At 47.8% G+C, this 57,450-nt stretch overlaps 3 protein-coding genes across 8 annotated transcripts; 1 reads left to right on the forward strand and 2 right to left on the reverse strand.

Moving 5' to 3' along the window:
• Window positions 1–2,698: 2,698 nt before the first annotated feature.
• On the reverse strand, window positions 2,699–9,296 carry LOC123856193 (zinc finger protein 154-like). 4 transcript variants are annotated; one of them, XM_045892415.3, is made up of 3 exons: window positions 8,427–9,296; window positions 6,416–6,542; window positions 2,699–5,069 (listed from the first exon to the last, which is right to left on the reverse strand). In XM_045892415.3, exons 1-3 carry the CDS (start codon window positions 8,634–8,636, stop codon window positions 3,673–3,675), a joined length of 1,734 nt encoding a protein of 577 aa, XP_045748371.2. In that variant the 5' UTR covers window positions 8,637–9,296; the 3' UTR covers window positions 2,699–3,672. The 4 variants fall into 4 exon arrangements, with proteins under 4 accessions (XP_045748371.2, XP_064436344.1, XP_064436343.1 ...); XM_064580274.1 differs by having other exon boundaries at window positions 6,416–6,537; window positions 9,037–9,295; XM_064580273.1 differs by having other exon boundaries at window positions 9,037–9,295.
• On the forward strand, window positions 9,099–26,947 carry LOC123856199 (zinc finger protein OZF-like). Of its 3 annotated transcripts, XM_045892437.3 has the most exons (4): window positions 9,156–9,232; window positions 16,235–16,634; window positions 19,910–20,036; window positions 21,273–26,947. In XM_045892437.3, exons 2-4 carry the CDS (start codon window positions 16,602–16,604, stop codon window positions 22,748–22,750), a joined length of 1,638 nt encoding a protein of 545 aa, XP_045748393.1. In that variant the 5' UTR covers window positions 9,156–9,232; window positions 16,235–16,601; the 3' UTR covers window positions 22,751–26,947. The 3 variants fall into 3 exon arrangements, with proteins under 3 accessions (XP_045748394.1, XP_045748393.1, XP_054367661.1); XM_045892438.3 differs by lacking the exon at window positions 16,235–16,634 and having other exon boundaries at window positions 9,099–9,232; XM_054511686.2 differs by lacking the exon at window positions 9,156–9,232 and having other exon boundaries at window positions 12,921–16,634.
• Window positions 26,948–31,897: 4,950 nt separating this feature from the next.
• LOC123856210 (zinc finger protein 501-like) lies at window positions 31,898–57,089 on the reverse strand. The gene is made up of 5 exons (XM_064580282.1): window positions 56,820–57,089; window positions 39,787–39,867; window positions 36,290–36,608; window positions 34,855–34,981; window positions 31,898–33,982 (listed from the first exon to the last, which is right to left on the reverse strand). The coding sequence occupies exons 3-5, from the start codon at window positions 36,320–36,322 to the stop codon at window positions 32,700–32,702; spliced, it is 1,443 nt and encodes a 480-aa protein (XP_064436352.1). The 5' UTR covers window positions 36,323–36,608; window positions 39,787–39,867; window positions 56,820–57,089; the 3' UTR covers window positions 31,898–32,699.
• Between the last annotated feature and the right edge of the window lie 361 nt (window positions 57,090–57,450).

Here is a 57,450-nt window from a genome sequence, read left to right on the forward strand (position 1 = left end):
AGAACAGTCGAGGAGCCTCCAGATCTGTAAATATCCCTGTGGGTGGCACACTGAAGTTCCACGAGGACAGAAGCCCCTGCACCAGAGACCCTTCTGCACCTCACCCCATGCACTTCTTCATCTGCCTGTAAACATACCTCCCAGGGTTCTGTGAGCCATCCCAGCACGATAATCGAGTGAGAAGAGGGGTCGGGAGAACCTCTGATTTACAGCCAGTCAGTCTGAAGCACAGGGACCACCTGGATTTGTGACTGGCATCTGAAGGGGACAGTCATCCTGTGGGACTGAGCCCTTAACCTGTGCAATATGATGTTATCTCCAGGTGGATAGAGGCAGATGGAGTGTGGAGAGGATGATTCTGTTTTACAGCCCCAACAGTCCCCACCACACACACCTGCAGGGACAAACGTCATCACCCATCTCCTCACTAGTTAGTGTGCAGGATTATGGGTGAGGGTGATCAGTTGGACAGTGTCAGAGACTCAGCAAGCAGCACCCAGAACGTGGCAATCTAATGAGCAAAGGCCTCAGCAATGTCAACAAATAATAACAAGGCAAGTAGGACCTGTGGGTTAACAGACATTTGAGACAGCTACTGTAGGGCATCAGGATATGTTCTGGATCCTAATTGTAATACATATGGCTGAAGAAACAACACTTTTGAGTCACATTGAGAAAATGGAGCATTAATGACATTTTGTCATATTTAAAATTTTTATTCATTTACTTATCTATCCAGAAAGCACCACAGTGCATGGGAGGGAGTGGTGGACGGAGGGAAGCTGGGGCAGAGGGAGAGAGGGAATCTTAAGCAGTCTCCACACCCAGGGCAGGGCCCAATGCTGGGCTCACTGGGCTTGATCTCACAACCCTGAGATCATGACCTGAGCTGAGGTCAAGATTTCAAACGCTTAACCCAAGAGACAACCCAGGCACCCCTTCTGCAGCAGTTTTACTTGCAGCCCGCCAAACTGGAAACAAAATAATGATAAAGAGATGAATACAGAAATAGTGCTATATCGATAGAACATACTTCTCGAAGATATAAAGAATGAACTGCTCATTTAAGCACCACAGATTTAAAAAAAAAAGTCACATAAGGGGACATAAGGAAAGGAGGATGAAACACTTTTAAGTGGTGCCTGGGTGGCTCAGTTATTAAATGTCTGCCCTCGGCTTGGATCAAGATCCCAGGGTCCTGGGATCAAAGCTGCATCGGGCTCCCTGCTCAGTAGGAAGCCTACTTATCCCTCTCCCACTCCCCCTGCTTGTGTTCCCTCTCTCGCTGTGTCTCTGTCAAAATCTTTTAAAAAAAAACACTTTTAAGACTCCAATCATATAGGGCGCCTGGGTGGCTGTTGGGTTAAGCGACTGCCTTCGGCTCAGGTCATGATCCTGGAGTCCCGGGATCGAGTCCCGCATCGGGCTCCCTGCTCGGCGGGGAGTCTGCTTCTCCCTCTGACCCTCCCCCCTCTCATGTGCTCTCTCTCATTTTCTCTCTCAAATAAATAAATAAAAAATCTTTAAAAAAAAAAAAAAGACTCCAATCATATAAATTCTAGAAAATGCAAGCTCATCTACTATAATGAAAAGCAAGTCAATGGATGCCTTGAGGAGACATTATTAAAAGACAAAAAGTAAATGTGGGGGTGATGGAAAGGTTTATTATCATGATTGATGGCTTCATGGGTTTATGTGAAAGTCAAAATGTCAAATTGCACAATTTAATGACGGACATTGCATGTCATTTGTACCTTACTGAAACTTAAAAAAATATGGTTAAAATTAAGTCTGGATTCCCTATTCCTCAGAAAATTAAGTTTGGCCACCATACTGACTCTACCATCTTTCTCCTCATCAGAAGGCATTTGCAAAAATAGGTGAGCAATGAAGGTATTCCGAGTTCATTCAACAGGGATACCGGCTGAGTCACAAAAGGCCTCTCGGCTGCACTAAGAGATCTCTCCCGTCTCTGTCCTTGCTTTGCTACCATGCAAAACCATGGCCTTTGGTGAACAGCCCAGAGGGAACAAGGAATCCGCAAAACCTTTAGATTATTTTTTTCTGACAGGCCCTCAGCTGCACAAGATACATCCTTGTGTAGGTCCTGAGAATATCTCGACCTGCTCGTCCTTCACAGTCCTAGTGCCTAAACACTGTGAGAGGTACATTCCAACTCGTTCACTGGTCTCCTGCACTCTCTATTAATTCAGGGTTTCTGTACCAACAATCATTCCCCTGGCCCTTATAATCTTAAAACCAGTGATGTTACTCTACAGAATTCAGGACATCAAGGCCCCTGGCTCTGCTGCTGGGTCTGGGGAAGAGATTTCCTTCACCAGCCCCGAGTACCATGCCATCAATATCCCCTGTGAACAAGAGAACAAGACCATGCCGCTCAGAAGCACTGAAGGTTGTCAAAACAACAACCAACAACTGCCCCCTCTTCGGGTTGAAACTCTGACCCCACACTTGGCATCCAAGTATAAATTAGGACCACAGAGCCCTCCAGTCTTTCCTTAAAGGCTTTGAGCAGCCATGCAAAGTAGGCCCAAACTGGAGAGTTATCTTCTGCCATCATATGGTCCCTTCTGAGGCACACAACTCTGTTCACCCCTTCTTGCTCGCAAACACAGTTAATTTCAACACACACACACACACACACACACACTGAACAGAATCCCCAAGATTAATGGTGGCTTAAAAAATAAGATCTTTATTGTCATACAGCAAGAGCAACAGGAGGCAGACTGTTCCCGGGTTGGTGATTTGGAGGCTGGGAAATGCCATCACAGAGTCTCACGAGGATAATAACATCCCTGAAAAATGTCCACCTTTTTTTTTTTTTAAGATTTTATTCATTTTTTGGTAGAGAGAGAGAGAGACAGCGAGAGAGGGAACACAAGCAGGGGAAGTGGGAGAGGGAGAAGCCGGCTTCCCGCTGAGCAGGGAGCCCGACATGGGGCTCGATCCCAGGACCCTAGGACCACGATCTGAGCCGAAGGCAGACGCTTAACGACTGAGCCACCCAGGCGCCCCTGTCGTCCACCTTTTCAAATCACCAGCAGTCCTGCAGGACAAAACTGGGTGACATGCATGCCCTCTCCTCGGAGAGGAAAAACGGGGAAGGAGTAAGCGCTCAGGGTATTCATTAGTGATCCAGCAATTGCCCTGACACTGAGGCATGGCCCCTGGGCAGGTTCAAAGACTGCAAGGCAGCAGCCACATATCTGGGATTTATGCAGATGTTTGAATGTATGAGCTTCAACACAGGCAGATGGCACCTTCCTAAGGGATCTCCTCCTGTGTGGTTACATTCATCAATTAAATACCTGCACATTTAAGGTAGTTCTCCCATTTGAAATTTGTGAAGTCCTATGAGGTAAAGTCCTTCAGATGAAGGCTTTCTCATATTCACTGCATCTGTAAGGCCTTTCACTACCATGAGTTCTCTGGAGAGCAATGGGGCTAGCCTTTGGTTAGCCATTTCCCACATTCTTCACATTCACAGGCCTTCATCTACGGAGACACTGTGGTGTTTTAGGAGCTTGGACTCATAGGTAAAGAACATCCCACGTTCAAATACTCATAAAGTTTTTTTGTTTCAGTGTGAATATGTGAATGGTCATTGAAATGGAAGACAGGTGAGCGTTTCCCAAAGTCACTGTCCTCCTAAAGCCTTTCTCCAGAGTGCACTTTTCGGTGCTTAATGAGGCTAGAACTGTGGCTAAAGGATTTCCCACATTCGCTGCACTCGTAAGGTCTTTCTCCAGTGTGAATTCTCCTGTGTTTAATGAGACTGGAGTTTTGAGTAAAGGATTTCCCACATTCACTGCACTCATAAGGCCTTGACCCAGTATGTACTCTCTGGTGTTTGAGGAGACTGGAACTGTAAGTAAAGAATTTCCCACATTCGCTGCACTCATAAGGCCTTTCTCCAGTGTGAACTCTCCGATGTTGAAGCAGCGCGGAGCTTTGGCTAAAAGATTTCTCACATTCGCTGCACTTATAAGGCCTTTCTCCACTATGAACTCTACGGTGTTCAATGAGGCTGGAGTTTTGAGTAAAGGATTTTCCACATTCACTGCACTCATAGGGCCTTGATCCCGAGTGAACTCTCTGGTGTTTTATGAGACTGGAGTGGTAGGTAAAGAATTTCCCACATTCACTGCACTCATAAGGCCTTTCTCCAGTGTGAACACTGCGGTGTTGGAGGAGCGCAGAGCTTTCGCTGAAGGATTTCCCACATTCACTGCACTCATACGGCCGTTCTCCAGTGTGAATTCTCTGATGTTTAATGAGGTTAGACTTGTTACTAAATAGTTTGCCACATTCGTCACACTCGTGAGGCCTTGCTCCAGTGTGAACTCTCCGGTGCTGAATGAGGCTAGAGCTCTGCCTGAAGGACTTCCCACATTCCCCACACTCATAAGGCTTTTCCCCAGTGTGCACTCTCCAGTGGTCACTGAGGCTGTAGCTTTTGCTAAAAGATTTCCCACATTCACTGCACATGAAGCATCTCTCTCTAGCGAGGTCTCTCTGGTGGTGAACAAGCATGTGTTTGCAAGTCAAGTCCTCTGTGCCTTCTCCCCAGTTGTGTTGCGCTTTCCTTCCACGAGAGGATGCCCCATACTCCGTCGTCCTGTATGACTTCTCCCTGCTGTGTGTGGCCTGCTGCTGGAAGAATCTCGAGGTGGCCAAGATGTCCCTGACAACCTCCCCGCAGGAAAAGGGTTTCCCTGACACACACAATTTGTAGTCCTTCACAAAAGCAGCTCTGCCCGTGTTGCTTCTGAAGCATTTCTCTCCAATGTGCTCCTTCTGGTGCTGAAGGTTTGCATCAAAACACAACTGTTTCTCACATGCCCCAGTCTTGTAGAGGTTCTGTCCACAAAGTGTTGCCTGGTGCTCGGTGGAGAGCAAAAGGTCTCTCAAGTCGTGGCCACACACCTCACAAGGATGGGCCTTCTGGGGAGACACGACTGCCTTGAAAGTCCTGACCTGGGGCACGCCTTGTACAGAAACCTTCTGCTCGGGTGCCTCCTCATCCTCCGCACCATGCCTACAACCTGAAAGCAAGAAATGCTGGTGAAGTGCATGCTGCCTTTGGTGGGAGGGGGCAGCTACTCTACGAGCTACAAACGTGTGTCTAAGAAACCCAGGAACCAGTGCTTGGGATTGTTTGCAGGACCAGGGAGATGGCGCAGGTGGAGGCTGGGGCTGCTTAGCAGTAGCAGGCTACAAGGAGCACAGAATGGGAGAGGCCTCATGAGGAGAAGGATGCAAGCACGTGGTGTGACACAGAGAAGAGAAACGGTCTGCAATGCATTCCTCTGCAAGCAACTTTCCAAAGGAACTTATCTCCTATGGACACACCTTTTCCGTGCAGAAGGGAGTGACAAGACCCAAGGAAATAGGACTGTAACCTGGCAGGGGGTGTTCAGGACTGCTTAAGAACAGGGCACACCTCACGACGTACTGTAGAGCGGCCAATGTGCAAAGCGCTGTAGGTGGAATGGTGAGAAAAACGAGGGAGATGTGGATCCCAGAAATGTGATGTTAACCCCAGGCCAGAAGTAAGAGTAGAAGCGACAAGTAACAGAGTTGACAAATCGGCAGAGTGCCAAGAAAGGGGAAGAGAAGACGGAAATGAAATGTGGCCCCTGGCATCATAATACCAGTCAAACAGAAGAGGCTTCTGGTCTGATCTGAACACAGCACTGACATCATCTTCCTCCAGGTACCACTTTGCAGGGCCTGGCTTCCTCCGGGCTGTCGTGTTGTGCGTGGGTCAGTGTACCTACTGTGAACCACCCTGGGCTCTCCAATCCAACCCCACTCCCACAATCAGCAAGTGCATGGCAACTTCATGATACAAGTGCTAAGGAAAGGAGAGGACAGATGAGTAGCCATCGGTATCCCAGAACGACTCAGCACATGCCAGCCCATGGCAAAGAGAACTAAACAGTTCCCAGAGAGGTCGGGAAGAGGGTCTCATGAGAACAGCCCATGGTCCACAGATGTAGTAACTTTGTCACAGACAGCAAGTCCTGGCGCAGGGAGGCACAGGGAAGCCTCAGTAGAGAAAGGAAGCAGACGTGGAGCATGCAGATATCTTGCATCGAGACAAAGTCACCCGGTCAGGGAGAGGGCAAGTAAGGGGCTATCCATTAGGTTCACTGCAAGACTCCTGACCCTGATCCCTTCCTTGAAAGTCAGCAGGAAAGCTGGTGTTGGGGCTGCTCAAGGAAGGAGGGCAGTGCACTGACCTCAGCCTTACCAACCACAGCACCTACCCCAGGAACTGGGGAAGGAAGCAGTGCTCATGGTCCCTATGTAAAGACAGACTGCTGCTGGGCACAAAGGGAAGGGCAGAGACTAGCTCAGGGCACGGGGGTGGGGTTGAGGGTCTTACCCAAGGAGGTTATAAGTGCCAAGTTCTCCAGCATCACATCCTGGTACAGACATCTCTGAGCCTCATCAAGGAGACCCCATTCCTCCCAGGAGAAGTACACGGCCACGTCTTCAAAGGTCACCCTACCCTGGCAGGATGGGGACAGATGAAACCACAAAAAGCCCCTCTCCCAAGAACCCATATCCCTTTTCCCACCCACATCTACCCTATGCCCATCCTCCCCCTGATCTCCCCAACCGAGAGGAGAAACCAGGCCCCAGTGCCTGGGTGCCACGGCACCACTGTCTCCTCGTGGCCCACCGATCGCAGGGTCCCGCTGACACAAGAAGAGGCAGGTGGACAAGTATATATCTAAGTTGTGGACCTGGCGTAGAGGGATCTTCCTGGCCATCCGGGTTATTCTGCTGAAAACCAGGGCCCTGGCGTCAATCAGGCATACTCCCTCTCCAAGGACACATCATTCTTGAGACTGGACCCCACAGCCACATGCCTGTGGTCACCACACCTCACTGTCCCACACCACAGAAACCTCCATGGCCTCCCCACATGTTACTGGTATTTTAATCACCTCTGCTTCACCCCACTGGGGAGGGCGGGAGTCCCTTCTTAGGATTATGGGGATGGCTAAACACAGAACACCTAACACTGGACAGATGAGTTGGATAGCACTTTAGTCATCACAGAAATTCACAGCCTGGGAGAGGAGGACACCACACCCCACACAGGCCCACATGGGGGTGGCACTCTGAAAAAGAGTGAACGACCAGGAGCTGTAGGACGCACGCTTCATAGGATCAAGAGGGTGAGGTGCCTCCCGGTTCCCGTACGAGGATGTGTAACTCTGTGGGCTGGTAGGGCACTGAAACCCATACAAAGGGAAAAGCAGGAAATGCACCTTTGATGAAAAGGTTGTTTGATCAGGAGACCTTCCCAACAGCAGAAGAGTGGGAGGAGATCTTACACTCGGGCCACGAGCTCCTCCACCTTTCACCAGACAAGGTTCTCCTCCACGTGTGCTGCACCTGTTGTCCCCTCAGCAATCACAGTCTTCCTCTGTCCCCCTGGCCCTCATCCAAAGCAAGGCTCCTCGGTGGCCTACCCCAGGCTTAGTGTCGCTCACGGGTGATCACGTCAGCACGTCACCCACGACCTTATTCCTCCAGGATGAAACACCCCAGGTCCTACCAAAGTCCTCACAAAACCCTGGTGGAGTTCAGAGTGGAGAAGCGCCACCAGCACAGGCCTGAGTGTCCTCATCTTGCCTTAAGGACTCCTAAACTTCTGGATCCCTCTCACGTCTACTCTTCCGCTGGAAACCCTGGCCACCTGCCCGAGTATCCCGTCCCCGACGCACTCTCCCTCCGTGGCCAGCCACGTCCCTCATCTCTGAAGTCACACCGTCACCTACGTACCCAGTCCTGGTCCCCCTTCCTCCCACAACTTTCTGGCACCAGAACCAGCTTTGCCAGCGTAACCAGAAGACTGTTCCTCACAACTGTGACCCACAGCTCACGCACCTGGGCCCACACAGTGGCCATGGTGCATTTAGATGTCTCCCTTCTGAAGCCCTCCCCAGATTCCCAGACCTGTGTGTTTGGCTGCTCACTTAATGCATCCGGTCAGTGCTCTCCAGAACGTCTCCCACCAGCGTCACTCACACCCCCAGCTTCCTCATCTCAGTCATGGAGCTTCCATTCCCACAGCTGCCAAGAACGGACACCCTCGAGATATCCCTGAATCCTCCCTTTCACCCCGTCTCAGTCCACACTGGAAGATCAGTGGTCACTTTTTGAGAAACACATGTCCAGAATCCAATGGCATCCGAGCCAGCACTCCGGCCCAATGACCCTCACCTCGACTACGGCGGCAGCCGCCACCCTGATCTTCCTGCCTCCTCCCTCAGCCCACCGTCTTCGCCTCACGCCGCACAGGATGGGTCCTGTCAGGACCTCGGGACCATCGCGTGGCTGCTCCCAGCCAAGCCTCCCGTTACCGCCCCAAGGACACCCACCTTCTCAGGCCGTCGTTCCGGCCCTGGCCGCTGTCCCTCTGCTCTTCGCTCCCACCCGCAAGAACAGTTCCAGCTGCGTGTCAGCTGCGGCCCGTGCGCGCCCCGCTCCGAGTGTCCGGAATGACCGTGCACACACCGGTTGCCAGAAACGCTTGGCACGGGCTTGGGGTTTCTCCAGGGTCTCCAGACCCAAGACTTGGGGGACGGCATGAAGAGTCCCGGGACACAACAAGGCAGAGGCGAGCGGGGGGGCGGGGCAGGGCCAGGGCGGGGCTGCGCCACCTCCCACTGGCTCGTGTTGGTTCCGTCAGCGCTTCCGCGGCGGCGGGAAGTGGGGAGAGGCCAGCCCAGCCCTGGACCAACAAGCCGCGGCGGGCTCCACGGACCCAGAGCTCCCTGGATCCTCGCCCGGCCCTGGAGACTACGGGCCGGCGGGCTGGCAGTTCAAGCTCTGTGCCTCGGCGCTCAGTGTCGCCCCTTGGGACGTGCCCCTCGACGGGAGCCCGGACGCCGGGGCCTGGGCCGCAGGGACGCGAGCAGGCGCCCCGCGCTCGGCCCTCAGGGTCTCGGCGGGGAGCGGGCGGGGAGGGCCCGGGGGACGAGCGCTTACCTGAGCCGGGGCCCTGCGCGCGGCCGGCGCCATCGGACTGGGGGAGCGGAGCGGACCCCCGGGCTCGGCGCGGGGCAGCCCGGGCAGCGTCACGCAACCCCGGACCCGCAACCGTGCCGCAGGGCCCGCGTCTCCTCTCGCCCCTTCTCGCTCGTGTCAAGTCCGTATGGATGATAACTCCCGAACCTTCTTCCAGGTGAGCAAAACCCAGATCCGCTAGCTAATTTGGCCGAGCCGAGGCGACAGCCGGAAGTCCCGCCCGCACTGTACCGGCCACAAACGGAAGAGCCTCTTTGAAGCTTTCATTGGAGAGCAGTGCTGCCCCTCGACTCTTTGCATTCTGGGTAACGTAGTCCCCACAGTTAGGAGGCCCGGAGTCAGGTTCATCCTTCAGGGAAGGTCCGGGGTCCGCCGGAAAGGGCGAAGGGAAAAGGCCGATGCTGTCGGGCTTCGCTTCATATTTGAGAGAATGTTACCATATTTCTGCCTAATGCTCTCTGGCGCTCATCACCCAAGTGTTTGGAGACCTATTTCAGACCCTGGAAAGCTAAGCATGCTCCCGAAGGCCAGTAATATTTTTGATGCTCCCAAAGGCTACAAACCAAATAAACACATCATTCCGTAGCGTCTTTCATTCGCAAGGTGTGTCCACGCTTGGTGGAGGCTAATAAACATTATCTTATTTCAATTCGAATGCGTTCACTCCATAGCATTAAATTCACTTGATCAAGAGAGAAAATACTCCAGGTTGTGCCATGTCAAGAAAGTTAAGGGGAATGGTGTTAGGCCACCTGGAATCACAAGTACAAGGATAGATATGACAGAGTCGCTCCTTGACTAGTCTTTAGTTAGGGCACTATAGGCTTTTTTTTTTTTTTTTTTTTGGACCTGCCCCAGTACTTGGCAAGTGCCAGAATCCTGCCAAGTAGGTTTGGCAAGATTTTCTCCCGAATATCTGATCACCACTGATATGTGATCAAATTTCCTCATCCCTCACCATCACGCAGGTGATCCGTGATCATACTGACCTGCCTTCAGCAAGGATTTTTTAGGTCAGTTTAGGAGGAATTTCCCTAATCTCCTAGTGATTTTCTGTCCATTGATCCCCCGCCCCGTCCCCCGCCAATAACTGTGTTCCTTGGCTATAAAGCCCAACTTTTAAAAAAATCTGAAGTTGAGTCCAATGTGTCTTCCCCATACTGCAGGTTCCCACTGTCCTTGCACCTGGGGGAATGCTCCTGAATAAAGGCTTTGTGACTGTCTCAACAACTGTCTTAATAATTTTTATCTTCTTTTTGAGATTTTGTTTATTTATTTGAGACACAGAGAGAGAGAGCGTGAGCTGAGTCCCCACTGAGCTGGGAGCTCGATGCGGGGCTGGATCTCAGGGCCCTGAGATCATGACCTGATCCAAAGGCAGACACCTAACCAACTGAGCCATCCAGGCGCCCCAATAATTTTTCTCTAACAGAGCTGTGTATTCTGACTAAAACATCTCTCCTTCCTGTAGAGTCAACTAATCTGTCCCATTCCCTGAGAAACACTTTTATCCATTTAATATGACTTACTTGATATCCTTTTAGGAACATAACATCAATCTTAAAAAGACAATAATGAGAAAAATGCTACTTTCATATGGTACAGTGGCTGCAGTGTTCCACGTTGAAGCATGTATGTAAATGATTCTTTGTACCTGGAGATACTGGGAGTATCTTAAATTCATTATTTCACTGCTGCAAACTGATTATCATTTCTGTCGTGATGCTGCAGGGACTGTTTTGCTTGAAAAAGTAATATCTCAGGAAAACAGTTGTAAAATTCAAATTACAAAGCTATTATCAATGTTTGTGTAGTGCTTCAAAGGTGGTGGCAGAAATAGCTTTGGTGAAACATCTGTAGAAGGTGAGAAAACGTAAGACCTCAGAGGAGTTTTAGCAGTGATGGCTGAGAACACGTCAGATCGGGCTGAGCGTGTGACCAGGTTGGTCATTCTGAAATTTTGTCTCCAAAATGCAAATCTCCATTCTTGTAAAGTCTGAGCAATACCTGCATGGAAAAGAGTTAAAGAGGACATTTAGAGTACCCAGAATTGTAAAATTTACAGGGAAATTGAGATGTCATGTTTATTCCTGGTCTCGCTGATGATCAGTGAACAAAAATTTGGTTTTAGGCACTTATTGTAGGTGCCTGGAGGACATTGGGTCCTAAGATAGACAAAGACCCTTGCATTCTGGGACTTGTGTTGTTTTTCAAGGAAGAAAGACCAGGAACAGAAAAGAGTAACTAAAGAAATATGTGCTATGCTAGAATGTAGCAGACAAAGTGGAAGGGGAAGACAAGGTGAGTCTCCTGAGAGGTAAAGTATGGGATGTAATATTACTCAGCCCAATAAGAGAGACCTCCTTAATAAGAGGAGAAAACACTTGAAATTGTAAGGGATGAACCTCGTGGATATGTTTGCAGTAAGTTCTGGGCAGAATAAAGCAGTTTTCTAGGTTATTCAGTCAATGCAGGCTTCACAGGTCTCAGCGGTGGATGGCCTGGGACTCGAGGCCAGTTGACCTTTCCTTTACTTGGCTTACTACAGATACACTCAGGGCATGTGGGTGAGAAATCCTGGCTCTGTCTCTCAGAGCCTGCAAATCTCCACTGAGGTGGACTGGGTGGGGCCTGGAACCAGTCAACGTCACCTTTCCTAGAATTGTGATTTTCAGAGTTTGATCCCTGGACCTTCACCCAGAGTGTCACCTAGGGACTCTTGAAAAGCGCATTCTGAATCCTGAACCCAGATCTACTGAATCAGGCACTTTGTGGATCAGGCCCAAGTGTCCGTGTCTTAACAAGCTTCCACATGATTCTAACACATATTCAAGAAATTTCCACCGGTTTTCTGCTGTGTTGTACAGAAGCATGTACCTGCATTTCTTGTGATTAGCAGACATTCTGTCTAAATCTGTAGACTTTTAAAACTGAAGTTGGCAAAAACAAAAACAAAGAGAAAAACAAGAAACTGAGTCAGTACATATTTGTTTTCCTAATAGAAACGAAAGTATGGGCGCCTGGGTGGCTCAGTCGTTAAGCGTCTGCCTTCGGCTCAGGTCATGATCCCAGGGTCCTGGGATCGAGCCCCACATCGGGCTCCCTGCTCGGCGGGAAGCCTGCTTCTCCCTCTCCCGCTCCCCCTGCTTGTGTTCCTGCTCTCACTATGTCTCTCTCTGTCAAATAAATAAATAAAATCTTTAAAAAAAAAAAAAAAAGAAACGGAAGTATAAAATGTTTTCTATCTTTTATTGAAGGAGTCCTATCCCATATACAGTTATAAAGTAGTATGGCAAAAGTCTCAGATAATTAAATCTCCTGGAGAAAAACAAAGTTTGCAGTATAGCATCCTTTTAGAATGGCTTGTGCATATGGACTCCACGGAGTGTCTATATGTTAAAACATGTTCCTGTACAAGCTGCTTTCTGTAGTAAAAATAAAGTCATATTCTGTATACAGATCAGTACTTTGCTATCTCATTTAACAATGTATCTTGGACAACCTAAAGCTACTTCAACGTTTTACACCTGCTACCTCCTAAAGGCCACACTTAGCAGACTTGAAGCTGCCTCTTTTATTTTTTTCATTTTTTTATTTTTTAAAGATTTTATTTATTTATTTGACAGGGAGAGACACAGCGAGAGCAGGAACACAAGCAGGGGGAGTGGGAGAGGGAGAAGCAGGCTTCCCGCTGAGCAGGGAGCCCAATGCGGGGCTCGATCCCAGGACCCTGGGAACATGACCTGAGCCGAAGGCAGACGCTTAACGACTGAGCCACCCAGGCGCCCTGAAGCTGCCTCTTTTAAAAGACTGCTTGTGGGGCGCCTGGGTGGCTGAGTTGATTAAGCATCTGCCTTCAGCTCACGTCATGATCCCAGGGTCCTGGGACCCAGTCCCACATTGGGCTCCCAGCTTAGCAGTGAGTCTGTTTCTCCCTCTGCCCCTCCGCCTGCTTGTGCACTCTCTCTCTCCCTCTCTCTCGAATAAATAAATAAAATCTTTTAAAATATATCTACAAATAAAAGGCTATTTGCATTTCACTGTCTGCATGCTCCATGGCTGGCCAGCTGCACTGGGGAAGCTGGGCCTACCTACTGATCTCGCCTCGGTCCTATCAAGATCCCTTCTCAACGGCCATGGAAAATTCTGTACAGGCACCCAAGGTGGTTCCTTGATGCTAGAGAAGTGGGATTTGTGAGAATAGCCCAGGCTCATGGAAACATGTGGCTTGGGAAAATGAAAGATGTAAGGGCAGAGGTCAGGAAACCGCTTCCTGGGTGGCCACCTGGTTATGCATGGTGTGGAGGAGCAGCTGTGTTGCACTAGTACTGAAGGTAAAAACTACCAATGGAATTTACAAATGGATCCAACTCCTGGAGACTTGGTTTTGTAGATGCATTAAAAAAAAGAGAGGAGAGTAAGAAAAAAAGCAATATATGCAATCCCTTGATTATTGTTGTGTAATAGCTAAATGTAATTTAAAAAGAGGGCTGGCAGAGAGAAAGCAAGGAAGGTGAGGTCTCATCCTTTCAGGGCATTTCCCAAGCTACACTTGGATGTGGAGGCAGTAGAGATCATAGCCAAGGAATATGAAGGCAACAGGAAATCCCACTGCTGAGTCCTTGGGGGAGGAGATCTCCAGGGACAGGGCTGATCTGTAGCCTCAGTCTGGGCTCTTTAGGTCCCCTTCACCACAGAAGCAGAGATCACCACTCTTTCCCAGCAGAGGTCAGGTACCGACAGGTGACATCATCCACTGAATCCCATGTTCCTCTTCCAGAGGCTGAATCCTCACTTCTCACTTTAGAGGCTAACTCCCAACCTGTGGCACCTGGCAGTGCCCCTGCATGTGGGCGGATAATCTTGGGGACCTGTTGAAGCCAGCATCCATCTTCTTAGTTCAGATGAAAGAAGGAACACTGTACGTCATATTGTCCCCATGCACAGCTGGACTGACCATGGAACATGCAGACACAGGCCCAAGAGATAGGAATACTCCCTTATCATTCAAAGGAACATGAAGGAATGCAACCCTGTTAGCTTATGCATGTATAAGTGGTTAATTTAGGCACATACAAGCAGCTGACCAGCACTATCCTAAACACATAATCACCAGATGTACCTAATGAAACCTGTAACATAAGAAATTAATATATTTTTCAGATTTTAAGTCTTGTGAGATAGAACAGACTTCCGTGGGACCAGATGAAAGGGCACCAGAAGTATGTAACATCTGTTAACATGACTTCATGGGCTCCCAATCTATAGCATCCACCTTCTCTGGAGACCCCTACTCCCATCAGGGAGTTCAGGACTTTGAGCATTAGCTCCCTGTTCTCCTGGGTGGTGCCACACCAATAAATAGCTGATTTTTTTTTCACCTTGGAAGCTGGGTGTCAGTCTTACTGGCTTGCTATGCATCTGGCAGATGAACTGTCCTTTGATTCAGCTACACTCTCTTATGGACAGGATACAGCCAGTATGATGTGGCCCTTGCTTCTGCCTTCTGGACTCTAAGGAGGGCAGCAAGACCAAACAGCACCCCAACCATAGGGATCTGGAACCTAAGGCTTGTGTCTGTGTCACCAGCCTCCTGGCCTTAATATCTTTAATAATCTGGCCCAATTCTCAGTACAGGAGACCCCTGAGAGTGGCCAGGTGGACAAGGGACTAACCCAGAAGTCTCCACAGTTTTCTGTGGGCTTGGAGGAAGGACCTTGGGGGCACATAGGAGAGATTTGTAGGCTGGGCCAGCTGGCCAGCCACGGAGCAGGAGGACAATGAAATGCACAGCAGTCTTTAAAAAGAGTTGGGTTTAGGTCTAATATGTGTGGATATAAGGAGGTGTGGATATAAAATGAGGAAGTGGCTTTAGAATGTCCAAGATATATAGTTAAGTGAGAAAAGCATAGTGCAGCTCTGTATACAAAGCATGTCTTCACTTTTAACCACAACAAACAACTTTTATAGAAACAAATCTGAATTCAGGACCCAGACAGAATGACACACACATGTGCAGACTCAATTCTAAAAGGATAACACTATACAGTAAGCCTCAGCTTCTCTGTATATTTTTATAATTCTGTCTACTCTGTCACATTGTTTCTTTTCTCCACTGATACTGCACAATGTTTTCAAGAATGAAGAAAAAGATCATTTTGGAGAAAACCATCAGAGTGAACATTCTGGTCATGCGTTCAACCTAAATATTCCTGTTCTCAGACATCACTGCCAAATCTTCTCTGAGGTCTTAACTTTCTCCCCATCCACTGATGTTTCATCAAAGCTGTCTGCCACCACCTTTGAATCACTACATAGCCACTAGTAATAGCTTTCTGTAATTTGCATTTTGCATCTATAGTTCTGAGGTAATAACAATTCCCCATGCAGAACAGTCCCTGCAAGAGAAATGGTAATCACTTCCAAACAATGAGATATCATGGTTTTAAGTACCCCAATTCCTTTGAAAAGGAGAGTGGCCTTTGCATACATGCTCCATCTTTGAAACACTGCCCCCATTGTCCCCTTCGAAAACAACATTTAATACATTGTTCTTTTATTGATGGATGTTAGATTCCTAAAAGGAACTGGGTTCATGCCAGGATATGAAGTAAGATACTAAATGGCTAAAAGTATTGTTCAATGAATTGGACACAAAAATTAATGATCAGATTAGAGAGATGTTTTCTATGGGTGCATTTTTTTTTTTTTTAAACGCTTGCTTTAGGGTGGCTTCACATTCATCCTGTATCTTCTGTGACACGGCCCTATATGAAGTATATTTACCTTGTCCCTGACCTAACATACACAGACTGACAAAACTGTCTCTAATGCTTCTGGGTGTATTTGACTTGTAGGATGATAACGTTTACTAGGTTCTGCTTCCAGGGACACATTTTGTATCTAAATGACTGTATAGAATGATATGTGCATTTGGATCTGTAGCCTTTGGGAGCATATGAAATGGTTTTAGCTTTGGGACCACGCTGAGCATCAAGGAGTCTGAAATAATGTCTACAAACACTTGGGTGATCAGTTGCAGACACCACTTCCCAGAAATCTGGGTACGGATCCTTTAAGAAGGAGCGAAGCCCCTCCGGCCTGGGACGGAAGACCCTAATTTCCAGAGCCCTTAAGGGGGCGTGGCCTTTCCTCCCAGAGGTCGATGGGACTGCCTTATCCGCGTCCTGTGCGTCTGTGAACTACATTACCCAGAAGGGCGCGCGTCGACGGACTGCATCTCTGACCAATGAAAAGAGTCGTTTCTGCGTGCGCCCCTAACGTCGGGGCGGAGCTTCCGGCCTCATCCCCCTGGCGGTCTTTTTGCCTCTTTCACGCTTGTTCGTCCGCTAATGTTCTGGAGCGCAGGTTCAGGATTGGGGTGACTAACCGAGAAGGCGCGAGGGAAGGCACTGTCCCCGCCGCACACACTTGGGTCCGCGGCTGGCGACGCCGCCCGGCTGCCCTGCGCCGGGGGCCGGGACGGGGACCACCGGCCCGGGTGTGCGGTCCGCCCGCCGTGTCCGATGGCGGCGGCCGCGCCCCGGGACCCGACTCAGGTAAGCGCTCGTCCCCCCACCCAGACCCCCGCGGCCCAGGCCCCGGCGTCCGGGACAGGCAGGCGGCGGCGGGCGGGGGCCCCGTGCGGGAGCGGGCTCCGGGCCGAGGGCGGCCGGGGCCGAGGCGGGAGGGGGGCTGAGGCGGGAGGATTCTGCCCTCGGGGGACAGCGCGTGAGGGGGGTCACGCCCGGACTGCGGGCCGAGGTGAGGTGCGGTACCTTCAGGTCTAGAGGACTCTAGACGCCAAGGGGACTTTTGGCCAAACGAGGGACCGTTTGGGATTTCAAAGTTTTCCGAAGGCAGTTCAAAGGAAGAGCAGACCAGAGGGCAATGAAGAGGACGTTGAGGCCTTGGGAGGTTGGATCTTAGTTCAGGTGGCACGGTTGGCAAGAGGGGACACAGCATTGAGGCACAGCGGTTAGACAGCCATCGTAAGGTCACCTGACTCCAGGGCCAGGGAAGGGTAGGGTAACATGAGCCCAGCGAACCCTGCCATGGCCCCGTTCCTCCATTGCCAGCCTCTGCACAGATGCCCATTGCGGCAGAGGTGCTGTGGAACTTAACACAGGTTGGTGGAGGGTGTCTCAGCCCCTCACTGGCCCTGGCCACCACGCACATATTCTCTGGATTATGGTGTCCTGGGGCTCCTAAGTGTCATTCCCCCAGGCCTGGGTCTGGGGGCCCTGGGGAAATCCTACGCACAGGCTCCTAAGTCCATGTAAGGCTTTATATAGAAATGTTCCCATTTCTGGCAACCGATGTACAAGGAACAGGTTCCAAGATATGCAGAAGCTTAGAAGTGTAACTGAACTGAGTGTTCAGAAAACCACAGGTGTCCTTTTAGGTGGGAACAAAGAGCAGGGGGGACAGGAATCAAGACTGGAATGACTGAGAAGTTGGGTGTGTATTCTGGAGGTGATAGGGAGGTGTGAATCAGAGGCAGAAAGTGATCTTAACAAGATCTTACCAGACTCCGTCTGGCTGCAGAGTGTAGAACAGACTGTGAGACCGGGGGAGAAGGAAGGAAGATCGGGCTGCAGCTACTGCCAAAGCCCAGGTGAGAGTTAATGGACCAGAGTTATGGCTTAAGAAAGGTAATTGGATTCTGGATGCATGTTTTAAATGGGCAGCTAGATTCTCTGATGCAGGAGAAGGAGTGAAATACAGGACTCAGGGATGACCCCAGTGTGTTAGGTCTCAGCAGCTGTAGGAGTGGAAGGTCCATTATCTGAGATGAAGAATGTAGTAGTAATACTCACTGTGGGGGTGTTAGGAGCTTTGATTTAGGTATATTGAGAGTCTGGGGTGTTTCAGAGACCACTGAATGGATGTATGATGTAGGCAGTTGTACACATAGGTCTGGGAATCTGGGGAAGGTTCAGGATGGAGGGTTCAGGATGTTCACGATTAGGAGGGGTAATCAACAGGTTATGATTGTAAAGCTATTAGGGGCCAGGTAGGGGAGGATGGGGACTGTGGCTGGGTCTCTTGCCTGGGTACCTAGGTGATGGATTGAGGCTTCGCAAACAAATGAGGCAGGTACATGGCCCTGAAAGGAGTGTGTGTCAGGGACGGGATAGTCTGGCAGGTGGCCAAGGCTTCCAATGCAAGGGTGGACATGAATGAGGTGGACACGGAGGGAAGGGATAACCGAGGCAAGATGTCACGCAGACCGGAGTGGGTGTTTAATCACCATTCTGTGCACTCACCAGGATTTTTTGAGGACTTTGTTGGGGTCTGGGCTGTTTCATTCAGGCAGGAGGATAAGGTCAAGGGCAAATGTGGTCATTTGTGAGAGTCACTAAGGCCTGGGGTGGACCACTGATGGAGCTGGGCTTTGATGAGGGTTAGGTGGACAGAGGAAGGTTGTGATTGCTTTAGGGACAGCAAGCACAGCACCTTGTGGAATAGGGCCATGAGTATCTGAGATCCATACGTCTGAGGCAAGGAACAGACCCAAGCAGTGAAGGCTTCGCAGGTGGATTTGGGGCTGCGACGTTTAGTGGGTGTCCTGGGAAGTCAGTAGCAGTGTTCAATCCTGTTTGAATTTGCAAAGGATCCTGTGGATGCTGTATTCAGGTTGTGGTGCAAGGTGTAAAATTAAGAGCTGGGCGCCTGGGTGGCTCAGTTGGTTAAGCGACTGCCTTCGGCTCAGGTCATGATCCTGGAGTCCCGGGATCGAGTCCCACATCGGGCTCCCGGCTCAGTGGGGAGCCTGCTTCTCCCTCTGACCCTCTCCCCTCTCATGCTGTTTCTTTCTCGCTCGCTCTCTAATAAATAAATGAATAAAATCTTAAAAAAAAAAAGTTTAAAAAAAATAAAATTAAGAGCCAATATTACATGCGGCACTGATGTGTGGAAACCATGAGGGCCTCCGATGGCCAGAGTGCTACTTCTGCTCCCCACTCTGCTCCCAGAAATAAGATCTCCTAACCAAACAATGTTTTTATCGAGGTGATCAGGAGCAGTTCCTGCTTATCCCTCTGTAGTTGGTTTCAGTTCCCTGCCTGCTCGTGGAGTTACTGAGATAAGTCAGTGGCATCTTCCCAGGGGAAACAGGGGTACCTCTTTGTATTGATATTACAAATCTTGGATCTCACAACCACCATCTGTTCATTCTTTCCCAGAGTGCCACCCCGCTGTGGCCCTGTGTGGCGTGTGGTGTCCTCTCTCAGACTGTGAATATATATGGTTAGAAAAGTGCTGTCAGTCTCATCTGTCCAGTGTTAGGTGTTCTGTGTTTGGCCATCCCCCTAACCCTAGCACACAGCCGATTCCCATCCTCACCAGTGGCGTGAAGAGCAGGTGATTGAAATACAGTCATACGTAATTGTAAGGCCAGAGAGTTGCCTAAGGTATGCAGGGCCGTAAGCTGGTGGCAGCCGTGGGCATGTGGCAGTGTCTACAATGTGGGGATGTGCCAGCTAAGGAATGATGTGTGCTTGTAGAGGGAGGATGCCTGAGGCCCTAGGGCCCTGGGATTGGGAATTGCATGGTTTGTCCGTATTAGGGGAATTGCTTAGCAGAAATGGGTGAATGCCTCTGTGCCAGACCCTTGTTTTGTACCTTTTTATCCACCTGCCTCATCTTACTGATGGCTGGTGCCCATGATCAATGGACCTGTGAGGAGACAGTTGCACTTGCGGTGCTAGGGCCTGGTTTCTCTTCTGTGTTCGATGCTTAGGAGGAGGATGGGTGAGGGGTAGATGTGGAGATGGATTGTCATCTATGAGGGAGAGGCTGTTTATGGTTTCGTCTGTCTCCATCTTGCCAGGGCACTGTGACCTTTGAGGACATTGCTGTGTCCTTCTCCTGGGAGGAGTGGGATCTTCTTGATGAGGCACAGAGACGCCTGTACCAGGATGTGATGCTGGAGAACTGGGCGCTTATAACCTCCCTGGGTAAGGTCCTCACACCCGCCTCTGTACCCTGAGCTAGTCTGTCCCTTTCCCTTTTTCCCCAAGGGCAGATCTATTCTCCCATCAGGATCATGGTCTCTGCTTCCTTCCCCACGTCCTTGAATAGGCAGTGTGGTTGGCTGGTGAGGTATGTGCACTGCCTTCTCCTTGAGCAGCCCCAACACCTGCTACTCCTAAGCCTCTCAGGGAAGGAACCAGGGTCTGGACTGTTCCATTCAGCCCAGTGGATCCCACTTTGCTTGCCCTCTCCCTGCCAGGTGACTTGCAGTTACAAAGCACCCGAGTATCCCAGGTTCCACTTTCTTTCTCTAGCTGACATTTCCTCATTCCTTCTTGTGCTAGAAATTGCCATCACTGACCATCACTGTAATATAGACCACGGTCTGTTCTTGCAAGATCCTTCTTGGAAGTTTTCTTTATAATAGTTTTCTTTCCTGTGCGCTGCATGTGCTGAGCTGTTCTTGGCCAGTGCTGGCCACCTATCTCTCCTGTCTGTCCCTTATTTATACTTGCATCATCCAGGTGCCACATAGTTGCTCATCTCGGGGTTGTGGAGAGTGTGTTGTGGTTCACAGCCTGGCTCTGAACAGTGACACCTGGGGGAGGCATGACCTCAGGGTTGTGTATACATCATACCAGAAACTTATTCCACATGACTGGTCTTTTGTTGGTAATGACAGTGGCCCCCGCACTTCATACCTGCCTTTCCTTCCCCAGTCTTTACACTCAGGTGACTGGTCAACTGCTGTTCATCACTTGTACTCTTACTTCCTGCCCAGGGCTAATCTACACCTCTCTGAACTCCACGTCTTGACCATTTTAGTCACTCTTCCATGTGGGGTACTGTCCTCCTTGGCTCCTATGTGTTGTGTCATGAGGTGAACACAGATTGTTAAACAGTCCTTGAACACCAGGCTCTCTTTCACTGTTGAATTTTCCTGGGCCTGAACACACCCTTCTGCATGGCAGACTAGGTCCTGTTGAAAGTTATGTGTAGACCTTGTCTCTTTTCAGTGTGTTTATTTCACCTCATAAGTGCCCCCATTTTGTGAGCCCAGCCCTGCTAAGCAGCCTCATCCTCATCCTCAGCCTGAATTCAGACCTCTTACCCTATGAACAGTCTCATGCACTCGTTTCTGGGTTTATTCGACATGCTTGGGTAGCAGCTGCCTACCCACGAAAGTCACCGTGCACTTCACCAGCATTTCCTGCTTTCAGGTTGTTGGCATGGAGCAGAGGATGAGGAGGCACCGTCTGAGCAGAGCGTTTCTGTAGTGTCACATGTCAGGACTCCCAAGACAGGTCTTTTTCCCCAGAAGGCCAACCCCTATGAGGTGTGTGGTCCAGTCTTGAAAGACAGTTTTCACTCGGCTGAGCACCAGGAAACACAATTCAGTGAGAAAGTGTACACTGGTGGGACACATGGGAAAAGATTCTGTTTCAGCGAAAACCTTCAGCAGCAGCAGAAGCAGCATGTGAGCGATAAGCCCTTCGGTAACAATGTAAGCAGAGCTTCAGTGGTCAAGAGCTGCGGATTGCAAGTGTCAGGGAAGCCCTTTATCTGTGGGGAGGTTGGGAAGGATTTCTTGGCCAGCTCAGGATTCCTCCAGCAACAGGCCACACAGACTGGAGAGAAGTCAAACAATGCAACTGAATGTGGGGCAGCCTTCCACAAGGGAAAAACTCAGCACCGCTGGGGAGACAACACAGAAGCTTTCAGCCACAAGCACACATTTGTTCATCACCAGAGAGTCCGCCCTGGAGAAAGATGTTACATGTGCAGTGAATGTGGGAAATCTTTTAGCCATAACTCTAGCCTTATTAAACACCAGAGAGTTCACACAGGAGAAAGGCCTTATGAGTGTGGGGAGTGTGGAAAATCCTTTAGCCAGAGCTCCAACCTCTTTCAACATCGGAGAGTTCACACTGGAGAAAGGCCTTACGAGTGCAGTGAATGTGGGAAATCTTTTAGCCAAAGCTACAGCCTCAATAACCATCGGAAAGTTCACACTGGAGAAAGGCCATTTGAGTGTGGAGAATGTGGCAAATCCTTCAGTCAAAGATCCAACCTCATTCAACATCGGAGAATTCACACTGGAGAAAAGCCTTATGAGTGCAGTGAGTGTGGGAAGTCCTTTAATCAAAGCTCTGCGCTCCTGCAACACCATACCGTTCACACCGGAGAACGGCCCTATGAGTGCAGTGAATGTGGGAAATCCTTTACCTACAATTCCAGTCTTTTAAAACACCAGAAAGTCCACACAGGGTCAAAGCCTTATGAGTGCAGTGAATGTAGGAAATCTTTTAGCCAGAATTGCAGCCTCGTTCTACATCTGAGAGTTCACACTGGAGAAAGGCCTTATGAGTGCAGCAAATGTGGAAAATCTTTTAGCCAAAGCTCTGCGCTCCTTAAACACCAGAGAGTTCACACTGGAGAAAGGCCATATGAGTGCAGTGAGTGTGGGAAGTCCTTTAGGCGAAGCTCCAACTTCAGTGACCATCGGAGAGTTCACACTGGAGAAAGGCCGTATAAGTGTAACCAGTGTGGGAAATCCTTTAGTAAAAGCTCTGGCCTCACTCGACACCAGAGAGTTCATACTGGATTGGGCATTATAAATATCTTGAATGAGAAAGCCATTAGCCGAAGCCCTTACCTCATTGATTACCACAAAATTCACATGGGAGAAACAACTTAGATATGTAGCAAATGTATTTCCTTGTTCAGTATAACAACACTCGAGGAGATCTCTTTTGAGGGTGCCATATGCCTGAATTGCGCCTCATACATCCAGACATCAAAATAAATTCCAGGTATGTGGAGCTGTGTTGCATGTTTCAGGTTGGGCCCGTGTGAATTTTTATTACTGTTGATTCTGTAGCAGCAGCCATTCACCTCTCCCACCTGCAGGTGCCCATATGTATATCATTTATCTGCTCTGATGTGTTCAGCGAAGTAAACCTTGGTGTTTTCCCATTCACTGGGTGAATGTGAGAAGCCAGAGTACTCATTTTTTTCTCTCTGATTAGTAGGGCATGGATGACCCCATTGTGTTCCAGAGGGCTCCATCTGAGTTCTGCCTGTGACCTGAAAAGTCATCTTTTTTAGGGATATTGGTCTGGTAATTCTTGTGATGGAATTTCCCAGCCTCCGAGTCACTAACCGAGGAACAGCCTTCCTCTATTATTCTGGTTTGTGCTGTAACAAAGGCCTTATTGTGTAAGTCATCTTTATCTTGAGGCTTAGATTCACTTTATGGGGTGGTTTCAGAATGACAGGAGAAACAGCTGCCGTGGGCACCCCAATCTTTGTGTGCTTCAGGGGGATAGAAGGATGGTAGTCCTCTCTCTAGTTTGGGCCTTGTTTGCATTGTTGCCTAAGGCCTCTAAGGAAATTATATAGGGTTTTGTGGTTAAATTGTAGCCTGGATGCCAGGACGTTTCGTGCTGTCAGCGCTCACCTTGAAGAGGGGGCAGTTGTGACAACCTCCGGTACTTCTGGGAACAACATAAAGTTGTTCTCTTCTTTGCAGGGGATGTTGCATTGTGCTCAGCACCGGTGCAGGAAATCTGTTCCCAGATCTTGCAAAGGAGAGAGGTACCCTAATGCCCAGAATTCGGTGTGGTAGTGTCACTGGCTGAAAGATTATAGGGGGAGTCATAATTGTACACAGACGGTGGATTAACAGAGAGGGCAAGAGACTGCAACAAACTGGTTGGAATGTGCCTCTTTTAAAAGGGCACCTGCCATTGTTCTAGTCGGTATGGCTGTGAAGGATGAGCAAGTACAGAAATTCTCAGATCTTTCTGAACTGTGAATCTTGTGTAGCTGAGGGCCTCGTCAGAAAATCTAATGGGGGGCGCCTGGGTGGCTCAGTTGGTTAAGCGTCCGACTCTTGGTTTTGACTCAGGTCATGATCTCAGGGTTGTGAGATCAAGCCCTGCATACAGATCTAGCCTCAGTGCAGAACCTGCTTGGGATCCTCTCTCCTCCCTTGCACACACTCCCCCACCAGCACCACGTTCACACTCTCTCACGTGTGCTCTCTCTATAAGAAAAGGAATCTAACAGTTTTGTGGATTCCTGTAGTTTCTCTGCATTGTTCACCATAAGGCCTTTGTTGAAGGAAAACAAAGAAAGAAGGAAGATCTCAGTCCAGAAATGCAGGCTTTAGGCAGCCTGCATTCCTGATGACTCAGGTGGAAATGGCTTTCATTGCTCACCTGTATTTGCTGCCACTGAGGCAAGGTGCTGATCCCAGGGCATTACAAGGGATATGGTGGGATCAATACAGGTTTGCCAAACTTTGTTTTTTGAAAACAGAATTTTTTTTATTATACTGTTAATGCCTTTTTGGTATGGTTAATAAATAATAAATTGTCCATATTTAAACTGTACCATTTGATGAGTGTTGACATTCATATAAACCCATGAAGCCATCATCATAAATCGTAACAGTGTGCATATGCATCACCCCACATTCACTCATGTCCTTTAATTATTATCTCCTTCTCTCTGCCCTCCAGGCAAACATTGATTTACTTTCTTCTACAATAGATTCATATGTATTTAATGTAATTTTACATGATTGAAAATAAAATGTTTAGTTTTTTTCCCCTCTGGGTGTTCTCGTCTGGTATATTTATTTTGAGATTTGTCAGTGGGTCTGTGTAATTAGTTCATTCTTTTAATGTGTCAAGAAATGTAATGTTCTGTCCACTATTTGTTTATTTACTCATCTGTTTCAGATATTTGAGTTGTTTCTAGTTTGGGGCTTTATCAAACAGTTGTTAGAGACATTTGTTTGATTCTTAAATTTATGATTCTTTGTATGGATATGTTTCATTCCTGTTGATACCTCAGAGCGCCTCAGAGCTGTAGTTACAGGGCTGTGATTTGGGGACTGTTAAATGAGGTCATCCTCAGGAGAACTCCTCCCTGTTAGCTCCCTATGAAAAGATGTGTTAGTTATGGGCTGAACTGTATGTTCCCAAATTCATATGTTGAAGTCATAATCTCCAGTACCTCAGAATGTCACTGCATTTGGAAATAGGGTTTTTGAAAAGGTAAAATAAAGGTGATACTGTGGACACTAATCCAGTGTGACTAGTGTCATTAAGAGGAAATTAGTACACAGACACACAGAGGGAAGATCATGTGAAGAGAGAGGAAGAAAATGCCCACCTACAAGCCAAGGAGAGAGGTCTCAGGAGAAATCAGTGCTTCTGAGACCCTGATATCAGATACCTAGCATATGAGAAAATACATTTCTGTTGCTTAAACCATCCAGTCTGAAGTAATGTATTATGGTGGCCTTAGCAAAGTCTTATGGGGGCCATCAGCATCTGGGAAGGAGAGGGTCTGCAGGGTGCCCTAGGGACAGAGGGAGGAAGTGATTATGATCCATAAAGTAGTTGGGACCAGAAGGAGGGATGGGCTTGGAATTGATTCCTCCATCCCCACCTCTCAGTGGAGGTCACAAAGAGAAACTTGCTGCCCAACCTCCCCCTAGGTTCAGCTGCCAGCTGTATAAAATGGAGATCATGAGCAGACCTGCCTCTGGGGCTATTTGAGGATGTAAAGAACTCATGGCCTAGGAAAAGGGCTCAGATGGAGAACTTTTTTTTTTTTTTAATTTTTTTAAAAGATTTTATTTATTTATTTGATAGAGACACAGTGAGAGAGGGAACACAAGCAGGGGGAGTGGGAGAGGGAGAAGCAAGCTTTCTGCAGAGCAGGGAGCCCGATGCGGGGCTCAATCCCAGGACGCTGGGATCATGACCTAAGCTGAAGGCAGACGCTTAATGACTGAGCCACCCAGGCGCCCCTCAGATGGAGAATCTTTTAAGAGTGATGATTGTCCTAAGGGGTGGGGAATAGGGTTAGCAGTGCCTTTGGAGAAGGGGGCAAAAGACCACTGGGGGAAAATATTGAGATATTTATACCTGGGGGGCCTTGCAGGGGCTGTGGTTGACATGAGGGGGTGGGTAAGGTTCCCACCTGGCTCTTCCTGAAGCTCTGATCCCTACTGGACAGTCCCAAGCCAGTGGGGGACAAATAGGGACTGTGAGTGGCTTGGACCATGCACACATCACCAAGGGGACCTGGATAAGTGGTGGCCATACCTCAAGGGCCCCTTGAACACCTTCAAATGGACTTTATCCAGCTTCTACCCTCTATGGGACTTGAATATATTTTAGTGATTGTATGTCTATTTGCAGAGTGAGTTTGCTGAAAAGCTGATTGATTTTGTTTCCAGCCCTGGATCATCCCAATGTTTACATCTACATCAGGTCATCATGTCACACACTTTATGGGAACCATTATAAACACTCTCTTTTACCACTCACAATCTTCTAGAAAAGTTGAATGGACCACTGGCATTGTTAACATCAGCAAAACTTTCGGAAACCTTTGAGCTCCCTTGGCCAAAGATATTCCCTCTCGCCCTTATGGCCATGGAGTCCACTCACTCATTTATCTCCCTATGAATTACAAACTGGAAGACTCATGCATGTGTCTAGGGATTTCACTTCCAGTACTAGTTACTGCTCTGCTACATGCAGACATGGCAAAATATTGCCAGGGATTCACATAATATATCCAGTCCTGTCACCAATTGACTAAGGCCACTTTCTGAAAACATGTTTTAAAGAGCGTGTGCAGTGGCCGAGATGAAGTGCCCGGAGCCTGCCCACTGTTCCGCGTGGTATGCGGTGGTGCCTCCACGGTTTTTTCCGAGCCCCAATCTGGAGTTGAGGGCCGACAGAAGACCTGCGAGGGAAGGGGGTGTGGGCACCTGGGCCTTCCTGGCCGGAGGATCTCCGTGGAATTTAAGCTCCAGTCGGGAGACACGAGTGGGTGGGCTCTTACCTGCATGGGCAAGTCGGGCAAGGGTAGCCAGCCCCCCCACAACGTCTGGAATCTGTTGAGGGTTTGTGTCCTTACGCTCCTGGGTCAACCAGATGGCAGCAGACGCTCCAGGCCCGAGTTGGGGGGTCATGCTGGGGGGGACGATCAGCTGAGCCACGATACCAAGAGGCCCGCATAATCTGTGAGTCGGCTCCGTCTCCGAGCACAGTAATTTTTTCACGTGGAATTGACGCTCTTTGCCGCCGTGGACTCTCGGGGACAGGAACCTTGGCGCAACTAGTGAAAACAACGTCTCAACGCGCGTGAGAGCTCTGAGCTTGAGGCCAGATTTTGTCTTGTTTCAGCTGCTTCCCTGAGTTTTCTGTCCGCTGGGAACACCCCAAAAGTGGTGGGAGGAAGTTTGGGGCATGATGTCATTTTGCTGAAGGTACCTGACTGCAGTCGCAAACGCGCTCTGCCACCCCCCCCCCACCTGGTTCAGTGCAATGGAAGAGTAATGTGTCCAGACTGCCGGTCATTTTCGGCCAACAGAGGGCTGGGGGTCGAAGCAGGCCCAGCGTTGTTGTCCCTCCTGTGGGTTCCCTTTAGAGCTTCTTGAGCCGGTCGCTGTGGTGAGCGCGTTCTCCGCCCTGAAGCCAGGCGAGGGTCCGCGGTAGCCGCATATTCGCGGCGTGGGGCACCACTCCTCCCGCGCCGCAACGGGCCGTGCCTTTCCCCTGCCGGGTGGGCGCGTGCTGCGCGGGCAGGGATGCGGAGCCTGGCCGCCTCGCTCTTTCACGCGGCTCCACTCGGGCCGGGGCCTCTGGTACAGGAGATGCTTTCAACTTAGTTTCTTGGTGGTCTTGCGAGCAACTCTGCGGTGGAGAAGCCATCCTGCCGCCCTGTGCGCTCCCCGGGTCCGCTGTGGGGCCCCCGGAGCACTCGAGGTCCACCACCAGGTGCCCGTTTGCAGTAGCCTCTGAGCCGGTCCTCCCCGAGGGCGTTGGAGGAGCGGGAGTCGGGTGGGCGAGAGGCGATGCGCTGTTCCAGGGTTGGGGGGGCCGCTGGCCTGGCCGCGTGCCGGAGGACGAAGCTGCGCGCCAGACGACGATGGCGGTGGTTCCATCGGCTTGTTTCGCCATTTTATCGGTTACGTGGCATGAATATCTGTCTCTTGCCCTGCACGGCAAGTGGATGAATTTCCGAAGCAGCGCAGCTTCCCAGTCGAGCCCCTGACCCCTGAAGGGGCCCCATGTGCTTACCTGCATCGCCGAGTCCCCAGCTCGGCTGTTTGGACGTCTCTGCGAGCCCGCCGTGCCCTCGATCAGAGAGCATCGGGGCCCCTGACGCCCTTGCCGCTGCTCCCCTCGCGCGCTGAGTAGCCACCGGGCACGTCGTTGCGTGTGGGCGAAGGCTGCTTCTGGCGTGAAGCCCGCCGGTTCCCCGATAGGGCCGAGCACCGATTTCCCATCGTGAACCGTGTTGCCTCCAAGGCAGGGTCGGGCCTCGGGGCCCCGGGGCGGACCAGCCAGAGGCCCGCGTTGCGGGTGCGGGTCTCCTTTCCTATGCCGTGGGGGGCCCGTCTCCAGCACCCTCTGCCCGAAGTGGGGGAATTTAGCTGGTGGCTCGCTCATCGTGGGGATGCTGTGTGGGTGGTGATTTTGCTGGTTCGTCGGGATCCTGGAGGCTGGAATGAGAACTAACTAGTGTGTGTGACTCCCTGGAGCCAGCGGTCGTGCGGCCGTTTCTTAGGGGGACAAGTGTGACAGGCAGCCGCCGCCCCCCCCCCCCCCAGGTAAACAAGTGTGTGACTGATCTACGGTGGGCTGCTCGCACCGGCACTCCCACTGCAGTCGGGAAGTGCCGTTGGTCACCACGAAAGCCGAATTCCCGGTGTGGGTACTGGTCCCGAGTACACCCCGCCCGGGCGGGTTAGTGAGGCCCTCAGGTGGGCGCGGCCTGGCGGACCGCTGGCCAATATGGTCTAACTTGAGAGAACGTCGTAGCAAGGTTATCCCGAGGTCAACCTGAACGGTCGTTAGTGAGCGCGCTGGGAGCGCGGAGCAAGCGCCGGGCGGCGCCCAAGGCCTCCCCCGGGCGGTGCGGGGACGCGGGTCCGAGAAGGCTCGCCGGAGGGTGCGCCATTGCCCTCCGCGCCTCCTGCAGCCGTGTCCCACGAGGCGTGTCGAGGGTCCCACGTTCGTCTTCCGTGCTCCCGCCACCAGGTTGTCCCCACCCCAGGCGCATCGTGGAGCCTTGGCTAGCGGGGGGCTCCCTTTGCCGCCCCCATGGTTGTGGATTTTCGGCCATCTGCCCGGATCCCACCCCCAGGCTCTGCCCGCTCTCCACGCCTTGGGGCCCTGGTTTCCCGCCAGAGCCCCGCGCCTTCCGTGGTCAAGGGCCAGGGCGCGGGTGCAGGGGGGGTGGGGATTCCCCCACAGAAGCGCGCCTGGCGTGGGTCGGAGGGGCACGGCGGGAGGGGCCCTGCCAGGTACCTAGCTCCAGAGGTACCTGGCACGGAGATTTAGACCCTTGGCGGGGGGGAGGCCTTTCCGCCTCGGGTTGGAGCGGTATGGCCACGAGGAGCTGGAAAGCCCGGTCCTTTATCGGCCACACGGTCCCCCCCCCCGGCGGGGGTGTCGCCAATGAGCCCGGGGCACTGTGAGCTCCTGGGGAGGCGGGGGGAGCCTTTGGGCGTCTGCGTGGTATCCGGTCTCGGAGGTCCTGTCCTCCAGTCTTTGGACTCCTGCAGTTGGGTCTCTGTTGGGGGCCCTTTCCCGGGGGGGGGGGGGGGAGGGCTTTCCGCCAGGGGACCCTTCCACCGATTAGCCCGCCGCTATTAGTGGTGGTGAGCCGGCCGGAGCAGTGGGGTAATGAGTTGCAGGACACGTGGGTCCCCGCAGGGTGCGTGCTTGGGGTTCCCTTGGAGGGGCTCGTGCTGTCCCCCTCCCCTGAAAGGCTTGCTCAGAGGCCGAGTCGTGCGTGGGGCCGTGCGAGAGTGTGTGCACCCCCGGCAACGAGGGGCCGGCGGCGTTCTGAGCCCGCGGCCGTGGTTCCCCTGCGCCTGCCCCTCGGCCGGCGGTCGGTACGCGTGGCTGACGCGTGGAGATGGACGTGCGGGAGGCCGGCGGTCTGGCTCCGCGCCCCGGGTGGCAGCGTCCTCTTTCCCCGGCAGGCCCCCACTGTCCGGCCCCCCGTGGCCGCCTTCATGTGTCCCATTGTCCTCCCACCCCGCGTGTATGGGGGATGAAAATGGGCGCCAGTGGTGGCCTCCTGCGGGGGGGCGGGGGGCTGTCTGCACTGCTTGGCCCGGTGATCACGGTGGCCCGGCGTCCGATCGGACGGGGTAAATCGCAGTGAGTTGAAGCAGGACGGTGTTTCCTGTCTGCACCGATGCATGAACAGTGGGGAGGAGCCTGCCGCCGAATGCCTGCCCTTCGGTGGGGCGCGGCGAGGCCCAGCTCCCGGGCCCGGTGTAGGGCCCACTAAGGCTTGATGTTCGCAGGAAGGGAAAACGAGGGGTCTGTGGAAGGTGGAGCGCGTGAAGCGCTTCAGAGAGAAGCGCGAGCTCGCAAAGCCCGCCCCGGCAAAGCCTAGGCCCCGCCTAGGGCCTCCGGCAGGCAGGGGGCCCAGGCGTCCTCCTCCCCCGGTGGTGCTTGCTGCTCCACGAGGGGCGCCACCGGTCACGGGTGCAGGTGGACGGGGTCCTGGGTGTCTGGGTCTTGGGGATCCCACAGGCGACCCAAGTGTGGAGGGAGGGCCGGGGGTGGCCTCCTGCCAGGCCCTATCTTGGAACCCGGAGCGAGTCAGGGGGCACACGGAGGCAAGGCTGGCGTTGGCTGCGGGATGAGGTGGTTCCTCAGGACCCCGCAGCCTGCCCAGGCTGCATGCCGCTCGACCGTGGACGCCCATGTTAGGAGGCAAGAGATGAGTAATAGGCCTCAGCTGGGTGAAGGCAGAGGCGGGGAACGGTGTTAGTTTCGCGGCGCTTCTTTAGGGTCTACCCTTTCGGGGGACTTTAAATTTGACAAGCTTGAATATGGGGTCTGTTGACTGTAAAAGCCCTCCAGAGGCTGCTTGGTTTTTCCTTTTTCAGTTGTGCTGAGTGGGCGGCTGGCTGTAAAGTGACTTTCAGGGTGTTGACAATAAAGATGGATGGGAGCCAGAAGATGGAGCAACTATAACCCAGGTGTTTCAGACTTTTCTTTGTTGGATATGTTTAATAAACTTCGGCTCGGGTCATGATGCCAGGGTTGTGGGATTGAGCCCTGCATTGGCTCCCTGCTCAGTGGGAAGACTGCTTCTCCCCCTCCCACTCCCTCTGCTTGTGTTCCTGTTCTTGCTTATCCCTCTGTGAAAGTCTTTAAAAAAAAGATGAAAAGGTGTAGATTATGTGTCCAGGGGCTGAACCTAAGAACCAGGTTCCACACTGGGATCATTCTTCATGTTGGGGAGTTAGCTGTGAATATTTTTGAGTGAGTTAAGATCGATCTCTGGGTCAGAGCCAGGGGTGGGGGTGGGGGGAGTTGAGGAACTCTGGGCCAGTGACTTCTTAGCTTTAGAAAGGCGGTCCTAGTATCTACAAATCCTGGGGGTGAAGGGTGTGTGTTGTGTTTTGATTCCATTTTACAGGGTTTTGTTTTGGGTTTTTTTTTGTATTATGCTTATGAGTCTTCCATTTCAGGATTTTGGGGATAATAGGTCTGTTTTTTGACTTTTCACCCTTGAAAGCAGTACTTTTTTTTGTCCCTAATAAAGTAAAATATTTAGACTCTCTTAAGTTTGTTTCTATCCAGAACATGTTTGTAAAAATCTAGTCAAGACAATATAAACAAATGACTACATGGGGGGAAAGGGGTCCTTAGAAAGGTCCATTTATACGTTTGAAGTTTTATTTGTGGTGGTCAGCAGCATAGATAAATGAAGCAACATCTTGGTTCTCTCAAAATAATCAACATGAAAGGAAAATGGTTTTTAAAAGTAAACATTGGAGTTATATATATATAGATTTATTACCATCTGTGGTTCGGTTATACAATTAATATGTGCAGTTTTACAGCCTGTTCATTAACCTTCAATAAAGCTTTATTAAAAAAATCAAATAGAGGTCTTAGGTCCCCCCACTTTTTTTTTGCACAAAAGTCCATCGCCCCTCATTGTACGTCAGGGAAGGGATGCCCTGCATCACTGAGAATTCAAGATAATTTTGATCCTGGTGAGCAACATCCTGTTGCCATTTTCTGGACTATAAAACTTAAGTCTGAGAACAGCCTCAGGTTCCTCAACTACAGATGTGGAGTATTATAAACTTGAACCACAGGCATGGTCACTGGAATATCTGTGGATGTAAGTTCCTGTATCATCCTACAGTCCTGTTTCTGTACAAGTCACCTGGCCCCTCTATGTCCTCTTACTACAAGCAGTGATACCCAGAAAAGTGAACCCACACATGAAGGCACATGATTCCTTTGCAGTACTTGGGACAACTTTCCCCCACCCTAGTGTTCCACAGTATGTGGTGACACAGAGATTATGCTGTTCTCATGGTACTCTAGGAGGCCTGGGAAGGTAAGTAGTATTTTGAACTCCCACCCCCCCAAGCTTCATCAAAACTGGGTCAGAAACTTTGTGAGGAAGAAGGGAAACAGCTAGCCCTTCATTCAGAAAGTTCAAGAGAGAGCAGGGGAAGTCTTTGGGGGGGCTCTCTTACCCCTGGTTTATATAATATCCTAGTTGGTTCCCTCATAGTGAATGTTAGACCTTATAGGGAAGGCTTTCCCACTGCATTCATGAGGTTATCTGGTGTGCAGTTTTCGGTGCTGAATGATGTGGGAGCTTTGGCTGAAGGATTTCCCACACTCCCCACACTCGTAAGGCTTTTCTCCTGTGTGGACTCTCCGGTGCTGGATGAGGTTGGACTTTTGGCTAAAGGATTTGTCACACTCACTGCACTTATAAGGTCTGGCTCCAGTGTGAATTCTCTGGTGTTGATTGAGAGTGGACCTGTGGCTGAAAGATTTCCCACATTCGCCACACTCATAAGGCCTTTCTCCTGTGTGAATGCGCAGGTGCTGAACAAGTTTGCATTTGTAGCTGAAGGATTTTGCACATTCATTGCACTTGTAAGGCCTGGCTCCGCTGTGAATTTTCTGGTGTTGAATGAGGTTGGAGCTTTGGCTGAAGGAATTCCCACACTCCCCACACTTGTAAGGCTTTTCTCTCGTGTGAACTCTCTGATGTTTAATGAGAGTAGAGCTGTAGCTGAAGGCTTTCCCGCATTCACCACACGCATAAGGCCTCACTCTAGTGTGAATTTGCAGGTGCTGGACAAGTCTGAATTTGAAGCTGAAGGCTTTTCCACATTCACTGCATTTATAAGGCCTTGCGCCAGTGTGAATTCTGTGATGTTGAATGAGATTGTAGCTTTGGCTAAAGGATTTCCCACATTCATTACACTCGTAAGTCCTTGGTCCTGGGTAAGCTCTCGGGCAATTAGTAAGGGTGGAGCTTTGGTTAAAAGGTTTCTCACAGTTATCCCAGTCCTGATAACCTTCTCTGGTGTGAACTTGCTGATGCTGGAAAAGTTTGTATTCACAGCTGAACGATTTCCCATAGTTGCTGCATGTGTGAGGACTTTCTCTACCCTGAAAGGACTCCTCAAGTTCCAAGCTGCTGTGTGGATTGGCCCCTTTGAGAGTGGCCTGATGCTGGAGAAGACTCAATATGGCCAGGAAGTCCTTCCCAATTTCCCCACAGGGGAAAGGCTTCCCTGACACATGCAGTTTGTAGCTTGTCACAAGCTCCATGTCCCATCTGAATGGCTTCTCTTCGTTGTGCTGGTGGTGCTGGTGAAGATCTGCACTGAACCACAGTCGTTTCCCACATGCCTCGCAGGTGTAGGATTTCTGCCCAGGATGTGATTCTTGGTCCTCAGCCATGTACAAAATGTCTCTCCCAAGCAAGACACACTTCTCACAGGGCTGAGCTCTCCAAACGGAGGAATCTGGACTTGGAGTCTTGCCCAGTGCCATCTGTTGCACAGAAACGGCCTCCTCATCCTCCATTCCATACCAACAACCTGAAAGTACAGAAATGCTGGTGTGAAATGTGTGTTATCTTTGGTGGAAGCGGTCACAAATCTCTGGCGTGCACAGTTGAGTAAGGCCACTGGATATGTTTTCAAAAAGAGGGTGTTGGGGTCAGGTTGATAAAAGGGGCTCGAGTCCCGGAACTGTAAAGTCACAGGTGTTAGGGAGGCCTCACAAGATGGGGGGGGGGGGGCGGCGGTGAGGTGTGTGAAGCACAGGAAGCAGCAGCAGGGTCTCAAATTCACTCCTCTGCCCCGGGCCTGCAGCAGGGCTGGGAGTGCTGGGTGGAAGTTTAGGCCTAGGGCCAGGAACAGATGGTTGCAAGTGACTAGACTGCTAGGCAAAGACTAAGGAGAGGTGTATCCTAATGTTGAGAAACAGGTGTGAAGGTATGAAAGGTGGAAGCAGTGCAAGGGGTTGAAAACTGAGGAAGAGGAAAGGAAAGGGAGAGAGAGGTGTGGGCACTTCCATCAAGGATCCTGGACTCCTCTAACCCCCAGCTGAAAACTGGGGCTTGGATGAGGCAATGACAGGACCAGTGATGCCCCAGAGCAAATTCTATGCAGTACCAAAACCAGAACATACTCTAAGCAGACCCCACGGGAACAGCCCATCGTCCTCAATGCAACTGGGGGCCTCAGACAAGAAGAAACATGAGCTTCTAAGGAGAAGGGAGAAAACCTGGGCAGGTGCCATGAGTGTGGACAAGAGTGGCCAATGCTAATCCATCAGGCTCCTGGGGGCTTTGCAGGCAGCTTTACAAGAGGGTTATTGTTGAGCCCACTCCTAGTGATGGCAGTACCCATGACCCAAAAGTGAGAAAAAAAGCAGAATCTGGCTGGGGGAGGGGTGGGGTTCTTACCCAGTGAGATCACAAGTGCAAAGTTCTCCAGCATCACATCATGATACAGGCATCTCTGAGTCTCATCCAGGAGCCCCCACTCCTCCCACGAGAAGTATACAACCACGTCTTCAAAGGTCACACTACCCTGCCATGATTGGGGAGAGATGAAACCACAAACAGCCGTCCTCCAAAGCACCCACACTCCAGTCCCAGCACCCGCCTGCCCCACTCATCCTCCTCCCAGGCCTCCCACCTTAGAGGACATGTCCAGCCCTCTAAACAAGAGGCGTGGGGGCAGACAGAATCTTAAGCTCATGGCCAGGGGGCAAGGCCTCAACAACCTCCCCAGTGCATTCACCAGGCACAGCCAAAGACAGCCTGAACTACTGCTCCTCAGTCCCTAATACCAAGGAGATGGGAGCCATGAGCTCACACAGCTCTTTTATAGCTTTATGGCATCATGCGTGCTTGGCAAGTCAGAGCCCACGGCCTAGGGCAGCCTCAGGTCTACTATCAAGGATACTAGAGCAAGCCCACTAAAATTTAAAATCCAATATCCCTATATCCAGATATGGGGAATGAATATTTAAACAGAACACCCGGCCAAGTATTTAACCGTATTTAACCCTTAAATTAAGCTCATCTACCAGGCTCCAGGTAAGGATGCCATCAATAAGCAGCAGCTTGTTCATGTCTTCTCTTCCCCTCGAAGTCTTCTGTCCCTTACCTCTGTTTGAGAGACCACTTGCTGCAAAAAGCAGGTCTAGACTCTCAGTACCCATCCTCTTCTGCTGAGCCTTTTAATAATCTTCTCACCATCATTTGAATTTCCCTTCCTCCATGTGACACAAAGTTCCACCTATGTGTCTAAGGCTGAACCCCACCTCAAATCTGTAGACTTTTATATCCAGCTGCCCACCTACTGCCGGCATGGAGTAGTATTTTCTGAAACCTGTCAGGCTCTCTTAATATGGCTGCTGAGACAAAAAGCCCTGGGGTCATCCCTGTCTCCTCCTGTTGTGTCTACCTTACTCTCTTAAAACCCACCCAACACTTTCTCTTACTTCCAGGGCCACGATTTACATCTCTGCAGTAACGTAAGATCCAAGCCGTCAGAAGGAAAGAACACGTACAGCTCAGCCATACTGGTAGCTGTGTCCCATGACCACCTCATTTTGCTGACTTTTGCTAGACCTGCAAACACTTCCACCCATATCACCTCTAGTTTGATGTCATTCCACCGTCCTGGACACCCTCCCCCTTACATGTCGGGCTCCAAAAGTGCTTCATCAGTACATCAGTAGAGGTGTGGGGCTCAATGAGCTCCCATCTCCACTGTTCCTGATTGTCCCTCGGCCTGTGAATCCAGGCCTTTCCCTGCTTATGGTGGAGACCAGGTTTGGCCTGGGCCGCAGCGATGCAAGCAGGCGTCTTGAGGGTCTTAGGCATTTACCTGAGGTGGGTCCCTGGGTGTGGCCGCCGCCATCGGACTCTGTGGGAAGAGCAGGGCCGGGAGCAGTGCAGTGCCGCGGGGATGCCTCCTCTCGTGCCTCCCCAGTCGTCACCTTGTCCTGACCCTGTGCTCTGGAACCTCTGAACAGGAAACAGACCTGAGAGCTGCCAAAACAACTGCCACAAGGACCCCGGAAGTCCTGCCCCGACGTGATGGCACACACGGAAACGCCCGTCTCCTGGACCTTCATTGGCTCCACGCGGGCGTCACTCGGTGCACGGTCCTCTGGGCAATGCCGTTCTTTGCGCTCCACAGGCCTCTGCGAAGGGTGCCACACATCAGAAAGTCCTGGGCCACTGGGAAGTGTTGTGAGGGGGCTGTGTCCTGGGGAGTTGCCTGCAACTGATCACTTTAATGTTTTAAGCACACTCCCAAAGGTTACAAATCCAAATGGACGTACCATTCCATAGAGTTACTCATAACAGTGTGTCTGACCTTGGGGGGGAGAAACTGGGAAGGATGTGACCTCACCTCCTACTTTTTTGCTTTTCTCAAGGTGCACTGCCCATTCTGTGCTTTTGTCCAACATCAGAAAGCCACTGATTCTGGTATTTGGAGGAGTATGAGGGGGACTATAATAGCCTTAAAGCCAAGAAAGTGATTCAAAGCTTTCAAAACCAAATTCTCAATGCACAGTGGTCTCCAGACTTTGCAAATGCTAGTTAAGTTCCAAACCAAATTCCATGTCCTATTAGAGATTCACTGACACCAGCTGTGCCTCCCTAGCTTACAAAGCTTTATGCAGAACCCACCGTAAAAGGGATACTCCCTTGCAAGGACTGAGAATACACGAGTACTCACTTCCGTAGAGGTAGTTCTATCTACCTAGGAGGTTTGAACAGATGAAGATACAAATCCATTAAGGACAGTGTGAGCTACTTACTCCTGAACTGAGGTGCCACAGAGCACATACCTAGTCTTATTTTGTCACAGTGATTTGGTAATCTGCATGTATATGAATGATATGGCATCAGAGATGCTAAGAGTTTCTCACTGGAAATGCCATGTAAATTGAAGCGCCTGGGAAGGAGAAGCCCTCCCACAAGTGTGTGTGTGAAGAACATTCCCAAAACAATTGCATGAAGAATTTTTTTGGCTCTTAAATTAGAAAACACTCTAAAGCTCATAACTAACTCTCCTGTGGAACAACTTAGCAGGTTTGTCATTTCCAGGTAATGAAGCCCTAGTCAAAGGGCCATCTGGAATTGATAAATGGTGTGGTATCTGTTCTGACGGCTCCACCTTCAGGCTTCCTTATTTCCCTCCGACAAGACAATAGTGAAATTATGCCTATTAATAACATTAGAACACAAGTGAAAAGAAGGGCCTTGTACATCTTTCACTTTAAATCACAGAAATGATAGCCAAGTGTAGCCGAGTTGTGAATGCAAAATAACCACAAAAAGCCTTTGCAGGGAATAAATAAAAGTTAAAAGTGCTACTCCAGTGAACACACAAATGGAAAGAAAGCAAAACAGCAAGCAAAACAGCCTTACTACTGATAAGAAAGTTGTAGTGCTCTGCAAAGAAGATCAAAGTGGCCCCAAAGTTCCCTTAAGCCAAAACCCTTAACTGTCTCCAATTCTAGGAAGGCTGAGGTGAGGAGTCGGCAGAAGGACAAGCTGAAAGTCAGCAGAGAGGCTGGTTCCTGAGGTTGAAGGAAAATACAAGGTGAAGCAGCTAGTGCTGATCTGGACAATTAGTTGAGATCAGTCGCGAAGGTGGCTACACTAAACCACAAATTTTCAAGGTAGACAAAACAGCCTTCTGTTGGAAGATGCCATCTAGCACTTTCAGAGCTAGAGATGTCAAGCCTGCCTGGCTTCAGAGGAGAGGACAACTGTCTTGTTAGAGGCCCAGTGTTAAGCTGAATCCACTCTGCCTGAGGTATAAATGGAACAACAAAGCCCAGACCCGACTGCTCCCTGACAATGCACCTGGTCACCCAATCACCCAAGAGCTCGGATGGAGATGCTAACGCAACATCCATTCTGTAGCCCATGGATGAAGGAATAATTTTTGACTTTCCAGTCTTTGTTAAGGCGAGAGAAGGGATTTAGGACTTCCATGGAAGAAATAACAGTAGATGTGGGGTGGAAAGTGCAAAACAATTAGAAGTAAAGAAGATGTGACTGAATGGCTGTAAGGTACAATCTCATGATAAAACTTGAACGGATGAGGGGCGCCTGGGTGTCTCAGTCGTTAAGCGTCTGCCTTTGGCTCGGGTCCTGGGATTAGGAGGCCTGCTTCTCCCTCTCCCCCACTCACCCTGCTTGTGTTCTGTCTCTTGCTATGGAATCTATTCCTGGTGAAGATGCTGAAATGACCACTGACAAAGAAGGTTTTTCTGAAAGGAAGAGTCAACTGCTAGGGTAAACTTCATTGTCTTATTTTAAGAAATTGCCATAGCCACCCTGAGCCACAAACAAAAAGATGCGGACTCGCCGAAAGCTCAGATGAAGGGTGTGCAGGAAAATATTTTTCTTAAGTAAGGTCTGAATATTGGTTGTTTTTTGACCTAATGGTTTCTGTACACTTAAAAGACTACAGTGTAAAGGGTAAACCTAGCTTATTGTTATATATGTACTGGGAACCCAAAAACTTCATTTGACTTGCTTTACTGCCGCGGTCTAGAACCAAATCTATGCCTGGTGATGGCTCTAAAAATGTACGCAGCAGCACAGGCAGAAAGGAGCCTTCCTTGGAGCGTCCATTATGTGACAAAAGCAAAAACTTTTTAGAAAAGGAGTGTCCTCCCTCAGAAGACAGAAAGTTGGAACTGAGCTCGAACTACACGAATCAACCTCCAGCTTTCTCCCATTTTTTAAACCTCTTGTGCTCAGAGTGTATAGGGAAAGAGGGAAAGAGGTCCCTACCCAAGGAATGTGCTCTTTTCCCTGTCATTCGTAGCATTAGATTAAAAATGCTATTTAGACAGACATTTATTATTCATCACAGTCCACATGCATTGTCTCTTCACACAACATTTTTCATCCAATGTGTTCATAAAATAAATATGCTGGGTATTAGTTTAAAATTCAAATCAGCATAGGATTTCTACTGTCAAAAAGCCAAAATCATGAAATTCTCTCTGAATTAATTGCTTACACAATGGCTCCTTTTGTATCCTACAACTGTTACTCAACACTGAATTTAAAATTATTCCCAGCAGATTAACTGGCACAGTTTATGAGACTACAAATATTTTTTAAAGTGTTACTAAATACTACACAATTGCATATTCTGGAGGGAACTTAGAGTCCAAAGACGCTATGTGGAAAAAGTTTTCCTTGCCCCCAAAGCAGAACAGAGAAACACGTCTGTCACTGCTAATGAGGTAGAAAGGGCAGAAATGTTGAGAAAGATGAAGACACAAGGGAAGGGAGGTGGTCGTGAGCCGAGAGCTCGGATCCACAAACAGGGTCAAACATACTCACCAGGATCAGGATGGTGCATACGGCCCTCGCCTCACAAGAAGAGAGCTACTGCTGAGAAGGTAATGACCCCTCTGCTTGTATCTGGAAAGAACAAAGACAAGGTGGAGTCAAGCCCACCATGAGGCTCAAGCACATTATATCAATATCCCCGATGCTGTAAAGTTTTGATGCCTCCTAAGCTGCTCAATCTGTCTGCAACAGCGCAGGGAAAACGTGTCCATTTCCCTCAAGTACTTAATGTTCTGCTTCTCAACAAAACTGATACGAACTCATGTAGAAATGTCTGAGGTAAAGGGTGAGGCATCTCCAAGGACCCCAACTCTAGTCTGAGAAAGACAATATTCTGACTTGAGTTAGTGGAAACTACCTTATCAATTTAGACAGCATGCTAAGGCTGACTTTAGTGATGAAGAAAGAAAGAATACTGGGCCAGCAGACTGGGTCATTATCATTATTCCTACCAGAGAATTTCTTTGTTCACATAATGAAACAAATTGTTTCAATTTAAATTATATATTATAAATTATAGGACAATTCAACAATAAGTAATAAATAGAAATATTTATATTATAAATGGAAAATCAGTCTGTGTGCTTAATAAAAATTCCTAAAAATAAAAAAATGAAGCCTATATTCACAAATCAATGTTCACAGTATCTTTACTCATTATATAGCACAGTACTAGGAACAAATGTCAACGGATGAATAACTGAAAAAATTCTTCAACATCCATACAATGGAATACTCTCAAGCGTGTTACATTTAGTAGGAAAAAATTTCATAAAACTACAGAGATGGAGAATGGATTAGTTCGTGCTTTTCAGAGGACAGGGAGCGGGGTGGAGTGTAAATTGGTGTGAATACAAACAGCATGAGAAAGTTTTTGCAGTCACAAAACCAGTTTTATATCTTGATTGCATTGGTGGTGATCTGAATCTCTGTATGGGGAAAATTTTGTAACAGTACATACACATGTGCAAGTTAGAAACTGAGTAAGATCTATAGCTACCTAAGAGGTCATCATTTTGGGAGGCTGGGTGAAGGGAACATGGGACTTCTATACTATTTATGCTGTGAATCTATACTTATTTTATTTATTTATTTATTTTTAAAGGTTTTATTTATTTATTTGACGGAGAGAGACACAGCGAGAGAGGGAACACAAGCAGGGGGAGTGGGAGAGGGAGAAGCAGGCTTCCCGCGGAGCAGAGAGCCCGAGGCAGGGCTTGATCCCAGGACCTGAGCCGAAGGCAGACGCTTAACGACTGAGCCACCCAGGCGCCCTCTATACTTATTTTAAAAAGAGAAGTTAAATTTATTCATTTGAGAGCGTGAGTGCACAAGTGCGGGGGGAGGGGCAGAGTGAGAGGAAGAAGCAGACTTCCCCACGGAGCAGTGAGCCAGGTGTGGGGCTCAAGCCCAGGACCCGGACATCATGACCTAAGCTGAAGGCGGACACTTAACCATCTGAGTCACCCAGATAACGCAAGAGAAGTTAATTTTAAATCAAGAATATAACTGCTGCAAACAGATGACAACAGCCATGGAGAGGACACCGCGCCCCTCTAAAAGTGAAGTGTGGTTTGCGCACAAATCAAAAAGGAAAGATTTCCAAAAGCCTTTTATTTTAGCATTATGGATGTCAGACCAGAAATTATACATTTGGGAAAAGTACTTCTGTTTCACAAATGTATTCTCCTTAAAACCAAACAGGACTACTTTGACATTGCCTGAGCACACTTCAGATCTCTCTGCCGGAGTTGCTTTGTCCTCAAATAGCCACGTGAAATGCTTGCTGCCAAGTCCTTTCATGACAGCCCTATTTAAAACAATAGCTGAAAAATGCACTCTTAGTGTACAGTTCTACATGTTTTGACAGCATAGTCACAAATTCATAAATTTACAGAATAGCCCCGTCTCTCCACAAGTCCTCCCTACCCCAGCCTTATGAAACCTTACAATGTGATGTCTGTCCCTCAGGTTTTAGGCACACACTTTTCCAGACAGGTACCCTACAAAATGTTGATGTGATTCCTCATGGATGTTCACATGTGCTTCTGCAGCAAGCGTGTCTGCCAGTTCCACCATCTGCATGCATGCGTGCATAGTCCTGTGTCTGTGTATTTGTGCGTAAGTAGGGAAGGGTATTGGTGACTGCTCCTAAAGCTGATCCAATTGTATATCCTGAAAGATTCGGTTATTCTGACTCAAAGTAGTGCAATTGCATATAAATGCATCAAGGCCCCAGAATGTCTCCCAAGTCATTCACAAGGTTCTCCTAAGAGCCTGAAGCTAAGTGGACACTTACCTGTATACCAGTATTTTGTGTGCTTTCAGGTTTTATCCTACCAGCAGTCAGCTAAGTCATAAATGCCCGTTTCTTTTTATCCTTCTTTATTATAAAGAATAACCAGGATTGCAAAACATGCTCATAGTGCTTTCTAGTATACCTAGAGTTCCCTGACAGAGCATAGGATATCCAGTTTAATGTAAGTTTCAGATGAATAATTTTATAAGGTATATTGCAGGGGACATACAGTAAAAAAAAAAATATTGTTTATCTGAAATTCACATTTAAGTGAGCGTCCTGTATTTTTATTTTCTAAATCTGGCAACCCTAAGTATGCTGGTTGGTAATGCACTATTTCAACTGAGTGTAATTTTAAAATGTTAAACTGGCCTTTTTAGTTTCTTATTATTGCTTAAACACTACAAACTTATTATATTACAGTTCTGGAAGTCGGAGGTCCAAAATGGGTCTCACTGATGTCAGCACGGCTAACTTCCTTTCTGGAGGCTCTAGGAAAGAATTCATTCTTTTGCCTCCTTTAGAGGCCACCCACAGACCTGGGCTCATGGCCCCCTTCCATCTCAAAGCCAGCAACGGCCAGCTGAGTTGTCCTCACCCTGCATCACTCAGACACTTTCCATTTTCTGCCTATCATTTCCCCATCCAAGAACCCATATGATTACACTGGGCAGGCTCAGGTAATCCAGCATCGTCTCTCTACTTCTAGGTCAGTTGATTAGCACTCTTTACCTACTACTACCTTAACTCTCCTTTGCTGTGTAAGTGGGACATTATTCTACTTATCCCATTGGCTTAGAAACTACTGTAACTCCCCAAATCCAGCACAAACCTTCCCTCTCATTAACAATAACACTGGGTCATATGAGTTTAGGAATATCTGGTGCTGGGTCCACCTTAGGCCCTCCTAATATGACAGTGACTCCAAGAACTCCATCTTTTTAGGGGGTTTCTGCTTTATCCTTAACTGCATATTGATACCATTGGGCAGAGAAAGAGAAAAAAGAAACAAATTGTTTCCCCTCTTCTTCAGGATTCTATGCTCCCCCTTACTGCTTTCATTCCAACCATCCTCCTCAGATACTTTACCTTGCTGGAAGTAAATGTATTTTTTATTTATCTGTATCTTTGTGGTTGTATTAAGCTGTGAATACATTGAAAGTGTACAGTGTGGCGAGTTTTAACACAGATATATACCACCGAAACCATCGCCACAATCAAGACAGGAAACATTCGTCGCCATCCAAAATTTTCTCATAATCCTTTCCACTACGTCCCTCACTCATTCAACCACCATTTTCAGGAAACCACTGATCTGCTTCTGTGATAACGGATTACTCTGCATTTTCAAGAATCTTAAATAAATGGAACGATGCTGTGTGTTCATTTTGTCTAAATTCTTCCACTCAGCCTAATTGTTTAGAGACTCATCCATGTTGGTGCATATTATCCCTATTACATTCCTATTAAGCAGTGGATATGTGCCCCCCAAATTCATATGTTGAACCCCTAACCTCAATGTAATGGAATTAGAAGGTAGGGTATGGGGAGGTAATTATGTTAGATAAGGCCATCTGGTTGGGACTCTCGTGATGCGATTACTGCCTTTATAAGAAATACCAGAGGGGAAGATGGCAGAGTAGGAAGAGGAGGGCTCACCACCCACAGATGAACCAAGGCAACAACTACATATAACACAACTTACTCTGACAACGGCCTCAAGACCAGAACACTTACTCCACAGCTGAAGCAAAAAGCCAAACGGAGTAGGGTAGGAGGGGGGTTAGAGATGTGGTGCAGAACCAAACGCCTCGCACAGCAAACCACAAGTGGGAGGGATATCACAGGCACATAGGTAAGAGGATCAGTCCCCACATTGGGCACTCCTGACCCTGGGGACCTACACAGGAAGATGAGCCCCATAAAGTCTGACTTTGAAAATGAGCAGAGCTTAACTCTGAGATATCCGAAAATCAGCAGGGCTTAACATGGTAATGGGAGAGCCAGAGGCTACAGAAAATGGAGATTCTGTTCTTAAAGGGCCAGCATACCATAACACTCAGTCTGAAACCTAGCACAAAAGGCCGCAGTTTGAAAAGCACCTAGGTCACAGGTGAAGATTTACTAATTCTGGAGTATGTGCCAGAGAAGAAAGGATCTGGAGAAACCTTCTCAAGGCAAAGAAGTGCTGGCAGAAGGAAAAAAAAAAAAAAAAAAAAAAAAGTGCTGGCAGAGACCATTCTTCTGGCTCTCCTTCAGCCTAGCTGGCTGGATGCTTCTGGGAGCCAGTTCTGCTTCCCCGACCCTAGCATTCCCTTGCAAACCCACCCCACCTAAGCTACCCATCCCCTCCAAAGCAGCTCCTGTCTTGCCACAGCGCATGGGCAGCCCCAGCTGGGACAGGCACCTCTTCAAAGGGACTCCTGCCCCAGGGAGGAGGAAACGGCCCCACCCACCAGCATACCATCAGCAGCTACAGCTTGGTCTCTCAGCCAGCCACTTGCAGTAGAATGGGCTGAGGGCCAGCCCCACCCACCAGCATGCCCACAGCAGTCCCTGGCCAGTTACAAAAGAGCTCCAAAAGCACACACAGGGGACACACCCTACAGTGACTGGTTCTGGTGACTGGGGGGACTGCACTACTGAGACCCACAGGATGCCATCTACATAAAAGGTCACTACTTTCAAGACCAGGACCTGTAGCTGACCTAATACATACAAACAAACAAGGAGTCAGACAAAACGTGGAGAGAGGAATATGTTTCAAATGAAACAAGACAAACCTCAGAAAAAAAGAACGAAATGAAACAATCTACCTGAGAAAGAGTTCAACGTAATGGTCCTAAAGATGCTCACTGGTCTTGACAGAAAAGTGGATGAGTTCAGTGAGAACCTCAATAAAGAGATACAAAATATAAGGACAGGGGCGCCTGGGTGACTCAGTTGTTAAGCAACTGCCTTCGGCTCAGGTCATGGTCCCAGGGTCCTAGGATCGAGTCCCATATCGGGCTCTCTGCTCCGCGGGAAGCCTGCTTCTCCCTCTCCCACTCCCCCTGCTTTTGTGTTCCCTCTCTCGCTGTGTCTCTCTCTATCAAATAAATAAATAAAATCTTTAAAAAATATATATATATATAAGGACACCTGGGTGCCTCAGTCAGTTAAGCATCTGCCTTGGGCTGAGGTCATGATCCCAAGGTTCTGGGATTGAGTCCCGCATCAGGCTCCTTGCTCAGCGGGGAGCCTGCTTCTCCCTCTGCCTGCTGCTTCCGCTGCTTGTACACTCTCTGACAAACGAATAAATAAGATCTTTAAAAAAGGGGGGGGAAGAGAGAGAGAGAAAAGAAAAAAGAGAGATACAGAATATAAAAAAGAACCAGAAATGAAGAATACAGTAACTAAAATGAAAACCACACTGGAGGGAATCAACAGATCAAAGGATGCAGAAGAATGGATCAGTGATCTGGAATATATGGCAGTGGAAAGCACCCAAGTCTAACAACAAAAAGAAAAAAGTACTTTTTAAAATTGGGATAAGTTAAGGAACCTCTGAGACATTTACATTACAGGAGTCTCAGAAGGAGAAGAGAGAAAGAATGGTGCTGAAAATTTTATTAACCTGGGAAAAGAAAACATCCAATCCCAGGAAGCACAGAGAGCCCCAAACAAGATGAACCCAAGCAGATCCACACAAAGACATGTAATAATTAAAGTAGAAAAAAACCATGGGCACCTGGGTGGCTCAGTTGGTTAAGCAACTGCCTTCGGCTCAGGTCATGATCCTGGAGTCCCAGGATCGAGTCCCGCATCGGGCTCCCTGCTCAGCAGGGAGTCTGCTTCTCCCTCTGATCCTCCCCCCTCTCATGCTCTATCTCATTCTCTCTCTCAAATAAATAAAATCTTTAAAAATAAATAAATAAATAATTAAATAAAATAGAAAAAAACCTCAGTCAAGAGATGATCTTAGGGCGCCTGGGTGGCTCAGTTGGTTAAAGCAACTGCCTTCGGCTCAGGTCATGATCCTGGAGTCCCGGGATCGAGTCCCGCATCGGGCTCCCTGCTCAGCGAGGAGCCTGCTTCTCCCTCTGACCCTCCCCCCTCTCATGTACTCTCTCTCATTCTCGCTCTCTAAAAAAAAAAAAAGATGATCTTAAAAGCAGGAAAAGAAAACCTAATAGTTACACACAAGGGAGACTCCATAAGGCTATTAGCAGAATTTTTTCAACAGAAATATTTCTGGCCCAAAGGGAGGGTCATGATATATCCAAGTACTGAAAGGAAAAAACCCTACAACCAAGAACGCTTTGCCCAGCAAGAGATTATCATTCAGAATTGAAGGAGAAATAAAGATTTCCCAAACAAAAGTTAAAGTTCATCACCTCTAAACTGGCTTTACAAGTAATGTTAAAGGCATTTCTTTCAGCAGAAAAGACAAAAACATAACTAGAAGAAAATTATGAAAGGAAAAAAGTTCCAGTAATAAATATAAATATATAATAAAGGTAGTGGATCAATGACTTATAAAGCTAGCATGAAGGCTAAATAACAAAAGTAGTAAAATCGATTTTACCTACAAAAATAAGTTAAGCAATACACACAAAAAAGATGTAAAATATGGCATCCTATACATAAAACATAGAGGGGGGAGTAATAAATGTAGTGCTTTTAGAATGTGTGTGAATTTAAGTGACCATCAACTTAACAGAGACTACTATATATTTGGAATGTTATATATGAACTTCCAAGGTAACCACAAAAACCAGAAAACCGTAGTACTAATGAAAGTCATCAAATCACAAGATAAGAGCACAGAAGAAAGAAACAGAAAAATTACCAAAAAAAGGGAAAAAAAATCAAAATGCAGTAAGTACATACCTACCAATAATTACTTCAAATGTAAAAGGACTAAGTGCTCCAATCAAAAGACACAGGGTGACTGAATGGATTAAAAAACAAAAACAAGGCCTATCTATATGCTGCCTACAAGAGACTCACTTCAGACCTAATGACACATACACACTGAAAGTGAAGGAATGGAAAGACATATTCCATGCAAATGGAAGTGAAACACAAGCTGGGGTAGGAATACTTATAATAAACAAAGTAGAGCTTAAAACTCGGATTGCAATGAAAACAAAGAAAAGCACTGCATCATTATAAAGAAATTAATCCAACAAGAGAATATAACAATTGTAAATATCTATGCAACCAACACAGGAACACCTAAAAATATGAAGCAAAGATTAGCAGACATAAAGGGAGAAACTAACAGAATACAATGATAGAAGGGGACTTCAACACTCCACTTACATCGACGGATTGATTGTCTACACAGAAAATCAGTAAGAAACGGTGGTAATAGACCCCAAAGACTTAACAGACATATGCAGAATAATTCCATCCCCAAAGAGAAGAATACACATTCTTTTCAAATGCACATGCAACATTCTCCAAGACAGATCACATGTTAGGTCACAAAACAAGTCTCAGTGAATTTAAGGAAGACTGAAATCGTATCAAGTATCTTTTCCAGCCACAACAGTACGAAACTAGAAATCAATTACAAGGGAAAAAAATGGAAAAAACACAAACACATGGAGGCTTAACAACATGCTACTAAACAGGAAGTCAAAGAAATCAAAGAGGAAATTGAAAAACAACTGGAGACAAATGAAAACAAATGTAACACTTCAAAATCTTTGGGATGAAGCAAAAGCAGTTCTCAGAAGTTTATAGCAATACAGACCTACCTCAAGAAACAAGAAAAATCTCAATCTAACCTTATACCTAAAGTAACTAAAAAAAAAAAAGAACAAACAAGATCCAAAGTTACTAGAATGAAAAAACAATAAAGATCAGAATGAAAATAAATGAAATAGAGATTTAAGAACACTAAAAAAAAGATCAAGGAAACTAAGAGCTGGTTCTTTGAAAAGATAACATAGATAAACCTTTTAGACAGACCCATCAAGGCAAAAAGAGGACTCAAAATCAGAAATGAAAGAGAAGTTACAACTGATATCACAGAAATATAAAGGATTCATTATATACCAACAAATTCCTAGAAAAATACAACCTTCCAAGACTGGATCACAAAGAAATAGGAAATTTGTACAGACTGTTTACTAGTCACAAAACTAAATCAGTAATCAAAAACCTCCCCAAAGGGGCGCCTGGGTTGCTCAGTCAGTTAAGCATCCAACACTTGATTTTCGCTTAGGTCACGATCTCAAGGTCATGAGATTGAGCCCCACATTGGGCTCTGTGCTGGGCGTGAAGCCTGCTAAGATTCTCTCTCTCTCTCTCTCTCTCCCTTTCTCCTCCACTCCCCCCCACCCGCCCCCAAACAACCCACAACTCCCAACAAACAGAGGTCCAGGACCCAGTGGCTTCACAGGTGAATCCTACCAAACATTTAAAGTGTTACCACCTATCCTTCTCAAACTACTACCAAAAAAAAAAAGAAAAGGAATAGAAAAGGAATGCTTCCACATTCATTCCTCAAAGTTACCCTGATACCAAAACCAGATGTAGATACTACAAAAAAAGAAAATTACAGACCAATATCCCTAATGAACACAGATGCAAAAGTCTTCTACAAATTGCTAATTTAAACTAAACTAAATTCAACATACATTAAAAAGATCATTAACACCCGTTCATAATAAAAACTCTCAACAAAGTGGGTTCAGAGGGAAAATACCTCAACATAATAAAGGCCATATATGAAAAAATGACAGCTAACATCAAACTCAATGGTGAAAAGCTTCAGCTTTTCTTCTAAGATCAAGAACAAGACAAGGATGCCCGCTCTAACCAGCTTAATTCAACGAAGTACTGCAAGTCCTAGCCACAGCATTCAGACAAGAAAAAGAACTAAAAGGCATCCAAGTTGGAATAAAAAAAGTAGAACTGTCACTATTTATAGATGGCATGATACTATATATAGAAAACCCTAAAGACTCCTCCAACTAATAAATGAATTCATAAAGTTGCAGGATACAAAATTAATATACAGAAATCTGTTGTGTTTCCCCTCCCTCTGCCTCTCCAGCTCATGCTCATGCTATCTAAAATAGCTGAACAAATCTTTAAAAAAAAAAAAGAGGGGGGCGCCTGGGTGGCACTAGGTCATGATCTCAGGGTTGTGAGATAGAGCCCCGCATCAAGCTCCATGCTCCTTCTCCCTCTGCCCTTCCAACTCATGATCTCTCTTTAAAATAGATGAATAAATCTTTTTAAAAAAGAGAGAGAGAGATCCGTCGTGTTTCTATACACTAATAACCCAGCAGAAAAAGAAAATAGGTTTAAAAAAAATCGTAATAAATAAATAAATAAATGATTGGGAAAACAATTCCATTTATGACTGCATCAAAAGGAATAAAGTACCTAATAATAAATTTAGGCAAGGAATAAAGTTACCTAGTAATAAATTTAGGCAAGGAATAAAGTACCTAGTAATAAATTTAGGCAAGGAGGGGCGCCTGGGTGGCTCAGTCGTTAAGCGTCTGCCTTCGGCTCAGGTCATGATCCCGGGGTCCTGGGATCGAGCCCCGCGTCGGGCTCTTCGCTCTGCGGGAAGCCTGCTTCTCCCTCTCCCACTCCCCCTGCTTGTGTTCCCTCTCTCGCTGTGTCTCTCTCTGTCAAATAAATAAATAAAATCTTTAAAAAAAAAAAAAGTTTAGGCAAGGAGGTGAAAAACTCATATTCTGAAAACTGTAAGGCACTGATGAAAGAATCTGAAGACAATACAAATAAATGGAAAGATATACCATATACCATGTTCACAGATATACCATATACCCCTTCACGGAATGGAAGAATTAATATTGTTACAATGTCCATACTACCCAAAGCAATCTACAGATTCAATGCAACCCCTATCAAAATATCAAGAGTATTTTTCACAGAAGTGGAACAAAGAATCCTAAAACTTGTATGGAACCACAAAAGACCACAAATAGCCAAAGCAAGCTTGAGAAAGAACAACAACACTGGAAGGATCACAACCAGATTTCAAATGATACTACAAAGCCACAGTAATCCAAACAGTATGGTACTGGCAAAAAATACACACATAACTCAAGGGAACAGAATAGAGCCCAGAAATAAACCCATGCTTATATGGTCAAAAATCCATGACAAAGGAGGCAAGAATATACAATGGGGAAAAAGAGTCTCTTCAATAAATGGTGTTGGGAAAACTGGCCAACTACATACAAAAGAATGAACCTGGGCCACTTTCTTACACCATACACAAAAATAAGCTCAAAATGGATTAAAGACCTAGAGGTAAGTCCTGAAACCATATAACTAAAAGACATACGCAGTAATTTCTTTGACATCAGCCTTAGGAACATTTTTCTAGATATATCTCCTCAAAAAAGGGAAATAACAAAAATGAACAACTGGGACTACATCAAACTAAAAAACTTGCACACAGCAAACCAAACATCAACAAAACAAAGAGGCAACCTACTGAATTAGAAAAGATATTTGCTAATGATATATCCAATAAGGGGTTAATATCCAAAATATATAAAGAACTCACACACCTCAACACCAAAAACCCCCAAACAATCCAATTAAAAATTGGTAGAAGACCTGAATGCACATTTTTCTAAAGAAACATACAGATGGCCAACACATATGAAAAGATGCTCAACATCACTAATCTTCAGGGAAATGCAAATCAAATCCACAATGATTTATCATCTCACACCAGTCAAAATGGCTAGTATCAGAAAGACAACTCTTGTGCATTGTGTGTGTTTGGGGGTGGCAGGGGGGATGTAAAGTGGTGCAGCCACTCTGGAAAACCGTATGGAGGATCCTTAGAAAACTAAAAATAGAAATATATATGACCCAGTAATTCCAATTCTGGGTATGTGCCTGAAGAAAATAAAAACACTAATTCAAAAAGATATACGCATCCCTGTTTACCACAGCATTATTTGCAATAGATAAAATACTGACCCAACCTAAGTGTCCACTGATAGATAAATGAATAAAGATGTGGGGTGTGTGTGTGTATATGCATGCAAGGGAATATTATTCAGCCACTTAAAAAATTAAATCAGGGGGCGCTTGGCTGGTTCAGTTGGTAGAGCATGTGACTCAATCTCCAGGTCGTGGGTTCAAGTCCACACTGTGCATGGAGATTATTTAAAAAAACAAGAAACAAAAAAGACAAGAGAAGACATCTTGCCATTCACAACAATATGGATGGACCTAAGGGGTATTATACTAAGTGAAATAAGTCAGAGAAAGACAAATACCATATGATTTCGGTTATGTGTGCAATCTACAAAACAAAACAATCAAACAACAGCACTAACAGAAGCGGACTTCTAAATACAGAGAACTGGTGGTTGCCAAAGGAGAGGAGTGTGGGGAGATGGGCAAAATAGGTGAGAGAGATTAAGAGGTACAAAATTCCAGCTCTAAAACAAGTCACAAGGATGAGAAGTACAGCACAGAGAATCACTGATAATACTGTAATAGCTTTGTTTAGTGATAGATGGTAAAGTATACTTATGATGAGCATTTTGTAATGTGTGTGTGTGTATAAAGATTTTATTTATTTATTTGAGAGAAAGAGAGACAGAGAGAGAGAAAGCACGAGCAAGGGGAGGGGCAGAGGGAGCCAAGCAGACTCCCTGCTGAGCAGGGAGCCCTACAGGGGTTCGATTCCAGGACCTTGAGATCATGACCTGAGCCGAAGGCCGACTCTTAACAGACTGAGCCACTCAGGCGCCCCTTTTGTAATGTAATAGTCAAATCATTATGTTGTACACCTGAAACTAATATTAATGTCAACTATACTTCAATTTAAAAAAGGGGGGGGACATCAAAGAACTTGCACTTCCTGTCTTTCCATCATGTGAAGACACAAAAAAGCCATCTGCAAACCAAGAAGAGTCCTCACCAGGAACCAAAGCAGTAAGCTCCTTGATCTGGACTGCCCTCCCAGCTTCCAGAACTGTGAACAATAAATTTCTGTTCTTCAAGCCACTCAGTCTATGGTATTTTGTTACAGCTGACTAAGACAATTCTTATTTATTTCTGAGTGGTATTCCATTATATGGAGGTACTATAATATGTTTATTCATTCAACTGTTTTTGATGGACTTTGGGTTTTCCCCCCTTTACCATTAAAAATAAAGCTGCTTTTAAACATTTGTTCACAGGTCTTTGCATTAACATATGCTTTTATTTCCGTTGGATAAATACCTAGGAATGGGATGGCTGGGTTGTATAAAAGCTGTATGTTTAATTTTAAAGACACTGCCAAATTGCCTTCCAAAGTGCTTGTACAATTTCCATTCCTACGATCAGTGGATGAGAGTTCCAAATGCTCTACATGCTTGACAACACCTGGTATGGTCAGAGTTTTTAATTTTAATGATTTTAAAAGTGCACAGTGGTTAAGTCATTATGGGTTTAAGTTTTCATTTTCCTAATGACTCTTTCCAGCATCTTTTTATGTAATTTTTTGCCATAAGTTCCTTTGGAACTATCTGTTCACATTTTTGGCCTTTTTTTTTTTTAATTGTTTGTAACTATTGAGTTATAAATGTTCTTTATATATTTTAGCTCCTTGTCCTCTGTTGGATATGTTTTGCAAATAAAGTCCCTCTCTTCTCCTTCTGGGCCTGCCATAATGCATATATTGGTCAGCCTGCTGGTATCCCATAAGTCCCTTAAGAGTGACTCCTCTGACTTGACAATTTCAAATGACCTGTCTTCAAGTTTATAGATTCTTTATTCTACCTGATCAAGTCTGCTACTGAACCCCTCTAATAAATTTTCCAGTTAATTGTTGTATTATTCAGCTCTAGAATTTCTGGTTGGTTCTCTTTTACAGTTTCTATATGTTGATATTCTCACATTGTCCATGAATTGTTTTCTGATATTGTTGTCTGTGTTCTCTTAAGTCACTGAGCATCTTTAGCACAGTTGTTTTAAAATTCTGTCAAGTAATTCAGAGGTCTACATTTTTATAGGGCCAGTTTCCAGACAATTTATTTTGTTCTTCTGACTGGGCCAAGTTTCCTTATTCCTTTGTATGCTCTGCAATCTTTTGCAAAATTTGGGCATCTGAAAAAACAGGCAACAGTTCCAGTCATTAAGAACTGGGCCTGTGCAGGTGAAGACCTTCACTAATCTCCCTAGCTTAGAGGTTCTGGCGTCACTCAAATCTCTTCTGAGAATGCATATTCCCAATGCTTGTGTGTGTTAACTACAGCATATAGGATTGCCTTTAAATATCTTAGTTTCCCGGAGAGGCTCTTCCTTGCTTCTGTTTAGAAGCCACAGTCACTTCCTGCACCACAGGAAGGCACAGGCATCTCCCTGGGTCTCCCCATGTTACCTACTGCATGGTATCCAGAGAGGTTCTTATAAAGCCAATCAAGACCCAATTGATCCTCCTCTGATGATCCTCACTGTCAGAGGCAGCTCTGAAGCCTGCTATGTAGTCCTCCCTGCTTCCTGCTTTAGTCTGTTTCTTGCTGGGGCGCCTGGGTGGCTCAGTTGTTAAATGTCTGCCTTAGGGGGGCGCCTGGGTGGCTCAGTCGTTAAGCGTCTGCCTTCGGCTCAGGTCATGATCCCAGGGTCCTGGGATCAAGCCCCGCATCGGACTCCCTGCTCAGCGGGAAGCCTGCTTCTCCCTCTCCCACTCCCCCGGCTTGTGTTCCCTCTCTCACTGTGTCTCTCTCTGTCTAATAAATAAATAAATCTTTAAAAACAACAACAACAACAAAAATAGTAATACTAAAGTGAAAAGATATATTCATCCCTATATTCATTGTAGCATTATTTATAATAGCCAAGATATGGAAGCAACCTAACTGTCCGTCAATAGATGAATGGATAAAGAAAATGTGGCACATATATATATATATAGGAATATTACTCAGCCATAAAAAAGAATAAAATCTTGGGGCGCCTGGGTGGCTCAGTCGTTAAGCGTCTGCCTTTGGCTCAGGTCATGATCCCAGGTCCCTGGGATCGGGCCCCACGTCGGGCTCCCTGCTTGGCGGAAAGCATGCTTCTCCCTCTCCCACTCCCCCTGCTCATGTTCCCTCTCTCGCTGTGTCTCTCTCTGTCAAATAAATAAATAAAATCTTTAAAAAAAAAAAAAGTGTCTGCCTTCGGCTCAGGTCATGATCCCAGGGTCCTGGGATTGAGCCCCACGTCGGGCTCCCTGCTCGGCGGGAAGCCTGCTTCTCCCTCTCCCACTCCCCCTGCTTGTGTTCCCTCTCTTGCTGTGTCTGTTTAAAAAAAAAAAAAAAAAAAAAAGTCTGTTTCTTGCTCCAACCTTCACAGCCCAGAATGACCTGCAGATTTCAGATACCCATGGCCTCATTCCATTTCTGTGCTGCACTTGCTGATCATTCTGCAGTCAGAACTTTCCTCTTTTGATGTAACCCTCATTCAAAGCCCAGCCCCACTAGCCACCCATCTGAGTCCTAGTGGTTCTCACGGATTTGCCCCTCTAACCTTATCCTCCAGACTGAATGAAATATCCCAGGCCCCACCAAGGTTGCCACAAAATCCACGAAGTCCTTTGAATGGAATAAATACTAGCTCCAAGGACTGAGTATTAATGTGCCAACTCCTATGCCTCTGTACCCATCTCATGTCCACTCTTCTACTGGTACCCTTCATTAGTTCTGAGTCTACCCTGTCCTTGACATTTTCTCCCTTCATGCCATTTACTTCTCTAACTTAATTAAGTATGTGAAACTCAATGCCATCAACCAGATATCCAAGCAAGAGGCCCAGTTCCCAGCCACCACCTTTCCTTCCCTAGTCTGGAAATGGTTTTACCGTCATTACCTAGAGACTGCCCCTCCCAAATGTAACTCACCTACCCGGACATATACAGTAGCCACAATATGTTGGATGTCTCCATCCTGAACTCCCCCCCAGAATTCCAGAGATGCGTGTCCAGCTGCCTACTTGGTGCCTTCACTCAGTGGTCTCTGAAACACCTCAGATCTTAAAAGAGCCAACAGAAAGTTCCTGATATCCCCAGTTAAAATTACTCTATGGTGAACTTCCCCTTATCAGTTGAAATTTTCATCCTTCCTGCTGCTTAGATCAAAACCTTAGGGTCATCTCTGAATCCTGTGCTTCACTTTCTCACTGTTCCAGAAAAAATGTTTATGTCCCCCCAAAATTCATATTTTGACACTCTACCCCCCACAAACTGATGGTATTAGGAGCTGGGGCCTTTGGGTGGAAATTAGGAAGGAGGCCCTTACTAGACACAGAACCTGACCATGCAGGCATCCTGATCTTGGACTTCTCGCTTCCAGAACTGTGAGAAATAAATTTCTGTGGTTTATAAGTCACCGAGTTTGTGGTATTTTCTAATAGAGCAATACAAGCAGACCAATCATATGACTTCCCTTGCACATTAGGAAATCTAGTTGACTCTTAATAAAAACAGATCCAGAATCCAGCCACTTCTAAGCCACCACTCTGTCCCATGAACCCTCAACTGGCCCACTACAGTGGACTCCACCCTAGTTTACCTTCCTCTTCCCTCATCCTCACAATCTGTTCTCTACAGTGCAGCCAGATGAAGCCTGTTGAGAGCTGGCTAAGGTCATCCCCCTCCTCTAATCCAAAGTTCCCACCACCTCCAGTACAGATAACCAACTTCTCAGGCAGCCATTCCAGTCCTGAATCCCATCTTACTGCTCCCACCTGAAGGAAAGGGAATCTATGGTTTCCTTAATGCTCCCAGCTCACCTCTCCAAACATTTTTACACCCCTGTATTGAGATAACACCTGTTTACATCAGCTGCCCAAAATGGAAATACCTCCATATAATTCCTCCTACGGACCCAGGGCGAAGGCCAGGGGTTTCTCCAGGGTCCCCAGACCCAAGGTCTGGAAGAATGGCATGTAGAGTCCCGGGACACTACAACGGAGAATATATGAGTGGGAGTAGGAGCCAGTGAGGGACCAGGACACCCTACACATTCCTGCGTAGGTTCCGTAAGTGTGTCTGTAGCCATGTTTTAACGGGCGGGTCATTGAATACAATGTAGGGTTTCGACGGGCTCAGACTCCTCTGTGTACCTACGCCTGGCCGGTAAGCCATGAATTTATAACTGGATGTCTACCTTTTATGCCTCAGTGTTTCATCTTACTAGCTCTGGGTCCTCGAAGATTCAACCTCCTAATGCCTCCATGTCTCCATGACCCTCCTTCAGTCTGTTTTTCCAACCAACCACCTCTGGGAAGCTTGTAAAACCCTAATGTAACTCGTGTCGCTCCTTTGTGTAAAATTATCCTCAGCTTCCAGAGTCCTGAGAATGCAGGCAAAACCCTCGGCCTGCTATTCCAGGTGTGACTCCGCCTCAAACACTGTTCCCCGCAGGCACAACAGCCCCCAGCTCTCCCGAATACTCCCGGCTCGGTGGCACCTCCACGCCTCTGCACAGGTCGGTTCCTCCGCCGGTAACGCTACCGCACAGCGACTCCCAACAGTAAAACCGAACACGCCCCCACACCGAATCACGTCGGTAAATTAAACAGGGAAGCTGAGGTGTCAGGTTTATTCAGGGCCATTGTCAGAAACGGGACCCCACCTACCAGGGCCTCGTTATCCTAGACAGTAAGACCCGGGATGTGAGCACGTGAGCAGGCGCCCCTCAAGCGGAGCTTTAGGATCCGGGTGGCGGCGAGGGGCGGAAAACGCAGTATTTACCTGAGCCGGGTCCCTCAGCGCGGCTGCCGCCATCCGGGCCTGTGGGCGGAGCGGGGCCGGGAGCGGGCAGAAGGTTCTTACACCGGCCCCGGTGCGGGGCACCGCGGGCGGCGTCGCCTAGCTTCAGACCCGCCTCTGTATGGCTGGGTCAAGGACTCCTCTGAGTCCCTCTCCTGCAAGGCACCTCGCGCACACCCTGCGCTCCGGAACTTCTGCCCGGATGAACACAGGGGAGCAGCCAAAATGACCGCCCGGAGGAGGACGCCGGAAGTCCCGCCCCGCGCTCGGCGTCCCACACGGAAGGCCCCTGTCCTGAACCTTTATTGGCTCAGCGAGGCGGCCGTTAGGCGCGGAGCCTACCGGTTAATGTAGTTCGCCTGGATTCAGACGCGGCGGGTAAGGGCGCTGGGCAGCCGACCCACAATTTTAGACCCGCAAGCTGCGCTGGGAGATGGTGTCCACAAGTCCAAGAGATTAAAAGGGTCCTTGTCCCTTCTTAAAGAAGCAGAACTCAAGTTTTGGGGGTAGTGTTGTGTGTTGCCTGTAGCTATTCACCCAATCGTGTGGGGACCTGTTACTTCGGACTCCGTGAAGTTCAGCTTGCTCCCAGAGGCTAAGCATATTTCAGATG

This window comes from Mirounga angustirostris, unplaced genomic scaffold (genome assembly GCF_029215605.1).
Source record: "Mirounga angustirostris isolate CCGP_5_RB_7025 unplaced genomic scaffold, mMirAng1.0.hap1 SCAF_16, whole genome shotgun sequence".
Lineage (NCBI taxonomy): Eukaryota > Metazoa > Chordata > Mammalia > Carnivora > Phocidae > Mirounga > Mirounga angustirostris.

What these genes read in the sequence shown, in the direction of transcription:
- LOC123856193 (XM_045892415.3), bottom strand. Translation starts at nt 8,636, where the DNA reads ATGCCGTCCCCCAAGTCTTGGGTCTGGAGACCCTGGAGAAACCCCAAG. An exon ending in CGGAACGACGGCCTGAGAAG is followed by an intron (nt 6,543 to 8,426) that starts GTGGGTGTCCTT and finishes CCATCCTGCCAG; the next exon opens with GGTAGGGTGACCTTTGAAGA. An exon ending in GGCACTTATAACCTCCTTGG is followed by an intron (nt 5,070 to 6,415) that starts GTAAGACCCTCA and finishes TCTTGCTTTCAG; the next exon opens with GTTGTAGGCATGGTGCGGAG.
- LOC123856199 (XM_045892437.3), top strand. Translation starts at nt 16,602, where the DNA reads ATGGCGGCGGCCGCGCCCCGGGACCCGACTCAG. An exon ending in CGCCCCGGGACCCGACTCAG is followed by an intron (nt 16,635 to 19,909) that starts GTAAGCGCTCGT and finishes CCATCTTGCCAG; the next exon opens with GGCACTGTGACCTTTGAGGA. An exon ending in GGCGCTTATAACCTCCCTGG is followed by an intron (nt 20,037 to 21,272) that starts GTAAGGTCCTCA and finishes TCCTGCTTTCAG; the next exon opens with GTTGTTGGCATGGAGCAGAG.
- LOC123856210 (XM_064580282.1), bottom strand. Translation starts at nt 36,322, where the DNA reads ATGGCGGCGGCCACACCCAGGGACCCACCTCAG. An exon ending in CACCCAGGGACCCACCTCAG is followed by an intron (nt 34,982 to 36,289) that starts GTAAATGCCTAA and finishes CAATCATGGCAG; the next exon opens with GGTAGTGTGACCTTTGAAGA. An exon ending in TGCACTTGTGATCTCACTGG is followed by an intron (nt 33,983 to 34,854) that starts GTAAGAACCCCA and finishes CTGTACTTTCAG; the next exon opens with GTTGTTGGTATGGAATGGAG.